General features: G+C 32.9%; 4 protein-coding genes across 7 annotated transcripts; 1 reads left to right on the top strand and 3 right to left on the bottom strand.

The window, feature by feature from the left end:
* Positions 1-26,580: 26,580 nt before the first annotated feature.
* Positions 26,581-29,352, top strand: LOC122593155 (F-box/LRR-repeat protein At1g67190-like). 2 transcript variants are annotated; one of them, XM_043765520.1, is made up of 2 exons: positions 26,581-26,766; positions 27,840-29,352. In XM_043765520.1, the coding sequence occupies exon 2, from the start codon at positions 27,873-27,875 to the stop codon at positions 29,130-29,132; it is 1,260 nt and encodes a 419-aa protein (XP_043621455.1). In that variant the 5' UTR covers positions 26,581-26,766; positions 27,840-27,872; the 3' UTR covers positions 29,133-29,352. The 2 variants fall into 2 exon arrangements, with proteins under 2 accessions (XP_043621455.1, XP_043621454.1); XM_043765519.1 differs by having other exon boundaries at positions 27,819-29,352.
* A 785-nt stretch (positions 29,353-30,137) lies between these two features.
* LOC122593891 (mitogen-activated protein kinase 3-like) lies at positions 30,138-33,232 on the bottom strand. The gene is made up of 6 exons (XM_043766344.1): positions 32,923-33,232; positions 32,630-32,759; positions 31,811-31,948; positions 31,399-31,731; positions 31,100-31,283; positions 30,138-30,733 (listed from the first exon to the last, which is right to left on the bottom strand). Exons 1-6 carry the CDS (start codon positions 33,093-33,095, stop codon positions 30,564-30,566), a joined length of 1,128 nt encoding a protein of 375 aa, XP_043622279.1. The 5' UTR covers positions 33,096-33,232; the 3' UTR covers positions 30,138-30,563.
* Positions 33,233-38,458: 5,226 nt separating this feature from the next.
* On the bottom strand, positions 38,459-41,514 carry LOC122590766 (L-ascorbate peroxidase, cytosolic). Its single transcript, XM_043762939.1, has 10 exons — positions 41,410-41,514; positions 40,457-40,587; positions 39,880-40,054; positions 39,703-39,768; positions 39,448-39,496; positions 39,240-39,325; positions 39,064-39,143; positions 38,879-38,981; positions 38,736-38,794; positions 38,459-38,636 (listed from the first exon to the last, which is right to left on the bottom strand). Exons 2-10 carry the CDS (start codon positions 40,573-40,575, stop codon positions 38,621-38,623), a joined length of 753 nt encoding a protein of 250 aa, XP_043618874.1. The 5' UTR covers positions 40,576-40,587; positions 41,410-41,514; the 3' UTR covers positions 38,459-38,620.
* A 14,835-nt stretch (positions 41,515-56,349) lies between these two features.
* On the bottom strand, positions 56,350-59,351 carry LOC122593143 (AP2-like ethylene-responsive transcription factor SNZ). Of its 3 annotated transcripts, none has more exons than XM_043765504.1 (9): positions 58,774-59,351; positions 58,545-58,570; positions 58,431-58,461; positions 58,249-58,336; positions 58,013-58,164; positions 57,617-57,690; positions 57,382-57,512; positions 57,186-57,287; positions 56,350-56,947 (listed from the first exon to the last, which is right to left on the bottom strand). In XM_043765504.1, the coding sequence occupies exons 1-9, from the start codon at positions 59,205-59,207 to the stop codon at positions 56,726-56,728; spliced, it is 1,260 nt and encodes a 419-aa protein (XP_043621439.1). In that variant the 5' UTR covers positions 59,208-59,351; the 3' UTR covers positions 56,350-56,725. The 3 variants fall into 3 exon arrangements, with proteins under 3 accessions (XP_043621439.1, XP_043621441.1, XP_043621440.1); XM_043765506.1 differs by having other exon boundaries at positions 57,617-57,687; positions 58,774-59,350; XM_043765505.1 differs by having other exon boundaries at positions 58,013-58,161; positions 58,774-59,349.
* Positions 59,352-68,881: the final 9,530 nt, after the last annotated feature.

Here is a 68,881-nt window from a genome sequence, read left to right as displayed (position 1 = left end):
CAACTATAAGGGCATTAAACTCCTAAGTCATACCATGAAGCTCTGGGAGAGAGTGATTGAGACGAGGCTTAGAAGAGTTACGAAGGTGGCAAAGAACCAATTTGGTTTTATGCCAGGGAGGTCAACGATGGAGGCTATCCACATCACCAGAAGCCTTATGGAAAAGTATAGGGAAAGACAAAAAAGCGCTGCACTGTGCCTTCCTAGATTTGGATAAGGCATACGATAGTGTACCACGAGAGCTGATCTGGAAGACGCTCTAAGCGAAAGGAGTTACTGGGAGATACATTAGTGTTATCAGGGACATGTATGATAGGGCGAGGACCGGTGTTCGAACACCGGTGGGGAGCACAGAGCTTTTCTCGGTAGAAATGGGCCTACACCAAAGTTCGGCGCTTACCCATACCTTTTTACATTGATCTTAGACGAGTTGTCCAATGGCCTTCAGGAGGAACTACCGTGGTGCATGATTTTTGCCGATGACATTGCACTGATTACGAGATCGACAGAGGAGCTAAACCGTAGGTTAGAGAAATGGAGAGAAGCCCTTGAAGACAATGGTTTGTGTGTGAGCCGAGAGAAGACTGAATACCTACGATGTGACTTCGATAAACAGGAGATAAGACAATGGGGATGAGGTTATTCGCATTGGGGAGCGGATATTGGGTCCGAAGGCGTCTTTTAGGTACCTGGGATCAGTGATACACAAATCGGGGGGGATAGACGAAGATGTGACACATCGAATCCAAGCTGGATGGATGCGGTGGAGAGCAGCTTCTGGAGTCATGTGCGACAAGCGGATACCGCTAAAACTAAAAGGCAAGTTCTACAAAGTCGTTATTAGACCGACTATGTTATACGGGTCAGAATGTTGACCGATGACGAAAGTCCAAGCATCTCGAGTAGAGGTAGCAGACATGAGGATGCTAAGGTGGTCTTGCGGGAAGACCCTATCAGACAGGATCCCCACGGGAGTTTTTAAAGCCGAACTTGAAGTATGGACCATCATTAACAAGCTAAGAGAAGGGTGCTTGAGATGGTTTGGCCATGTTAGGAGAAAGGATCGATCAGCATCATTAAGGAAAGCGGAGTTTATTCACGTCGAAGGCACACGAAGAAGGGGAAGGCCTAAGATAAGGTGGGAGGACCGATTAGCGAATGACCTAATTGAACTTGGTTTGTCGGAGGACATGACGTCGGATAGGACGACCTGGAGAACTAGGATTAAAGTAGAGGATTAGGTAACGTTTGAATTTTGCGGGACTTTGATCGTCATCTTTTTCCCATATTGCCTTGCCTAAGGTGGTTTGTGTTGGTTTGACCGGGTGAAGTAGGCCCAACATTGGTGACTCGACGCCAAAGAAGGCTTTGACCTGACAGGAGGAGAGGTAGGTCGACAGATGTGGACTGAAAGAATACCGCAGGTTACGATGGAGTTTCCTGATGGAGGAGGTGGTCAGTGAGTGTAAGGTATATGGGAATAGGTTTTTGTAGACTTTTTTTTTTTCGTAGACTTTGGTTCTCAGTAACCTCCGTAGTGGTTTTGGCCTGAGTAGAGGGAGGCCAAAATCGAGGGGGGAGGTTACTCTTGGCTGCCCCAAAATGATCTGCCTGTTGGAGGACATGACCGATGAGTGTTTATTAGAGGACTAGGACTAGTGTAGGGGTTTTGGGAGCTTGGGAGAGGATTAGGTTTAATCTAGCTAGGCGGCTAAATTAGTGTGTTTCATAGGTTGCGCACCACCCATTATTTTTCCTTGGATCCATCGGGCACTAGGATTTCTTAGTTAATTCCTTATATGTAGGTAGGTTTGGGCTTTATTCAGAAACACTTTTAAATTTGTCTACGTTCTATTTGGTTGTTATTATATGTGTTTTGTTAAACATGTACTTTTAGTTATCTAGGTTGCTTGTTACTACTTTTCCGTATTCTTTTGTTGTCGGGTGTACTCATCAGACAGTTCTAGAGGACTAAGTGTGTAGATTACCTTTGTCGTTTTGTGAGCGTTTTGTGAGTAGACTAAGATTCAGTTTACCTTATCGGCCTAAGGTACTTTGCTCCGTAGGTTGTTTAGAAATAGTTTAATCCCTTAGTTTTCAGTCAATTCATATGTATAGGTTTGGTTGTCCTTGCTGAAGGCTTTGTTTATTACGCTCCTACATTTTTATGTATAGGTTGGGTATTGTAAAACAAGTATTAAAGTAAAACAAATAAGATAAGATCTTGACCCTTAGATCATGGTTAAATTGATGTACCAAGATTCACGAAACAATTGATGTATGATGATTTTTATGATGCACGGTGATTATCACTGAAGAAAAACAAATTGTTTTATTTGTTTTACTTTAATAGTTGTTTTATTTTATCTAAAATCTATATATATATAGTGAAAAGTTATTTTGAGAACCCCTTTTTTTGCGAGAACCTTTAAAAACTTTTCAAATCTAGCCCAATCGATGATTATTCTTTACATGAAAATTGTTTTTTGATTGTTTTCTGAATAACTTATGTGTAATTTTGAAGTTTATAATTGTGTGGAGGCATGGATTATCATCCGTTATACAATTATGTGGAGATTTGGATTCTTGATCACACGTGCACGAATATTGCTATGATTACATGTGGTCAACTTGCATACATGTGATCATAGCAATATTCATGCACATGTGATCAAGAATCCAAATCTCCACATAATTGTATAACGGATGATAATCCATGCTCCACACAATTATAAACTTCAAAATTACACATAAGTTATTCAGGAAACAATCAAAAAACAATTTTCATGTAAAGAACAATCATCGATTGGGTTGATTTGAAAAGTTCTCAAAGATTCTCGTAAAAAAAGTTTCTCAAAATAACTTTACCATATATATATATATATAAACGTGTTGAAAGTTCCCGGAACAATTATTATAGTTCGCAAAACCTTTTGAAATTGTTATGTTCATACAATAATTATATTTGACACAATATGAATCTTGTACTCAAATTTATATGATTACTTTAGTGTTTTTTAGTTTATTTAAAGGGTGTAATATTAAAGTAAGGCTGGGTCCAGTTTGAAGGTAATGGGTTGGAGGTAAAAGAGGGGTCGGTGGTGATGAGAAGGTGATAATGACGTGGTAATACTGTTTGTAGGTGGTGCCGTGGTGGGGTGATGGGTTGGGGATGGTCTAAATGTTTCTGAACAGAAGATGTTACGAGTCAACCCAACAAGATATGTTTCAACTCACTGTCTTGACCTGTTATGCAACTCAACTATTTTGCTATTGCCACCTTTAACACAACCCTGTCAATCACATGTCAACCTATGTGTAGGGTTCAAACTTATAGCTGGGTTACATTATAAAGTTTTTGTGTATAAGTGGCCATATTAATTGGAAGTTGTTAAAGTAAAGCATGATGACTTGCTCTGAAAAAATGACTTGCTTAACCTTTGTTTTGTAGAGTAACGGGCTTCTTGCTTCTGCAAGTGATGACAGGACCATAAAGATATGGAAGTTAGAATAATTGCAGAGACCGCCATATAGTTCTTTGCCTGACACTTATCTAACCAGGTATCCGTGACACTATGGAATTTTTATTTTATGCAGTGAGTCGATAGTTAGTGAGTCGATAGTTATACACTATGGAATTTTTAGTTTATTACATAGTAAACTTTGACCCTTACAGCATCACTGATTGCACTCGTCTTGAGGTCTATTGTTTTATATGTGGATCATCACAATCAATTTCTCCCTCTTCTCACAAAACTAAAAAAAAAGTTGTTATGTGGATTGTGGAAGTTTGAGTTTCTTTAATTTTTTTGGTATTACTGTTGTTCAGGACGTCTAGCAACTTGTTACTCTTATGAAAGTTTTTAACTTCTCTTTAGTATTTTGACTATTACTCCCTGTCTTTGTTATTTCTGTCAAGTGTCAAAGACATCAAATCTTTTCACCAAGGGAAAACATAGCTTACTATGGGCCTTCTGTGGGCTTATTAGAATGTAGGAGACGAGAATATAAAGGGCCTTCTGTGGGCGTATTAGAAGGTAGGAAACGAGAATAGAAATGATTGAAAACATGCCTAGAAATAAGCCTACACCATTCACTTTTAACACATGTTGTAGGCTTTTTTCCCCTTATCTGCGTTTCTGATCTTGCTTTGTCTTTCAGTATCATATGTAGTCATATCTCTAGGCTTACCAATCTTTTGTTTTAAAATGATTAAAGGTGGTTGATGAATAAGGGAATAGCTATGAGTAAACGGTGTGCTTGTTTCTTTTGTTACATTGTAGTGAGTAATGGATAGTCCTTGTAAAAGAGGGGTGGAGAACTCTTCAAGTGGGGTGTAAATTTATTAGTGCGACGCAAATGTTTGTTTGTATAAGAGGTGACAAAACAAGCTGGTTGGGTATCAGGTCGACATTTGTTGGTTGGCTAAAAGTCGCACTACAGACTACACTTGACATCTCAACAGACTTAAATAAGATTGACTGTGCAATAGATCAATTTGGAACGAATATACACAAAGAGACTTTGGAGTGGTGATAGACTGTTTGCGACATTAATTATAATTTGATTGAAGTTATATGGGAACAGAGATGTGGTATAATAATGGGGTGTTACAGATACTCGTAGTCTAGGAATTTAAGCTTCAATAGCTACAAAAAGTTTTCTGCCGTAGAATTCAAAGTTTGTTAAGGTCGTCACATTCTTATAACGTCAACATGTCATTTAACTAGATTAGAGCTTCTACTAAAGTTGGAATTTCCGAAAGACTTCATATGTGACCATAGATCTGAAGTTAATCACCAGATGTCAAAATTAACCAATTAACCAATATAGTTAATGACACACTAATTGTCCATAACATATTTGGAGATAAAGCACCAGGCATATTTCAACTCGTGCATAATATGCCCGACTTGACCCATTACCCAACCCATCTATTTTGTCACCTATTCCACCGCTATAATTCACATGTAAAATTAAGTGTAGGATTCAAACTCATGTCTAGGTTATGATGAGCTTAAGATTTTTGTCAATGTGTTATGACTTGCTCTGGGTTGATCCTTATTGCAGGGCAGCAGGCTTCTTGTTTTTGCAAGTGATAACAAGACCATCAAGATTTTGAAGTTGGAATCGCTGTAGTGAACACCAGATGATTCTTTGCTAAGTATAACCCTTCTACAACACAGTAATTGCACTTGCGTTATAAGCTATTGGTCTGTGTGATATCTGTTGATCATACTAATTAATCTCTCTACCGTCACATGGAAATTGCAACACGTTTTATCTTTTCTATTATCTGGAAGTTTGTAGTTATATTTAGTTTTATGGTAGAAGTACCTAACTGTCCAACATATTTAGCAACTCCTCTTCAATTTTTCTTTTACTATTTTGACTGATATTCACTTTCTTCTTATTATTATTAGATTTTTTTTAAGTACATAACTGTTCAAAAATTCTAGCAACTCCTCTTGAACTTTTCGTTTACACTTTTGGCAGTCCGATATTTTTTGTTGACTGATACACTACTACATATTGATTTACATGGTATAACTGTCGAATGATATACTGACATATCTTTTCGATATAGGGAAAATTTATCTTCTTCGTGGTCTTGTTCAGTGTTATTAGAAGGTAGGAAATGAGAATAGAAATGATCAAAGGTGATTGTTTGCTGTAGTGAGATTCGATAGGAATAAATAGTGTGCTTGTTTGTTTGTACCTTGTAGCGAGTCATGAGTATTTCCTTAATGAGTGTCTGGAAACTACACAGTGCGATATAAGCACCATTTGTAAAAGATTAGTCAGGTGGCCGGGTGTAGTGGGGGTAGCTGGTGGACACGTTGTGGGTTGGTTGTAACATTTTCGTGTTGAAAACAAGTTTTGTTGTTGCTCTCTGAGGAGTTTGCTCTCTGAGGAGTTTTGGGGTTGGTGTGGTAGTCAGGTTTATGTGATCAATTCGGAATATTGAACCAAGAAATCGTAGGTTAGAATCAGAAGATTTGTGTATAGACTAGCAGTACCCTTGTGTTGACTTATGTACCAAAAGGTAATACCGTGGTTGGTGATGTGTCATATTTTATACCATTTCTCACGTGATTTTAGAACCAATTATTCGTTATTTTTATAGTTTTATATCCAACTTTCGATGCTTTGAAGGTGTGTTAAGTGTTTTCAGGTTGGAAATTGATTAGACGAATGAATTGGTTGAGTTTGATGATATATGGAAGAAACGGGAGGAAGATTCGGTTGAAACCAAGTAAAAGACAAAGAAAACGAATCCTGGAGTTTGTAACTCCCGTTACTGGAGTAATGGCCATTACAAAGGAAAATCATGAAACTCCTGTAACTTGCAGTTACTAAACTATCGGCAGTTAGTTTTTCAAAGGAGTGTAACGGCAGTTACTGGAGTAACGGCAGTTACAGGGGAAGTTCAAAGGTAACGGCCATTACTCCACTAACGGTCATTACACGCGAATTTTGTATATATAGACGATTAGGGTTCTGCTTTGACGGACGAATTCTTAACATAATTTATATAGTTTTCTCATAGTTTTAAAAGCTTTGGAGCAAACAAGTGGTTAGGGTTTTACATATTTTCAGCATTGGATTATAATCATCATTGCTACCGGATTTTCGTCAATCATTTGGTATAATGTGATTTCTTCTCTATTTGTTTGTTCTTGTGTTTTTAATATGAGTAGCTAAATCCTTAGCACCCGCTTGGGTAGTAAGCATGTCATAGGGTCGAATTAATGTTGCTTGCGAGCGTTGAACAAGGTTTATATGTTTAATCGAAGATCCACATTTATTTGGATTAGAATATTGTTTTCAACTTTTATATTAATTGACTGATAATTGTAATTAGAAGTTCAGGAGAAATCTATGTCATTGTCAAATGATTTATGAAATGGTTAATCGGTCTATAATTAACCTAAAATCGTTGGAGTTCGGGAGAAATCAACGATAAAGATTTTTAAACAATTAAATTCATTTCGAGTGTGTTAACGCTTATGATAGAGGGATCTGATTAGGCGAATAAGCAGTTCGGGAGAAAGCTTTCAAAAGATTAAATCATAAAATCAACTCAGGAATTTAATGCTTAACTGTTTAGAGTAGAAATTAAGTGCGGGAGCAATAATTATGTTTTGAGCAGTTAAAGTTTCAAGTATAACGGGAGTTCATCTTGTCTACATTTTGAGTCGTTCAACAAATGCAAGTAATATTAAGACCCGATGATTGGCATGTGAGCTGATCCAAGTAGGTGTTCCTTTTAAATCAGTGTTAAGATTCAACCAATCAAATACTCTTTGCGATTAATTCTACGGGATTACTGACTTTCTTCACTAACTTTTGCAACGTGACAATTCGGTCACAAAAACCCCCTTTTTTTAATCTGAATCATTTTATTGTAACAATTGCTTCTTAAGTCCTTGTGAACGATCTCGGCTTACCAGTTTTAACTATACTGCATGCGATCAGGTACACTGTCTGTGAGTGTGTAGTAGTCAGTATTTTCGGTAAATCATGTTTATAAATTTAAAGCTAGATTTCGCACATCAGTTGGTTTGTTTCTGAAAACAACTCAATCAAAAGACCTCCTTGACATCGGCAAAGGCCTAAAGATTACATGATTTCGCAAATATACGACTATCGGCATACGCGAAGTTGAATTAAATATTTGAATGGGATACCATATAAAATGGATCATTATAGTTGGAGTTGAAATTTCGTCGTGGGTTTCTCGATATGCATTTAGAAAGTGAAAGTTAAAATATTGAACAAATACAATATTGTTCAAACTCTCAAAACACATCTATATTTATATTATCTATATAAACAAACTATCTTCAAAAAATTTAACACTTTACTTTTAAAATATCTAATTTACCCTTTTAATCTATATTACCACACCCTTTATCCCTGAAATTCTAAAAATATCCTTAAAAAAACCTTACGCGTGTTTTTTCCCTTCCTTGAAGTTGCTCACATAATATACCAAAAAAAACACACACATGCGTTACTCAATTTAATAATCAATCAACATAAAAAACGTTCACTCTAAAACAACAACGGCGGTTTGCACTTTCAACCAAACTAAGAAACACTCGAGTTGAATCATACATTCATGTAATAACACGGTACCGCTGTTTAACCAACTTTTTTTCTTATGTCTCGCTGCATCGCGCGGGTACAAGGCTGGTATTAAAAACGGAAATGGCTTTGTTTTTGTTATTTGGGATTTAACAATAGACTCGGTTGTTTATAAAACGAGAACAAGTACCCGCGCGTTGCGGCGGTGAGATGGTGGGGTGATATCTAGGTCATAGAGTATGATAGTCAAATGTCTTAGCCGTACGAGCTCCGCCCTCAGATTTTAAAAATTTGTCGAAAGTATATCGAATGACATCTCTAATAAAAGAGCATGAAATTTTAAGAACACCTAACAATTTTTATAATTTATCGACGTACGGTTTTTAAGATAAAGATTTTGAATGAATTGGAAGAATAAATGATTTATGGAGGAGAGAAAAAAGATGATTGGTTGAGATTTGAGGAGAGAGAAAGGGTATTATAATTATTTTAGATAAATATAGAATAGATAGGAGGGACATTTTGGAGAAGTACTTAAAATTAATATTGAAAATTTCAAGTTTAATGTTGAAAATCTGGAGAAAATCTGCTTTATAATATAGATAAGTTTGTAAAAAATTGAAAGAGTAAACGGTAAATTTTGATTCCATAAAAAAAAAAAATTAAGAAAATGATGAATTTTAATTCCATAAAATAAAAACTAGGAAAATGTTAGATTTAATTCCATCTCAAATATTCAAATACGTCTTTGATACCTCTTGTTTGTAAGCCTCAAAAACTACATTTCAAAATATCTATTAAAGAACAAATAATATAAAAATACAACAAAAAATCAAAATTAATCATAGCTCAAAATCTCTTCAAGAAAAATATTGACAGATGCCAATTGTTGAGCTATATTTATTTAAAATTACCAGTAATATATATCTTAATAATTTCAATATTTGTATCGAGGAATCTACAAAGCAACATGTAAACAAAATCCCATTAAATTAAAAATCTCAAAACAACTTGTACAAATTAATCTCAACATGATCGAAATCAACAACTATTTTCTGTCCTTAGTGTTGATCTTCCTTCTAGAATCAAACTTTGTCTAGCTGACATTATACTATTCTTCTCTAAAGATGAATCAAAAACAGTGCAATCTATCCATTTCTTGAGCAAATCTTCTTGTCCCCATATATCCGGTATCCAAACCCGACCCGACATCTCAACCCGGTGTCTCTTTAACTTGTCTCTTCCACTAATCTCTTCAACAACCACTACAACTTCACTTTTTTTTTCAACCTCCAACAAATTACATGAAGTAGTTTTAATGATCATTTCATGTTCATCATCATGGTTGCTCTTGCCAATAAAATCTTCATGGGGTCTCTTTAAAACATTATGGTTTTTGTGGGCATCCATATTATATATTAAAATGCATGTAATGAACAAAAGAATGTGTGTGTTTTTCTAAGTGTTGATATATGATGATGCATATATTGTGGAGAAAAACATGAAGATTTTATTTATGTGGGAATAAAAGGATTGTATTTGAAGTGGGACTAAGGCTGGCATTAATGCACGTCGATATATAGAGTGTGTGAGTTTATGTGGTGTATGAAAAGTGTGCGTGTCTTTGTTTTCCATGAGAGAATCAAATCAATGGCGCACACAAGTTGGCCTTTTTTAACCAAACCAGATTCAATACTACTAGTTTGTTTGTTTACTTTAAAAGTTAGGATTTTTTTATAACAAATACTTCGTTGTGACTTGTGACTTACATTATCTCATGCATACAAGATACACTATTTGGATTAAACTCTATGGTTAAAAAAAAGTTATTATCATATATACTAGAAAGTAGAAACAACCATTTTAGTTTATTCTCTTACTTTCAGTTTTATTTATTCTTACTAAAAAGATGTGGTGCAAGATAACTGAACAATGCTGTTAAGGGAAAAACAAAAAAAGATAACTAAACTATTCTTTAAAAAACATTCTTGGATTACGATTACTATTTTAGTGTATCTTAGTATTCATTAGTGTACTTTCATTTCCTTGAGTTCCCTCTCACCTAATTTACTTGATGATTAGTTGTTGTAAAGCCGTTCAAAAATAATAAAAAAAAAAAAAAACCTTGATAACTAGCCTCCTTTTTGCTTTGATAATCTATTTTATGATTATATAGTGTATCGTATATATTTGGCATTTCGCTAGTGATTTGTTATTATCTTATTTTAATGATGATCACAATGAGGTTGTTGCTCTAGCTAATGCTTTTACATAATCACTAATGCGTAATGCCACAATATTGTAGTACGTCGTAGTTGGTAATATTTTTCACATGTCTTCAAGTCGCAACAACCCAAACTGGGATGAAGCCAAAGATAAGAATCGGCGTTAGGAATCGGGAAACATTAAATGACATCTTCAAACATTTAATGTAAAAGCAACTAAACCAAAGTAATAATGTTCAATAAATTTCTATTTTGAGCTAAAAATTCTTGAAACAAACATTTAAGTTGTTAATGCTAGAAAATCAAAGAAAAACCATTCCAATTATTTTTTTGGGTATAGATATATATATCTTCAAAAACAATAGGTGCGGACATCATAGACGGTATCAGAAATTTTTTTTAAGAAAGACAAAATTACAAAAATCATTAAAGTATAATTAAAAAAGACAAAATTTAAAAATACATAAAATTAATTTTAAAATCCATGATAAAATTTAGATATTGAGAGAGCATTGGCCCCTTCTTCCCCACCACAGTCTGTAGCCTATGGTGCATTATATAATAGATCGATTTGGGTGCATATATAAAATTGAAAGAGTGGATATAAAGTTACACTTTTTATGTACGTTAGTTGCATCTTGCATTTAGTATCTTCCATAGATATTTACTCGGTTTTTTCTTGTTAGTTAGTTAATTCTTCACCGCTAATCTATTTGAGATGTTCATTCATATGATACCAAAAGAGAAATTGTGCAATGCAATGATAATGATGACGGAGGTAGAGGTAACAATGAAAATATTCTTGAGAATATATTATACGTATTTTAAGGAAACTAGCACCGTATTCGCACAATACGACGGTGTTCATGGTGATGACGGTGTGGTGGTTGGAGACAACTGTTGGTGGTGGAAATGACGTTGAGTGGTGTAGATAATTGATGTAAAAGTAACTGATGTAATGAGTTAATTGAGATATTTTTAACGATTAAAGAACTGATAGTGTAATTTTATTATTAAGGGTATTTTAAATATTTTTCTCATGTAACTCCCAACACGTGGATTATTTTTTTTAAAAGATAGTATAGATTAAGTTATAAAATAATAAAAGATGTAAGAGATAAAATATATACATCAAGTTTTTTTTTTAATTTAGTCATCTTTTTAATATGTTATTATATATATTACACATTACGAGCATGGTACCCACGCAATGCGGCGACGGTAGTGGGCACGGCGATCTAGTATTGTCGGTGACGGTATTATTTCTGTTGGTGGCAGTGTCAAGTCTCAAATGGTGTAGGTTGATGTATAGGTGATAGTGGAATATTTAAAAAGATAAGGGCTTAAAGTGTTAATTATTAAAATAAATGTCAAGGTCAATTCTGGTAATTTAAAGATAGAAATTACTATTAAAAAAAAGAGTCATTTTGCTTTATAAGTAACACACAGTACGAAAATACACTTGACTTATTATTACTTTTTTTAAAGGTGAATTTCGCTTGAAACTTCGTGTCGTGATTTGACAACGAGAGATCTAGCATACGTTGTCTTAACTGGGTCCGTGCTAGAGAGCTCTCTCGAAGTAGAAATGCATATTTCAAACACCTAATGGGGAGAAAATCTTCTACACATCCGCCCGAAAACGCGATGAATAATAGGGGTAAACCCTGCCCATCAAACGTAAACCTATACTCAAGTCAAACCCTTATAGATACTATATCACAATATTGATTTAATGAGGATCTGAACCTTGGACCATAAGTCACTAGAAAAACTCCAAACCACTACACCAACTCATCATTGGTTAAAGTACCTTTTTAAGTAACATCCCATAAATATCATTAATGAAATACTTTACAAATCTATCTCTCAATTTCTAATATAATCTGCACAACTCGCAGCCGCCACCGTCGTCACGCCACTCCTGCCACCGTCGCTAAGATCACCATATTGTCGTTGCCACTGTCGCCATCATTAGGGGTGTAAGAAATGAGCCCAAAAAATGGTCCGAACCGCGTTATTCGAAACTTAAAAAACCGAAACCCAAAAAAACCAAAAAACAAAAAAAACAATGTGTAACCGTTCGGTTACGATTTTCAATATTCATTACCAGCGGTTAACCGAACCGAACCGAATTTTGATATATACCTACATATAATCATATATATGTATATTTACACATATATGTATTACATGAATACATCATTTACATATCTATTTAGCTAATTTTTATATTTGTTGTCTAAAATATGAACATTTTTACTAACTTTCTTTCACAATGTATGATTAATTTTGGATATTCTAAGTAATATTCTTATATATATATATATATATATTAAGAAAAACTGTTAATTTTGTTTAAAATATTTATCAAAAATATTAGTTATATCATATAAAATACATTTCAAGTAGTAAATCATGATACTCTTAAATAAAAACTTGCATTGCATAAATATAACATTAGAAAAAAGTAATTCAAAATTAGATGTAATGTATATTTATTTATAAAACAAAATATTAACGTAGTTAAATAACTATTATACATAGAAAAATGAATTAATGCAATGTCAATTGGCTATTATAATTGAAAACTTAAACTTTATATTAGCATAACTTTAATAAATGGTTAACTAAAAATAAAACCAAAATTAACCGACTTTTTCGGGTAACCGAAACTAACGGTTCAAAACTTCTAACTAATCAAACCGAACCGAAACCCGAAAAACGGTTCAAAATTTCTAGATAACCGAACCGAACTGAAACGTTTACAACCCCAGCCATCATCACCATATTGTCGTCACCACCGTCGTCATTTTGAGCGGATTTCCCTTGTGTTTTTATACATATATGTATGTATACATAAATAGCAGTTGGATTCAATTTATCAAGGATACCAATGAAAAACCGTAACCAAAGTATACTATAGTTATTTTTCGGTTTTAAGATCTTTGAGTAAGTCGGACCGATTTTCAATTTTATCGTTTTGTTTTTACAAACCCACCAAAAAGAACAAACTGTCTCCACAAAATGATTGGTTATCCCACACTTCTCAACAGCAGCTTGTCTCATGTGCAACCCATATACACACGCACCACACCAACGAGGCAACGAGTATACAGATTTTATTTTTAAAAGTCCAAGAATAATATAATACAGAAATAGATAGATACATAGTTACATACAAAAGATCAACAACAATAATACATTGTATCTTGTATTTCTTTATTGATGGTGTACCCATCGTCACCCAGAATAAAGTCTCACCCTAGGTAGGCTTAAAGGTCACCCAGGATATCACATAGTCTGGGGAAAAGAAGATAAACACGAAAATATACGATCATATCACTTCCTTAAATAAAGGAGATCGTTACCAAAGATAAAAGACGCGTGAGAAACTTATTCTCCACGAAAAAGCAGCTATAAAAGGGGGAAAACCCTAATCATTATCATTATGCCTTCTACGGGAAAAACCCTAAAACACATACACGATCCACGGGCAAAACCCTAAGAGATCTAAACATAACTAAACCGGCATACAAGGGAGGAAGACTCCTACCAATAGAAAATCGCCGTCCAACCCATCAAACACTTCTAAATCCTTTAACCTAATCCATTGTACAAATAATTGGCGTCATCCTCGGGACAATCGCTACTCATCACCACAACCTGCATCAAAAAAGGTTAAAATCCAGAAAATTTTGCACCAAAAAAGGTCAAAATCCGGAAAATTTTTCTCACAAAAACGGTCAGATTCCCTGTTTCGATACTCAGATCTCGATAATGTATGCCGGCAAAGATCCTAATAAAGCAAGCATGAAACGAAAAGATCCAGAAGACTCGCAAATCCAGTCAAGAGATCTATGTTTTTCAGCTTTGGGAGACAAAAAAGCCAGCAAAGATCCGTTAATAATACAAGCACAAATATTCGATATCTCAGTACGAAGAGTATATATCGATAATGGAAGCGAATGCGACATTATTTATGAACATTGCTTCCTGCAATTACCAGAAGCAATAAAGGCAAGAATGACAAACCCTACAGGCCCACTCGCAGGATTCGCCGGAAACCGCGTATGGCCCCTGGGGGAAATAGATCTCGATGTTACCCTGGGGAACCCTCCGTTTGCACGGACGGAAACCCTAGATTTCACTATAGTACGAGCACCCTCACCATACAACCTTCTCCTAGGAAGACCAGCAATACAACGAATGGAGATGGTACCTTCCACAGTCCACGCCATGGTACTATTCCAAACGAAATCAGGCGTCGGAATGATAAAATCAAGTTATGACCAGACAAAACAAATTAGTGAGGTAAAAAATCAAAGGAGGAACCAGAAGAAGTGAAGACACCCAGCCAGAGCGATCAGGCTCAGGATAATGACAAGGTACTCGTGAACCCAGCCTTTCCTGATCAATTAATTACCATAGGGAAGGGGCTGCCAGAAGATTTCTAAAAGAAGTTACTCAAATTATTACAACAAAACATCGATATATTCGCATGGGAATACGCGGATATGACAGGGGTCCCCAGGGTGCTCACCCTAGGGGAACAGACCTTTGTTACGGAACACAGGTTGAATGAACGAAAAAGCATGGAACCTATAAAGCAAAAGAAAAGAAGTTTATCAAATGACAGAGATGAGGCAGCATGCAAGGAAGTAGACGAGCTTGTAAAAGCCGGGATCATAAGAGAAGCCACGTACCCTACGTGGATCGCAAACCCAGTAATGGTAAAGAAAGGAAACGGAGGCTGGAGAATGTGTGTAGACTTCACAGATATAAATAAGGCATGTCCAAAAGACTGTTATCACTACCAGAAATAGACTGGAAAGTTGAATCTTTAGCAAAACATAAATGGAAGTGCTTCCTAGATGCCTATAAAGGATACCATCAAATACAAATGGCTAAAGAAGATGAAGAAAAGACATCTTTTCATACAAACAAAGGAACATTCTGCTATACAAAGATGCCATTTGGGCTAAAAAACGCAGGAGCAACCTATCAACGACTCGTAGACAAAGCTTTCCACAAGCAAATCGGGAGAAACCTATAAGTCTATGTAGATGACATGGTCATCAAAAGCATAACGGAGGAAGAACTACTTGCAGACATTCAAGAAACCTTCGAAACGCTGCGAAAGATAAAAATGAAGCTCAACCCCAAAAAATGCTCTTTTGGAATGGAGGCTGGGAAGTTCCTAGGGTACTATATCTCGGATAGGGGAATCCAAGCAAACCCATCTAAGGTAAACAAGATACTCGAACTACCACCTCCAAAGACAGTAAAAGAGGTACAAAGCCTAAACGGCAAACTCGCAGCACTAAGTCGCTTTCTCTCAAAAGGAGCGGATAGGCAATTGCCATTTTTCAAAACACTAAAGAACTGTGGGGCCAAAAAAGGATTCGAATGGACAAAGGAGGCTGACGAAGCATTTGAACAAATGAAAAAGCACATAGCAGAACTCCTCACCTTGACATCCCCAAGGAAAGGAGAGACCCTGTACATATATCTCGCAACCTCCGCCGAATGCGTAAGCGCAGTCCTATTAACAGAAAGGGACAGGAAACAAATGCCAATCTACTTCGTAAGCAGGATACTCCAAGAAGCAAACAACCCAGAGATGGAGAAGCTTGTGTTAGCACTTGTTCACGCAGCAAGAAGACTACGCAGGTACTTTCAAGGGCATCCAATTGTGGTACTCTCAGACAAACCGCTGAGACAAATTTTAACAAAACCAGAAAAATCCGGAAGAATGGCAAAATGGGCAATCGAGCTAGGAGCATATGATATCGAGTATAGGGCAAGGCACGCAGTCAAAGGACAGATCCTAGCAGACTTCATTACCAAAATAAGGGAAACAGGAAATTCAGTAACTCACTCCACGACACTCACAGTGACTGGGGAAGCAGACTCTGAAACCTGGGAATTATACACTGACGGAGCATCAAGTTCAGAAGGCTGCGGGGCCGGAATACGCCTAGTAAGCCCAGACAAGCAAGAATACACATATGCCCTAAGATTCGAGTTCGAAACAACGAACAATGAAGCAAAATACGAGGCATTGATAGCAGGATTGGACCTGGCCAAAGACATGAAAGTCAGAAGTATCAAAGCTTTCGTGGACTCCCAGCTGGTAGCCAACCAAGTAAAAGGTGAATACGAAGCCAAGGGAGAGATCATAAGGCTATATTTGGGAAAAACAAAGGAATTAATCGAGCAATTTGAAAGCTTCGACATCGAGCACATACGAAGAAATCAAAACAAAAAAGTCGATGCTCTAAGCAAGCTAGCCTCGTTAACATTTGAACACCTGGGGAAGAAAGTACTAATAGAGGTCCTGAAAGAAAGATCCATATACGAAAAGCGGGTGCATGATTTAGTTAAAGAAGAAGGAAAAAACTGGATGACACCGATAATTGAATATTTGGTGAGCGGAATATTGCCAGAAGATGAAAGCGAAGCAAGAAAAATAAGAATCAAAGCTCCACAATACAAGTTGATGGAAGGGAACCTTTACAAGAAGGCATTTTTGACCCCATGGTTACGCTGTGTGGGACCCAAACAGGCAGAAACAATAATTTTTGAAATTCATGAAGGAATCTGCGGACTACACGCAGGACCCAGGTCAGTGGCGACAAAAGCGCTACGCCTAGGGTATTTTTGGCCATCAATGCACAGAGATGCAGCCAAGCTTTTGCAAAATTGTGAAGCATGTCAACTGCACGCAAACGTCCCCGGGCTACCAAAGCAAGATATGACATCGGTAACATCTGCATGGCCATTTACAAAGTGGGGAATTGACATAGTGGGGCCACTACCAAAAGCATCAGGAAAGGTAAAGTTTCTAATTGTGGCTATTGATTATTTCACAAAATGGGTAGAAGCAAAACCTGTGGCAACAATAAATGGAAAAACAATTGAGAATTTCGTCTGAGAATATATAATATACCGATTTGGGTTACCACAAATGATAGTCTCAGATAATGGAAAACAATTTGCGGAGGGTACATTCACATAAATGTGTCAAAGGCTAAACATAAAGCATTCCTTCACATCAGTATATCACCCACAAGGGAATGGACAAGTAGAAGCAATCAACAAACAGATTGTGAAAGGCATGGAAAAAAGGCTGGGACGAAGCCATAGTGGTTGGGTGGATGAATTACCATTGGTACTCTAGGCACATCGTACAACACCCAAGCAAAGCAATGGGGAAACCCCATTCTCCCTAGCCTTTGGATCAGAAGCAGTCTTACCTGCGGAAATACAAGTCTCCACATGTCGAACGACAAACGTCAATGAAGAAGACAATAACACAGAAATGTGTATAAACCTCGACCTCTTAGAGGAAAGAAGGGAAATTGCTTCAATAAGAGAGGCTGCGTATAAGCAAAGAATTGAGAAATATTACAACAAAAAAGTTCACCCAGATAGCTTCAAAGTCGGTGATTACGTCCTCAGGCTCAATAGCGCAAGCAAGGTAGAATACCTGGGGAAAATGGGGCCAACGTGGGAAGGACCATACAAAGTCGATAAAGTCATCGGAAATGGTGCGTACAAGTTTTCAACGACAGATGGCAACCCCGTCGACAAGACATGGAACGCAACAAATCTGCGTAAGTTTATTGTTAAACAAATATATATATATATATATAATATATATGTATATGCATAAATAAAAAGAGAAAAGGAGAGAAGATCTCCAACTCTTACAAAATATCCTATTAAAGTACACTATTAAAGAATGGTGGGGACACCTACCGGACTAATACAAGGACGGGTTACAAACCCTCCAGTGTACAAAAATTATGATTCATGGTGAAAAAGGATCACAACCTCACACACATAATTTCGAAAAGCCAAAAAAGGCAAAGCATATTATAATAAAGTCATGACTATAACAGAATGCATGCCCAAAAACACCAAACAAGGCAATGGCATTTCAAAATCATACTCCTATGATTTTATCAAAGCATATGCCTAACTGCTGAAAAAGCAAGTACATACAACAAAATCCTGAAAAAGGTAAATATGCGTGAAAGAGGAAAAAAGGCAAATATTGTAACTCCCACAATGATATAGGGTACGATACAAGCTCATGTATACAACTAAGACATTGATGAAGCCGTCAAGACAGTACATTGGCATATATGGTGATAGGAATCCAACAACAGCCAAGGCAAAAGATGACAGCTCCAACAGCTAATATTACGAAACGGGTAATAAAACACCCGATAAAAACCGGATGAAGAATCCGAGTATACCACTAAACACCGGATGAAGAATCCGGGTACAAAAAAAAAATAAACCAAAAACCGGATGAAGAATCCGAGTACAAAACCTAAAAATCGGATGAAGAATCCGAGAACATGACTATGACCCAACCGACGAATCCGGGCATATTTTATAAATATCAAAATCTTCACAAGCAGCTTGGTCGACAAGAGACTTCCCGAAAAGCGGATTCACCTTGGTCAAGTGGTGTACAAAAGGAATTACTTCCGTCATTACCTTCTTATACTTCACTTCAGAGCTGATAGATCGGAACGAAGAAGCTGCAGCTGATTTTCTCTATTCACCATCCCATCTCGAGCGGTCTGCAGCTGGATATCTTTAATATCTAGAGCTCGCTCCAAATTTTGAACATCGGAGGAGCAATCGTCGGAAGAAACAGAGGCAAAACCAGCGGACGTGCCACAACCTTCAGAACGCCGCTTCAAGATTTCCAGATCCGACTCCAATCGGCGAATTTTTATCATATCCACATACGACCTAGCACCGAGCTTAAACTTCTGTCCAATAGTCTTTATCCGGCCATGCTTGTAGAAAACACTCATCTTTTTCCGATAACCCCACTTCATTTATTTATTTATGGAATCTATCAACAAAAGTGAAAAACAAAACCCCGAATCCAATTGCTTACCTTACATGGGGATACGGGACGCACTATCGACAATTTGCAAGAAGGGCCATTCAAGATTCGTTTTCGTATGAAATCGTCCCTCTCAACAGCCTTCTGAAAGACAACGGACTCCCAGATGCAAACACGCAGGGTACGCTTGAAGGGTACGTTTCACTCTCAATAAACAAGGAAAAGATTTGCATTTATCAAGAATCCTATATCTTAGGAAAGAATATCAAATCAAATCCCTTATTCTTAGAAGTAGGCATGAGCACGGTCCAAAGACCGAACCGGACCGGACCGGACCGACTAGACCCGAAGACCGACGTGGCAGGAAAATCTAGACCGAAGACCGGCCCGATATATGCTCGGTCGGTCCGGTTCGGTTCCGGGTTAGCCCGGGCCGGTTCAGGTATTAAGTGGTTGGACCAAAATGTGACATAAACTCAAAAAGTGGGCTAAATTTTGATTTCTTGTTGGGCTAAAAGATTAAAAACCTGTTGGGCTTATTAAATCACCTGCTGGGCTATATTATCTCACCTGCTGGGCTAAAAAATGAAAGACAAATTACAATTCACAAATCAACATGTACAGAATATGATTTCACACGTTTTTGATCAGAACATCAGAATCAGATTACCAAATACTAACATGCATGCCAAAAGCCAAATTACCAATCACAAGTCTTTCACAGTAGCCAAAATACATGCCAAATTGCCAAAATACTAGTGAATCACATATTCACAGTAGCCATGGTGGTGATATTTCATGGTACTAGACTACAATCCTACATTATTAACAATTCCATGCACCACATCAAGTCATGAATGGCCAAAAATACATTGCAAATTACATGCACTACATCACTAAACTACGTCAAATTGCCAAAAACATAGTGCGACAATGTAGTGCAACAAAAGAGATATATTGTTATACACATATCTTCATCAAGTTGTTATAATCATCCTAACTTCCGCTTCCTATCTACAAACATAAACACAAACAAATTCATAAAAAGACACATATATGTAAGTTCACAAATAGACATTGATTGAAATTACCTCTAATAACGTCTTCATCTTTTTCTAAATCCACACCTTCATCATCAATCTTAACCACCATCTTGTTTTTCACCCAATCTTGAGTGCATATCAATGCCTCCACTAAAGATGTAGCCAATCTAGTCCTATAGGGATCCAATATACGACCACCCGTACTAAATGCGGATTCACTAGCAACGGTAGACACTTGTATTGGTAATATATCTACAAAATACATAGACATTATAAACTAAAAAAGTATACAATCATCAAAATAAAAATTAAATAGAAATATAGAAGTACCTTTAGCCATCCTTGCTAAAATTGGGAACCTTGGACCATTGAGTTTCCACCAAAGAAGGACATCAAACCCGGTATGAAGTTCGTCACGTGGCTCATTTAGATACTTATCTAACTCGGTTGAAATTTTATATGAGCCACCACCCCATCCAACCAAAAAAGCATTCACAACCGAGTTTTTAGTTTGACGTGGAGCAACTTCATTCGAAGATTTCTTTGATACATTTCTTCCATCTAAAGTATCAAACTTCTCTTTGTATTTAGCAAACAAATCCCCAAAGGCCTTCTCAACTACATCCACCTTAGCCTTAACCATTTGTTCAAATTCATCATTCATGATCTCCGGTCCACGGTCATAAGAGATCACCATATCAAACCCATGTGTAATACCATCCAACTTCATGGTAGGATCTAGAATTAGAGCAAAATACATATACACATTGAGATTCATATACTCTCCCCAATACTTTCTAAACTTGTCTCTCATTGCTTTAACCATTTCACTATAACCCGGGTACTTTTCCCACACACGAAGGTGACTATCTGTATCAAGGACTTCCATGAAAAAACGATGGGCAACTGGATAAGATGTGCCCGAAGCCAATTCCGTTTGATCTTTAAACTTCTCAAACAACTTTACAAAAGTTTCAATGTCTTCCTAATCCGAACGGGTAAACTTATATTCCGAGTCATATTTAAAAAATGCATCACGCAATTCCCACGCCGTTTTCAACATATCTAAAGTGGAGTTCCATCTAGTTGGGCAATCCGCACACAAGAACCTTTTAGACGTACATTTTGCCTCAAGTATGCATTCCTTAAACCTATCTATTCTTTGTGTGGAGTTCTTGATATACCTAACGGCGTTACGGACACGTTCAATAGTTTTATCATAAATAGCCAATCCATCTTTCACAATCAAATTTAGTATATGTGCCATACACCTAATTTGAAAGTGTTTGCCATTATCATACAAAGAAGGCAACATATCTATCAAATACTTAATGGCCTTATCATTAGAGCTTACATTATCAAGACTCATGGTCATCACATTCTTTAGTCTCCATTCATTGATGCAATCAAATAATTCACGTCCTATATCATCACCTTTATGACTATGGATGCATTTAAAGTTAATGATTTTTTTATGTAGCACCCAATCATCATCAATAAAGTGTGCGGTCAAGACCATGTAGTTTTTTTATTTATTAGAAGATGTCCAAGTGTCTGTTGTCAAGTGCACTCCTTGGGTAGTGTTACTTAAAAAGTTATGTAATTTCTTTTTTTCATCAACAAAGTATTTTGACACCCCCTTTGAAGCGGTCCATTGTGAAGGCAACTTGTAAATGGGGGACAATGATTCAACAAACTCTATCATAGTCGGATGCCTAATTAAAGAAAATGGTAACTCGGCTAATACAAACAATTTCAAAACCGCCTTCCAAATTCGATCTTGATTATACTCCCACTTACAGACACTACCACTAGCATTTTCCCCATCCCCACTGGTTTTGGTTAAACAAATGTTACTTTGTTTTTCTTGTTTATTTTCTGGGTTTTTATCACATTTCTTCCAATGACGGTTTAAAGCGGACGTACCATTTTTAGTACTATCAGCTTGGTAAGACTTGAGACAATAAATGCATTTACCTTTAAACAGTCCGTCTTCAGCATCGGTATGTGGTTCGAAGTGATCCCAACAAGGTGCCTTCAATTGCCGCTTCTTGTTCGGGTTACTTTTTGAAATATAAACCCTCACACCTTGACTCACTTTCTTTCCCCGTTTCCGTTTTACCTTCTGTTTTCCTTTAGTCTTAGTCGCTATTACTTCTTCAGCCGATGATAAGTTCACTTCATTAATATGTTCATCACCATCCTAAAACAAGTTAAGCAACAAAAACATGATTAAGGGACTGTTTTTTGAAAAAGAAAATATGTATATGCATGTATATTATGGGCTTATGGCTAGTGTCCTACTCCTACTGTATTCCTATATCCCAACAATTATCGAATTTATGGCTACTGAATTAATAAACCATTCATAATAATTTAATAAACATAAAACAAATTCATCTCATATGATAAAAATCATCTAAATATCTAGGGTTTTTTCGGAAATAATATTACAATTTAATCATGAATTTCGTAATAAAACTTATCCTACCTTGGATGATGATGATTGAGACATATTTGTAGCCTTGAATTCGAAAAAACGAGCAGATTTCTTGAAGATTTGAAGAAGATCTAGTGAAGAAGAAGAGATACAAAAAGCATAATTTTTATCTTTTTAACAATCCCCATAAACCTACTTTGTATTCTTGCAAAGTCTAAAGTGATATAATGTAATTTAAAAACATAGTTATTGAAACATATAACAAGCACGCTCCTTTTTTTTTTAAGTGGACGGTTTGCCTTGTTGGTATTGGACTAATTAACATATCCCACCAAAGCCCATTATCCATAAATTACATAAGCCCCTTTTACAAAACAGCCTTAAACCAAAATTCACTCGGGTTTCGGTCCTGGACCGGCTTTTTCCGGGTTTTGGACCGAACCGGACCGAAGACCGATTTGGCATGAAATCCTAGACCGAAGACCGGACCGTTTGTGGATCGGTCGGGTCGGTTCTGTTCGGTTTCGGGTCAGTCAACGTCGGGTCTCGAGTTTCCGGTCCAAAAGCTCATGCCTACTTAGAAGTGATATACACGGCCCGAAAAACCATACTTGGGGAATAAGTCACGAACCCCCCATAAATAGGGGGAAGGATGGCTAGCATTACATCTTCGGCTAAGACTAACAACATGATCTTGGCATATCATATTATTAGTCTGGGGGGCTTGATGGTGTACCCACCGTCACCCAGAATAAAGCCTCACCCTAGGTAGGCTTAAAGGTCACCCAGGATATCACATAGCCTGGACGAAAAGATACGATCATATCACTTCCTTAAATAAAGGAGATCGTTACCAAATATAAAAGACGCGTGAGAGACTTATTCTCCACGAAAAAGTAGTTATAAAAGGGGGAAAACCCTAATCATTATCATTATGCCTTCTACGGGAAAAACCCTAAAACACATACACGATCCACGGGCAAAACCCTAAGAGATCTAAACATAACTAAACCAGCGTACAAGGGAGGAAGACTCCTACCAACAGGGAATCGCCGTCCAACCCATCAAACACTTCCAAATCCTTTAACCTAATCCATTGTACAAACATTTATGACGTGACAAATTGTTGAATGTTGATTTGTAAACAAAAACTAGATTTCCATATCATTAATTCATTACATTAATCTTCAAAAATAAGATCTTAGAGTATCTTTAGATTATTTGATGCTAGATGAGAAGTTGGAAACTATTCGTGGAATTCAAATGACATTTAAAACTTTTAAGTTTATTAGGAAACACAATTTTTATTTTTATCTACCATAAATTTATTAGATGTTGCCTTATGTTATTTTAATTTAACATAAATTATAGATGTAAACCACTGAACACCTCTTCATTCGTTGCCCCTTTACAAAGTCGTTATGGCTCTTCCTTCAATCTTGGTCCCAGCTCCCCATTCAAACACCCGAAAATCTTCACAAACTCATGGAATCTCACAAGACAATTTACATAAACCCCCACAAACAAAAACTTATCCATCTTGTCATTCTTAGTTTCTGCTGGATAGTCTGGAAGAGTAGGAACGACTATATTTTTTTTTCCTACAAGCCGTCCTCCCTTAGTTTAGCAATCAAGGAACTCAAAGGATTAAGTTTTCTTTGGTTGAATAATAGAGCAACCTCAAGATCAATTAGTTGGATCCATTGGAATTGTTTTAATTTTTAATCTCTGTAATATTTTATGTTCCCCGCACTTGTATGTTCTTCTAGCTTCTTGCTAGATTTCATATAAATAAAATATTATTTTAATGTTAAAAAAAAAAAAAAAACCATACTACGAGTAATATTCTATCAAAATTTACGTGTTTTCCATCATTTTTCTATGTTATCGTACTATAGGTAATCGTGTTGTGATTTTTGTTCGAACTTTTATTTTCCTAAATATATACTAAGCTATTAACTATACTGTTTTGTATGTGATTTTTGTTCGACCTTTCATTGTTCTATTCTGTTCATTTAGCACATCTTATGTAACAATACTAATACCCTGATCTGTCCAATGGATGAGTAGTTTCAAAATATATTAATTTAAGTTAAAAAATTGGAATTTTGAGTATATTAAATAGATACCGAATAAAATTAAAATACCTAAAAATTAAACATAAAACGATTAATCTAGTTAACTCATTTTTTTCAACTTTAGTTAAAAAAAAAATTTTTGTTTGTTATATTTAAACTTAAACACACACAAACAACAATTTTAGACTATAACTAGATTTTAGACCCATGTCAAATACACGGATTTACATTGTTATAAAGATTAGATTATTATGAAGTGTAACTATATGCAAGCTAAAAAGTGTTATTAACTCAAAAGAAAAATAGCCAAAAAAATAATCATGAAATATGCTGAAAACGTAATTAAAAATAAAGATAATCGGAACGCTCATTTTTCAAGTAGATTTTCATAGTTCGGAATTAATAAATAATAATTGAGCGGTATATTTTTTTTTGCCCTGTTAATAAAAGATTTACAGTCAACTTTTAAGATAAATACATGTTATTATGAATAATATATTAATGAAAGTGGATTACATATTCATCCACTAATACTTAAAAAAAATAATAATACAATTACTTATAAAAGCTAATAATGGAAGTGGATTAATTAGTTTTATATTTATATGATAGAACGTATAATTAAAATATATAATAGTTATTATCTTATTGAGTGTATATTTGCTATTATTCAATTCTATTGAATATATATCAATTATTATTTATTATTATATTGAAATTAATGGTTAAAAAGTGTAAATTTAAAATTGAAAACAAAAAAGTGTATATTAAAATAATTATAATTAAGTATTTAGTGAGAGTAAAAAGTATAAATTATTGATGGAAAATAAAAAAGTGTAAATTAATGAGATGATTTTACAAACATTAATGTAAATATAATATATTTGGATAATGATTATTGTGATTTTTTTAATTTATAATTAGATTAATAATGTCATCATCAATTTTCAATTTGATAAAATCGAAAGCTATGATTGGTTAATAAACTATTAGGTCAGTTGTCTTTTAGTATATATAAAGATTACGAAAACTAAAGATGGAAACATATGAAAATTAACTCCATATAAATATTGAATCTACTTACCCCCTTTTTTATTCAACTTTGGTTAAATAAAAAATTTATAGTTTGTTATATCTAAACTTAAGACAAACACAAACAACAATTTTAAACTATAATTTCGAAAACTAAAGAAAAATATATAATTTAAAAAGTACATGTCAATTCATCAACAAAGACTATTTTGAGCGTTTTGATTTTTTTTAGATTGTTCCATTTGGAAACAGTTCATACATGCACAACACGAAGTCGTAGATGATGGTTAACATGTGTTGGCTTAAGATTTTCAAGATGAACTAATGCGGTCTAATTTTTGTTGTCGAAGAAGAAGCCATGATTAACTTATAATGGACAATAAACTAAATTATTAATAATAATAATAATAATAATAATAATAATAATAATTTAATGTTAAATAAATAATACTGTAATGATGATGATTAAATGTGAAAAAAGTGTTTTATTAATAATAGGGTCGACCTATAGATTTAACAATTAAAAAATTATTAAAAAAATTAAAGATTAATAAGGAGTGAGTTTTAGACTAAATAAAGGGATTATGGGTATAAGTGTACCCAAACATCCTATTTTGGTTATATTATAGATATTGATTAAAAAAACTTTATTAAGTGCTTGCTTAGTGCTTACATCTTATTTCATGTTAATAAAATCCGCCATTTTGTAAACTACTGTATATATTTTTTTTCATGTTAATATTTTTTTATTTAAGTAGTCTTTTCTCTCTCACACACACAAATTAGATTCCATCTCTATACATCTTTCTTGCACTCAAAACCCCCCCTTTTTCAACAAGATTTGATCTGTATCAATATCTATATCCATATCTCCAACACACAATCTGCCATCTTTTCTATCAACCATATGATGTATTTCAAACTCTTTTGTTGATCAATCCTTTTGTTGGCTTGCTTCAAGATTCTTGCTTTATCTCACTTGGTATGTTTTAACTTTATTTCTTGTGTTTTTACTTCGAATTACTTGGTGGGTGTGTTATCTTTTGTTCAATTAAAGTTTAAACCTTTCAGTTTATGCATAAAGTTCATCGCTTGTAGTCAATATGCTTGAAAGTTTATAGATTTTGCATGCAAAGTGATATGATGTTATCATTCGGTTAAATTAGTACCTTTTTTTTTAGATTTTAGTTTGTTATTTCTTTGATTCTTGCTTGTAATCCCTTATTTGACATAATTATACTTATCCTGAATTTTGATCTAATTATGTGCTTGTTTTACAATTTGTAAGATTGTTAATGTTACTAGTAGTTACTCAATTTACCTATGTTCATTTAGGGATGTTTGGATGCGATTTACAAAATGATAATTGCAATTTGATACATCAGAATGTGAAGTTATCATTAGATAGAAGTTTCTTGAAAGCCAATACTTAATTACTTATTAGTCTCTCAATTTATTTGTTTACCGCAAATACCAGTTACTCCTCCAGTTATCCAGACTTTAAAGTTTCTGTAATTCAGTTTAAGTGCACGTCAAAGCACCCTTTAAACTAGGTTAGTTCATATGCAAACTGTATTACACAAATTTGCAAATCCGTCTATTTGGTTGAAACTTTGTTTATAGGCGCGTTGTTACCAGCGTATTCTTGTCAAGTGGCTGCTTTTGGTTTGTTTGTAGAATAAGTAGAATGTATGGTCTTGTTCCCAGTTCGTTTGACTTTGCATTTATTATTTTTTTGGTTCAATTATATAGTATCTTTTCCATAATCAATTATTGGTTCAAATATATAGTGATGTTGGAATTTATTTGATCCATTTTGCAAAAGGAATTAACTTAATTAAATGTTAGGATTGATGAGAAAAATGGACAATAGTAGTTAGAGGACCGAAAAACTCAAAGATAGGATTCACGTAGTCTAACAGTTTGCTAACATCGATTATCGTCGGTAGCATTCCTACGATGTCAATGAATTTGGTAGTACATGAAAAACAAACGATCATGTTCTTTAATGAGTAGCATGTTGTTTGTTTACAGGATTGGATCTGTCATTTGCAGGATTTGGACGCCAATTCTACATTTGGTTTAAAGATGGACCATCTTCCTGTTGAAGTCATCGGTAACATACTCTCTCATCTTGGGGCTGCTCGTGATGTTGTGATTGCATCTGCCACTTGCCGGAAATGGCGAGAAGCTTGGCGGATTCACCTCCATACACTTACTTTCAATTCAAATGATTGGCCCGTTTATCATGAGCTCACAACAAGCAGGCTTGAAATCCTCATAACTCAGACAATATTCCAAACCACGTGCCTCCAATCCCTTTCCATCATCATGGATGATGTTGATGAGTTCTCAGCAGCACCCGTGATTGCTTGGCTGATGTACACACGAGACAGCTTGAAACAATTACATTATAATGTAAGAACGTCACCCACCATCAATATTCTTGAAAAATGTGGTCGCCAAAAGCTTGAAGTGTTAAATTTATCACATAATACCATTAGTGGTGTCGAGCCAAGTTATCAACGTTTCCCGTGTTTAAAATCTCTTTCTTTAAGTCATATCAGCATTTCCGCTCTGGATTTAAGTTACCTACTGACTGTTTGCCCGAAAATCGAGGTTTTGACACTTTTAAGCCTTGATATAGCCATGTCAGATGCACAGGCATCAATGGAATTGAATAGTCATTCTCTAAAAGATCTATCTGTTGAGGCCGTTAGTTTGGAAAAATTTATCCTTGAGGCAGATAGCCTAGAAAAGTTGCAACTTAAAGATTGTACACTCGAGGTTTTCGAGCTTGTTGGTAAAGGGACGTTGAAGCTTTTAAAAATTGATGATGTCAGCGTTATTCATCTTGATATAGGTGAAAATACAGAAAATCTTGAAGTTGTGGATGTTAGTAATTTTACAATCATGTGGACAAAATTTCATCATATGATTTCAAAAGCATCAAGGCTAAGAGGGCTACGGCTTTGGGGTGTTGTGTTTGATGATGAAGACGAGGTTGTTGATATGGAAACTATATCTGTCTGTTTTCCTCAATTGACACATTTGTCCTTGTGCTACGATCTAAAAGAGGGATCACTCCAATACAGTTTGCAGCGGGCGTTTGAGTTGAAGAATGTGATTATGTTAGAACTTGGGTGGACGGTTATAACAGACTTGTATTCACAGTGGGTGGCTGGGCTCTTGGAGAGGTGCCCTCGTCTTAGGAAGTTGATTATTAATGGGGTTGTATCAGAGGCTAAAAGCCATGAAGAATGCCAAGTTTTAGCTAATTTCACGACGTCCATCGTAAATCTAATGCGAAAGTATATGCACGTGGATGTTCAGTTTGAATATGAATAACAAATTTTATCATGGAAGATCTGTTCGTATATGGACTTGATCACAGGTAATGATTTTGAACCACCATTGTATGCCATTTTGTTTTTGAGTGTTCAGGTTCTCAGTGGTAAATGTATGCAATTTTCCGTGTGATTAGCTCAGGATTTTGCATTGATGTAATTTTGTGGTAGCAAATATAATGCATAAGTCTGATTATATACTTATATATTGTGTTGGCATACGATCTCCTTGTTCTGCTCCTTAGTTGTTTTAATTAATTTGCGTTATATTTTCTTCCCTTTTTCTCTTGGTCTCCATGGTGCAACAAGCTTTAAACGACTGTGTATATAATTCATTAATCAATTTTCCGAAACTGCTTTCTTTGTGAATCACTATTCCGTGTGCACTAACTGCTTATGATTTGTCAAAATATCAAATTTAAGTGGATTAGGTAACAAATTGGAACATAGGATGTCTTTTTCCCTTGGCACATAGTCCGTTCTAAAAAAAGAACTTGCAGAACCATAACCAAATAGAAGATCGAGATAAAATAAGATCTTTCATACATTTTGAGACTACGTATACGCAAGCTTACATAATTCACATTAATCGCATCAAAATAAAGCTGTATATGGGCAGAACTCGAGTGGACGCCTTAAGCTAAGTTTGAGCTTGATTTACGGTCAAGTTTGAACTCGATTCTGTAGCACAATGGGCCTTGACAACACAAATTTGACCTCTATTTGAAGACTCCAATGGCATAATATTCCTTAGATTTCATGTTGGATCAAGCAAAGCTCGATAAAACTCAAAATATTTGAGCTTGATTTACGTGCTAGGAGTCAACTTGTAAACAGGCTTATATACTAGCACTTATTTATTAGAAACTCGGACAAAAGTACGAGCCTAATCCTTGTATGCTCAAGCTTGGCTCGAGCTTGCCTTTTGTATTCGAAATTGAACTCGATAAAGTTTTAAGCGGTAGGTCAAATGACTTAGTAAAAAGCTCAATTTTTTTGTGCACGATTAAACCCCCCAAAATATGCATCATAGGGAAGATACCCTTATACAAATGTTTTTACAAAGAAATACTCAAATAGATCTCGGGTACGTAAACAATAGACAGTAGGCTACATATTACAGTACAACATTCTAAAAACTAGTTTAGAATCTCAACAACACAAAGCAATAGGAACCGGAAGGAAACCAAAACTTGAACCCCTTCCATGAACCAAAAAGCAATAAGACAATTTCACACTGGAGAAGGGACATTGATCAGCCACCGGATTCATCTGCAAATTGGTTTAGATCAAGAATACAACATACTTGCAGTTCCAGTTGGAAGATTCTGATATACTCCTTTTTAAGAGCATTCACATAGCAGCTTTATTAATACCATATATCGTTAGCAATTTCGTATATCAATACTATGGAATGCCAAAGCGTTTACTCTTAAGCAAACCCTGGATTGTGTGCTAATGCTTCCTCATAAATCAAGTCCTTAATTTGTTCTTCTCCTAGAACTTGTTGTTCAAATTCAAATGAGAACGGATCCATGCAGATTGGCTCATCAGCCACATCGTGTAGTCTTGCAAGGTAAGGATGATCTAATGCATCTTCAACTGCAATCAAATTATGGTTCAGTTAGGTGTGCTTTTTAAACAATGCAAATATACAGTGCCGGCTTAAGGTTTTTGGGGGCCTGCTTCATTAGTATACTAATTGAAGTTAAGAAAGAGAAAAAAAAGGGGTAGCTCAATTTATGTTATTGAACTACTAGTAAAAAAAGTATGTAGGTTGATGCAAAACCCAATAAGGGTATGATTGTAATGCAAATTGTATAATGATAGTAAGCCCAAATTCCAAATAATAAGCTTACTATACAAAAGATTGAGGCCTTAAAGTTATGGGGCCTAAAGCGATTGCTTACCCGCTTATAAATATAAAGCCGGCTGTGCAAATACAAGCTATTATTATAATGGTGTTACCTGTGATTCGTTTAGCTGGATCCATTGTTAACATTTTGTCAACTAAATCAATAGCCAATGGGTGAACGTGTGGGAAAATCTTCGACAATGACTGGCGAGGATGTTGAGGGAGTTGAGCAAGATACCTTTTTGCATCTTCATTTCTAATGAACCGAAGATCAGATTCTGTTGGTGTACCTAGAAGCTGAAAAAACATATATTAGTTAAGATCCTAAACATATTTTCTTAAAATTTCATACGGATATAAAATTAGTAGTCAAACAGCCATCTTGATATTTTCTGTAAGGTTACAAGTTTACCTCTGTTAACAAGCGCATTTGATGGACGTGATCTTTACCGGCAAACAAAGGCTTCTTGTTCATAAGCTCCATGAAGATGCAACCAACAGACCACACGTCAATGGCAGCCGTGTAATCTGACGAGTTGAGTAGCAGCTCAGGAGCCCTATACCATCTGGTGACGACATATTCAGTCATAAAGTCATTCTCAGCACTTGTTCGTGCAAGTCCAAAATCACAAATCTTCAAATCACAATTTGCATTCAATAGCAGATTACTAGGTTTAAGGTCTCTATGAATGACATTAGCAGAGTGAATGTACTTCAAGCCTCTTAGCAGTTGATACAAGAAGTACTACAAACATTGCAAAAACACGATGGTCAGCCAGACCAAATAGCTAGGTAAAAAGGTCCGAGTTACAACAGAAAGATACCTGGCAATGCTCTTCCGATAAGTTTTGATTAGACCGGATGATTTGGTGAAGGTCAGTATCCATAAGTTCAGTTGTAATGTAGACATCAGTGAACTCTCTCCTAACAGGTGGTGGAATTATATCTTTTATAACTATTACCTGGAAAAGTTTGAAATTGCAATCAATACAAGTTCCATAAACAGACATCACATACTATATTATATACACAACAACTATGACCAATAAAATTACACTCCCCCTACTAGATAGTAGATTCATATATCTATCAAAAAATTCTCTAACACTGTTGCACTAGCTACTGTACGTATATAAGCTCTAATCTTATGGAGCTTGTTTACAATTCCAAAAGGTTGACATTCCTGAAACCCCAAAATAACCATATCAGACAGCCCCTAGCGTAAATCAAGATCACTAGATCCCGCTCGGATATTGGCGTTGATATACCTCCAAATGTATTAATGTCCGCATAACCAACCAGGCTACACGCCAAAGGAAAGTTATCGACTGCTAGTAGGCATCTGCCGGTTGTAAATTACCATATCATCTCCTGATCGCCTAAAATAGTAATGCCGCGACATGCCTAATAACAGAATCTGTATTGGTATATTTGTCTGTTCTGTTTGACATACTATTATTAATAGAGTAACTAATATATATGTTTTGACATATGAATTCAATCATTCAGGTGATAGTTAAATAATGATGACATAACAACGAACATATATACAGACTGATTGAATCTATGAAACAAATAGTATATATGTAGTAAAAGTAAATTAAGAGTAATTAATTAAGAAAAAGGATGGATGGAGAACTGGCATTTTCATGATCCAAATGACGAAGGAGCTTAATCTCACGAAGCGTTCGTTTAGCGTCCATATAATTATCAAAAGCATTTGCAATCTTCTTCACAGCTACCATTTCGTTGGTCGAAGTGTCCAACATCGAACTGATTCAATCAATATATATATATATTACTAACTATAATTATAATAATCAATCAAACCAACCAACCAACCTCATCAAACATAATAAACGTACAGATATCAACAATAAGAAGGGGGAAAAAAGTCAACGGGACATAAAAGTTAACATGTTTTTGAGTTATATACCATACGATTCCGTAAGCGCCACGGCCAATAGGCATGATGGGTGGACGATATTTGTTAGTGATTTCGAATTCATTACCGAATATGTTGTACTTGATGAACTGGCCGCCGTGGGTTGCTACTGCAGGGAAGTCGGTGTATTGACCACCACCACCACCACCGCTAGCGTCTGCCATTAGTTACTTAAGACAGACAGACCGACAGAGAAAGTGATGTTCCGGCTATATTATTATATATATATAGATATAGAAAAGAAAAAAAAAAACAGAGAGAGAGAGAAGGAAAAGGGGGAGAGTGAGGTGAGGGAGTGTGTGAGGTGAATGGATTAATGTAGGAATAAGCTTTTATTATTTATTTTATAAAACTGGACCTTAATTAATTAATGTAAAGGCAAGTTGAGGGGGGAGATCAAGGAAGAAGATGCCAAAGACAAACGCTACGCGTTTCCAAGTATCTTATGTTATTATTTGGTTTAATCCATACTAGTAGTATTATATTTTTTCTTGTTAAATTGTTTCATGAAAAATGATTGATCATTTTAAAAGAATGATCTAAAAATCTTCTTTACCATTACATGTAACAAAATCAGGAAACAATATTAAGAAAAAAAACAATGGATATTAGATGGAGTCCTTTTAAAGTTTTAAGAAGATTTTTAGAATAATTTTAAAAAAAAAAATGATTAATCAATTTAAAAGATAAACATAATAATCAACCTAATAACATTATTATGACATTTGACATAATCAAATGAAGAAATTGAGAGATAATGAGTTGATTACACTTATTACATGATAAATTATTAGGTATTTAGGTTGATCAATTATTACATGATAATAAGTGGATTACGCTTATCACTACTCATTTTAAAAGCATTTATCATTTTTCTTGTTTCAGTAGTCATTGAAAGATGTTTAATTAGTAAAAATCAAAAAATTTATCTTCATATTTCTATGAGTTTTTTAGACAAACTTTATCAATAAACTATCTCAAAAATGGTAGAAAATGTTTATTCTAGAAAGAAAAAAAACATATGAATGGTTATACGTGACACAATTTATTTTAACACAAACAAAAATTTAATGTATATTTCTTTACTATATTAAAAGAATATTATTTGCTCCTTTTAGAACAATTTGCCTATTCATCAAACAAACATATACGTAAGATGATCCTTACACACACATTTTTGTTATACACAACAATATATGCATCAGTCAATTATATTGTACAACTATCTGATGCATGTAATGTTGTGTATGGTAAAAATTAGGGATGTGCACGGTTTGGTCCAAACTGATTAAACCATTTAAACCGAGGTAACTAGAGGGATTGGTTGGTTTGAAATCAAAATTTTAAACCGTCGGTTTGTTTTTTTCGTAAACCATTCGTATGGTTTGGTTTGAGATATTATACAATCCAGGAAAACCAAATCGGACCATTTAAATATAACAATTGTAAGTTTATTGTTATGTTAATAGTTGATATGTAAATTATATATACTTATTATATATGTTAAAGATGCAGGCATTATATCAAATCATAAATAGTTATGTTTGTTTTACTTAACAAGACTTATAAATATTTTGCTATGTCATTATATCGAATTTTAAATGTTACGTATTATTATATGCTTTTATGCATTTAATTTTTAAAAAAAAATAAAAAACCATTTAACCGTTCAAACCAAACCAGTTTAATTGGTTTTAGTTGGTTTGGTTTGAAATAACAATTTGGACGGATTGGTTTGAAAAATTTTTAAACCATATGTATTGATTTGGTTGAGTTTTTAGGCTAAAACGGTCCAAACCGGACCATCCATATCCTTAGTAAAAATGTGTCCCATATTAGAATTTGCATATGGTGTATATGATTATAATGGAATAAGGACGACAAAGATGGATTAGGTGACAATCGGGATGGAGAGCGGGGAAATGTATATTTTATGGTTAATCTACCAAAAGTGTGTTTTAAATATCCATATTAATTTATTTGATTAATCATAACCAAAGAATTGAGTACACATTAAAAAGATTTGTTACTAATTTATGATGTTAATTAACAATAACAATTAACATCACCAATAACATAACAATGACAATTAACAATCACAGTTTGAATAGCGACAAACTCAAGATTAAAATATTAAATTTCATTAGGTTTGGAATTTCATTTACATGTGAATATGTGATAAAGCAATTATATAATACTTGTGTCTTGTGAACAATTTCGTTGGGCGTGGTGCATCTAATTTCAAGTTCGAAACCGTTTTAACCTAACATTTGGAGATGCTAGAAAAATGGTCAGAAAATAGATTTATAGAGTCAAGAAAAACTTGTCATATATTCCTAATATAACCTAAAAAAATATCTTTCATTTACCCGATGACAATGAAGATAAGATGATTACGACAAATCATAGAATTCATTTATCGCATTTCATTACAAACCCCCCACCCCTGATGGCATATCGACCCCTACAGATTGCCTTGTGATGTGCCACACACAAACAGATACGATAGTCCTTAGAAAAAAACGATATTCTTTTATCTCATTGCTTAATACTAACCAACACTAGGTTACCCGGACAATGCAACGGTGACGGTGAAATAGCTATGTGGTTATTAATGTAAAAATAATTAATTTAATGGAGGCAATATAGTTATTTTAAAAGTCGAGAGATATACGTAAAATAATTTCATTAAGGATATTATAGGTATATTAAATAAAAATACTTAGATGAGTGAATAAATTAGAATAGTAAATCAGGTATTTTAAAGGCTAAAAGTTAAGATATGAAAGAAGAATAGTTTGCTTTATAAGAGAGTATAGATAAAACCTTAATGATGTTTGTATATTTTATGCTTCTAGTTTTAGTATTATATCTACTTTACAAAAAAAAATAAAAAATTTATAAGTTATCTAAATTTATAATATATCAACAGCCTTCACAAATATCAATTTCACACATAATAAAATAAATATTCATGCCCCCTGAATGCAATGGCGGAACTTGAACATTAGCTATGGAGAGGCGGATTTTAATGAGACATAAAACTTAGCTTTGTTAGAGGGCTAATATGTATTATGAAAATTATTTTTAAAAAGTGTATAAGAAATTAGTGTTAAAAACAAAAACTTTTGGAGGGGCTCGAACCCCCTTTGGCCCCTTAAAAGTTCCATCCTTGCCTGAATGTGAGGGGAGACAGCATATAAACATATGTTGTCAATAGCATATTAGACATGCCCAAAAATAAAATCTTCTTTTGAGTGTTAATGTTAAACTTAAACTTCAATATTAATAACAATTTATCAAAACTACATTACACCAATAACCTAAATTACTCGTTATCACCTATCACCACCGCCGTCACCGCTACCTCCGCACGCCGTCACAACCTGTCTCCACCGTCATGCCGCATCGCATGAGGATGACTCCAGTAAACTAAAATTGAAAACAATAATATTTTTCGAACTTTCTTTTAATTTTTTTATGGTGCCATAGCTGGTCATGACATCTGTATATTAACTTAATGATTGAAACAGACGTGGAATTAATTGTCGATTGATTACTTATATTATAGACTTCCTGCCACACAGCTAGCATAAATAATATTTTGAACGGTTAAATTCAATTAAGATACCAACAAAGCCGCCGGCGGCTAATCGATTATTGTTGTTGTTTGGCTTCTCTTTTCTAACACGAATGTTAGTCCTCTGCATACATACAATAAAATTAAGAAATAAATAAAAATATTAAAATACGTCGACTGGTCTATATATAATTATAATATATTTATAATTTTGATCAAGATATCTATCTATAATGTAATAACGTTCTCTACAAATAGATACAATAACTCGGTTTGAATAGATTTCCATTCATTAATCTTATACGCGCGGTTGAAAAGTGATCAATGTGTTTTTAATCTAATCATATATCCTTAATTAATACTCGTATTAAGATGACAACAATTATGAGGTTCTGTGTTCTAGATGAAGTATTGATATTGTTGTCTTCTAAGTCAATCGTGTCTTTTTTCAAGAGTTTTGATATTCAGGTGACGGATTCCGCATATTCTTTTCTAACACATGTTTGGATCATGCTATGATCGTGCAGTTATTGGATATTAACAAGTCCAACAATGTTAGTAATAAAATAAGTTCAAGCCTTTAATGATATGAAAGTTCGAATAATCTCAGAACATGACTTTGGAAACTTCTAGAAAATGTAGAACATACTTTTGTATCTCCGATATGTTGTTACTACTAATATACATGTATAATCATTTAAGTATTTAACGGTTTATATAACCCGGCCCAAATGATACAAGTCTTATATATAAGTTGGGAAAATCGATTAATTGAATCTGGTTATCCCACATTTAAGCTTAAATATAAAATCTTTCACATACAAATATTAAAAAAAAAAAAATTTGGTAAAATACATAAATTATTTGGTTACATGTTTTATATTTGATTAATGTGATAAAATGTTAGGGGTTTCATATCTGAACGTGTGATAATTCATATTCATTTTTCTTATATAAGTTTAACAAGGGTAACATAATATATACTCCGCACTTATTCCGCTAAAAACTTCTGAGAAAGGTTATAGTAAACCCGAATTCTTAGATATACATATGAGTTATAACGCGTTTATGAACTTATAATGGAACTCATACACTTTCAAAGCATTGACACTTTTTAGAGTTGATGGATAATTTAAACGAAGTAAACAACCATATGTCCATATCGTACTCAATGTTGATCATGCCATCACCAAATATGATATAAGATTGCAACTCTACTCAAGACAATGGTTCTAGCGCAGATTTTGCCACAACCCTATAAAATTTGCCAAGACTATATAATTAACTTTTAAATATTTCACATTAATCTTTTTGAGCAACAATTTTACTTCGTGTTGATGAATAAACCTGGCTAGTTAATTTCATGTTGATAAATACTCAATGTTTTTGGAAATATACAAGATAGTTTTGTTAAGATCTTCTAAATGATTTCAGAAATACTATAAAAAGAATAGTGAAGACCTCTTTCAACTTAATTTTAAAGCTAGTTGGCTAAAACATATATTGAATCGTGTAAATCAGTAAATGATGCTTAAATAAAACATTTCAACTTTGAAAACTAGATATCACAAATTTATTTGGTATCTAAAATTTGTAAGAAGGCAACCAAATTTGGGTGAACATATAACCAAATTTGGTTCACTGTTTATACTTGGGAACAAACATTTGTTCCACAAAACAGACAATTAGGTTAGCTATGATAAAATAACCATTTTATATATGTAACATGTAAGCCTAATGGGGGTAAAATATCCATAGACAGATCTTTGGCATGATGTGTGCAGTAAGCCAGTAACCATTTGCTTTATGGAAATGGGCTACTGTTATACGGAGTAATTTAATTCAAAACAAACAGAGATGCAAATGGAAGAGAATCGGATAAGAAAGGCACAATGAGATCATTCCCATATTCCCATTGATTAAAACTGGAGCAATTACCAATACCAATACCAATAATAGGGGGTTCCTTGTTCAATGTGTTTTTTAAGCATAATCCATCCATTGAAAACAAAACAAACGCCACTTAAAAATCAAAAATAAAGATGATGCAGCAGCCATCACTAGTTGATTCTCCCCTTTGGCATTCTTGCTCCTCTATCATCACTAACCTTAAGCCTCAGCAAATCTACAATTGTACGATACAAATAAAAAGTATCATCACACACTGTACAGCAAAACAAATGCCACTACATATACAGAAGTATGAAACAATTTTAAAGCTTACCCGAGCTCAGAGAGCTTCATGTGAGAAACAGCATAGTCGGCAAAGAAGGCATCCTCATCCTGATTCAAATTTAACCAAACTAAGTAAGCATTCCAAAATGTTGCAAGTTAAAGGTATGGAGAATAGACAGACTTTGTACTTACAGCAGCATATTTCTCAACTAGGGGTCGGAATACAGGGTCTTCAAGAAGCGCCTTGTCAGTAGGCAGTTTCAAGAGTCCTTCCTTCTCACCAGCAAGAAGTTCTCTGTTCGAAACATCACGAAAAGAAAATATTTAGAAACACTTTAGAAGTATATAAACAAGAACATAAGTAACTCAAATCTCACGTGAAGTAGCTGTTGTCGAAAATAAGGGGGTTGGGAGTCCATGGTCCTTCAAATCCAGATCGCTCCTTGTGGGCAGCTCCCTATAATATCATAAAAATTGCACTTCCACGTTAACATCTGAAGACGGTAAAAAAAATCCAAAATATAGCACAAAGTATAAAAGCAATAACACCAACCAGAGTATGGCCGCCAGAGAGAGTGACAATATCAATGTCTTCAAGACCCATGGTGTGAACAAACACATTCCTCAAATGGTCATTTCCTGGAGAACATAAAATGGAGATATTAATCTATCTCAAACAAATTGCCACAAACATCAAAGGAAGACATGCCAATCTCCTATAAATAACATGATGATTTTGAAATTATATAGGTATCACTAACCCTGGGTAGCATCAGGAAGACGACCTTCAACTGGGGGCTCATCTTTGTCCTGAGGCAATATAAAACTTAGAAAGTTAACCCTCACATTCAGTTTAGCATAAAAAAACAACTAGAAGCAACAATTTCTATTTCCTACCGAAGGAGATACAAAATATCAAATAGAACAACCGACAAGGACGCAGAATATAATGTAGAACAATTCAGTAATAGCTAGAAATACCTTAAAAAAACTGAGCAAGCAAAAACAAGACTAACCTCTCTTCCAGGGTGGAAGGGAACATCTGGTCCTCCAGTGATTTCAACAGCAACAACACCAGCCAACTACATCAACACGTTAAGCATATCAGCAACGAAAAGTAAATCCACGGACAAAAGGGAACTCAACAAAAGCATAAAATTAGAATTCAACAAAAGCATGAAATTGGAATTTACTTGATAAAAGTCACCATAAGAGAGGATGGGAAATTGTTCTTTAATAGGTTCCAATAGCCTGACAGCAATGTCAAGTCCATTGTTGGCAGCATGGCCTAGCTCAGCCTTGTGCCTCATGGTGCCAAAAGGACCTCCAGTTTTAGTTTTCACGTCATAGGTACCAGCAGAGTGCCATCTGTTACCCAAATAGCCCAAAACAATATGATTAAAACATATTTCAGAAAGCTAAACAAAATAACATCTCCGTTCAAGTTAGAAACAACCTTGATTTTGTTTCAAGAACTAAAAAGGATATCGGTTTTAAATAGCATAAGCATGGCAAAGTATGAATGAGAATCAATTTCCAAACCCCTTCAAACCAAACAAGTTCCACAATTTTATTTAAATTTGCTCATCCAAAATCACCTAATTGAAACATCCCCTAAAATCGCATACTATAAACATTAATCTATGACTATCATGGAAATGGAAGCAAATAATCAAATCAAACAGCTAAATGGTGAACATAAACTGGCAAAATTTCTCATTAAGCTGACCACATTATCTTACAGACAAAAAAAAGGGACTCGAATCTTACGCGAGACGGAGCATCAAAGGAGCGCATTTCTTATCAGCGATGAATCCCCTAAGCTTCCTCTTGGCTTTGTCAACAGCCTTAAGGTACTCCTCACTAACAGTTGGATAGCACTTTCCCATGTTATCAAAAACCTGTTATTCGTAAATCAAAATAAATTAATTAATATTTTATTTATTTTTTTTGAACGGCAAAATAAATTAATTATTTCTACTTAAAATTTTTCACAAAAAACACAGCACTAACATAACATCATTCAAAATATCAGATCATCTAACAAATGAAATCCTTCACAACGTAACATACACATAATTTGAGAAATATATATATGTATGTATGTATGTATGTATGTATGTAAGTATTTACACAGACATATAGACAAAATTATTTGAATAGTATCATAAATTCAATCCAATTCATTTTCATATATAAACCTAAATAAAGAGTTTCACTAAAAAATCCAAATTCATATATCACCTATATCAGCAATAATTGAAATCATTCAAATTGTAACATACACAAAATTTAAGAAATATACATGCATGTACAGACATATCCACAATATTATATGCATATAATCATTATTTCAATCCAATTCATTTTCATATGTACAGGGTTTCACTAAGATCCAAACTCATATATTACCTATATCAGCAAAATTTGACTACTTCAACTATTTATTCAGTTAAATCAAAAAAAAAATAAAAAAAAATCACCTACTAAAAGCACACTGAATATATCAGTCTTAAATCAGAATCAATTATTAAAGCCTAAAAATCACTGAAACATACGCAAATATAACCAGATTCATACTCAGACTAAACAATGTAAGTGCGATCTAACAAAAAAAAAAGGCATATAAACAGATGATCGGCGGTAAGATGTTATCTTCTATATCTATATCTGTATCTATAACAATATTGATGAATAGAATATAAATAAGTATATGGACTGACCTGTATAATAGTAGATGGATTGCAAATTTGAGATGAAATTTAAACCCTAAAAAAAGTAGAATAAGAACAAGAGTGAGGTGAGTGAGGGCGTGAGGGAGCCACAAGCAGTGTTAATTTATAAGGGGGGTTGATTGATTTGATGGAATTGAAGAAGGTTCGAGTATCTTTATTTTCAACCGTTGGATGGGTTTGATGGTAGGTCAAGGACGGCCGTGATTTGTTTAGATTATTTTTGGGGTTTGTTGAAAATAAAATCAAAGTTTTGGGGCGATAAAAATCAAAAAGTTTGTATTTCTTCGGGTGAAAAAATCGAATCGTATCCTAAAGTTTTCATTTAATATGATTGGTTGGTTTATTATGTATGAATAGACTAATGTACCCTTGTGTATTGTTTTTCTTGTAACTTGTTGTATATTTTATCAGGAACGTATGGCAAATGGCATATTGGCAGGGGAATGGGGGTAATTCATGGAGCGTCGTGCAATGCACCAGCAAGCCGTGCGGAATTTAAATCTTGTTTGACTATATACAATAATACAAATACAAAATTAATACATTTTAAAGAATTTGAGATAATTTTGTCACAAAATTTGTTAACACGAAACATAACATGAACTAAACAAGTTTTATGTTATGTTCACTTTTAGATACTCATGCAATAAAATTATAAAAATTTAACAGGTTACACGATATAAAACAATGAATAATGATGAATATGCTTCATAAATATGCATAATCTATTGAATTTTGACACATATATTCCACTTATTATCTTTCTTAATCTTTATCATTAATTTTACCATGTGTCAATCATACCTTATTATGCATACTTTTAGGCTTAAATTTTAGGTACATTAATCATTTTCCTAAAACAATATATGACATATTAACAGTCATTAAAAAAACTTAATGAAACATGATTTGACCCGCTAATACCTGTTAAGGTTGTGTTATAACATACAGGGGCGGAACGTAGTGGGGGCTTGGGAGGATTCTGGCCCTCTTAAAACTTCTATTGGATATATATGTATGTCTTGGCAAAATTTTAACAACGTTTGTGATAGCGCAGCTGGTTATTTATTGCGTTAAAGATCTTCTATGAAAGTTTGGAGAGGTAAATCTTCCCAACAGCTTTTACTTTTTTTTTCCACTTTCATTTCTTTGCATATTTATAGTTCATTTTTTAATACCACTCAATACATAATAATACAAGTAAAACTACGTATTTAAAGTTTATCAAATATCAACTCAATACATAATACAAATAAAACTTATATATATATATACATATATAATATCATTTACACATATTTAAAACTTATAAGATACATACAATTATTCGTTTTGTGAAGCTTGCTTATGTATATATAGGGGTTGGGTATCGTAAAACAACTATTAAAGTAAAAACAAATAAGACATGATTTTGATCCTTATATCATGATTAAATTGATGCACGAAGATTCACAAACCAATTAATGCATAATGATTTTCATGATGCACGGTGATCTTCAGTGCATAGAAACATATTGTTTTATTTGTTTCACTTTAATACTTGTTTTATTTTACCTAAAAACTATAAATATAAAGTTAAAAGTTTAAATGACTATATCAATAAAGTATAAAATTAACCGTAAAAGTGTGAAAAATAGGTAGCGCAAGACATATAAGTGTTGCATTTCGTTTTGTAATTCATTTTGGCCTTCCAAAAAAAAAATAAGTCAAGTTCCGCCACTGATAACATACATTAACCCATAAATACACGCTAATACTTGTTAAAAGTCGTTGAAATATATATATTAACCGGCTAACATTAGTGTTCAAAAAAAATAATACAATTAGTTTTTATATCGAGTATTTGGATTTATAAAATTCGTGTCTTAACAAAAAATGTTACATCTCCGTTAAATCTATGGATTTTTTAAAATTTAAATTATTAAGTACATAGCATCCCAATACTGGTTTTTTAAAATCTTTTTGTTAAACACTTGCTTTTAAAAAAATTCTTCCAATAATAAAAACTTAAAAAAGGTCTTTGAAACATTTTTTAGTATATAGTTTCGCTTCCTAAATTGCTCACTCGGGTTTTCCTCAGCAAGGCTAAATTTGTCATCTCATATATCAACGTTGGGGCAATAATTATTAAAAAGTCATCATGGTGGCCGTGTGAAGTGTGAACGCATATAAAAGGCAAAAGATCCCATCACAAAATGACAGAGCAACTCCAAATTTATATCTCACGGACCAATAATAATCGAGCAACATCTGTCTGTGAGGAAAGAATAGAAAAACATGCTTGATGAGATGAAAACTTGACCATACTATTTGTAAACCACGACACTTTAACCAATAACTGGAAGACATGTAGACAAAAAGGATTACAGCCTCGCATGTGTACATTTGAAATGGAAGAGCGAAGTAGACCGATATTTGGTCAAATCCAAGCCACAAATTGTTTAGTCTCGCATACATATGTAAAATAAATTGGTCCAATTGATAAACATAGACGTTTCATGCATGGATCAGCTTGCTTCCACTTCTATTTTAATACAATGAAATTATCATGTTTGTATTTTTTAGTTAGGTTAGTTTATAATTTTTCTATTTATATATCAGTTATTTAGTTGATATTTTTATATTTATATATTGGATTTTGTTAGGTTGTATAAACTATTTATAACTTTATCATAAAATTTAAATGATATACTTTTAATATAAAAAAAATTTATATATAAATTAATGACAACATTTAGAGCTATCATTAGAAAAATCTTTATACTTTTAGTCATGTTATGTTTCTTATGTTTAAAACATGATAAATGCAAATTTGAGGTGTACAAAATTGACGTTTAAGATTGTCTAAGTCAATTATATTTCTTTTCTAGTAAAGGCAAAGACATATAGCATTGTTGTAGATAAAAATATAATTACATAGTCATATGCATGATGATGGTTTATTTTACCTTTTAACCTTATTGATGCAAGATTTTAAGATACTTTGATTGGCATATCCAAATTTCCCAGAAACACACCACAATATGAGAATTTCTTCATGTGAATATATCTTAATAACACCCACTAGCCACGTTTTTGTCACCATACGAATTATTTTATCGAACTAAACGTCTCTTCCCATGACTACTTTATAACTTTATCTAAGGAATTATAATCGATCTTTAATCTTTAGTATAGTGACATTTGTTTAAGAAAAACAAAAACTAATAAAGTCAAGAGACGGACATCAGCATCCGCGTAGTTTATTATTATTACGAGATTTTCGACCCGTGTTCAACACTGTACACGTGGTTTATGATATTATCAATATTAGATTTACAATATTTAAGTCATGAAAGGTTATAAATTTGAAAATATATGGTTACAAGTGTTATACTTTGCAAGTTGCATTACCATAATCACAGATTCGTTACTTTCATTATTAGCTGATACATATTGATGAAATTGTTTGCCGTAGTCATTCCACAAGGCACATGCTATAATAATTTATTTATCATGGAATTTTTATGAAACCAGTTTTACTCATAATATGATATTATATGAAAAACAATTAAAAATTAAAATATAAACATACATGTGATCATGTAGTTGACATTCAAGTATATGTATTTGATCATGATGCGGGTCTATAATACGAATAGATTTATTTCCAATCATCTGTTCTATGATAATTACATACCAATTATGATTGTTTTCATATTCTTTGATAACAATTACGACTCTTGATTTGCGTGACAATTGTAACTTTAAACATTAATACACAAAACTAATATATAAAAAGGGATAAAATTATGTACCTTTTATATTGAGAGATTATGTTGAAAATTTTTTACTAATTAAATGATTGTAAATTTTAAAACATTCTCTCAAGTTGTTGGCTAAAAATAAATATAAATTAAGTATTCAGGGCTAAAAAGGGTAAATTATTGATGGAAAACAAAAAGATGTAAATTAATGAGACTTTTTTCTACAAACTAATATAAATACTAATATTATAATATATTTGGATAATGATTATTAGGAGTTTTAATTTATAGTTTATCTACATGATGACATAAGCGAGAAAATTTGATAAAATTGAACAATTTGATTGGTTAATAAGTCATTAGTTCAACTGTCTTATAGTATATATACATATATTAAGATTAAGATTATTATTAGAGTTAATTACTTAAAGAGTTAATTGAAGGATTTGTCCATGTGGTTTACCCATTTTTGTGGTTTACATCCCTGTTAAGTTTTTTTAAACAAATCCATCCAAACTTGTCACATTCTTTGCAAGTTACGTCCCTGTGGCTAATGACGTTAAAATCTGGTCGTTAAGTCGACGCACATGAGTTTCACGCGAGGGCAGTTTTGTAATCTATCGCCCACAAACAACTTTGTAATTGCACAATTCGTCCCTGTGGTTTGTCCATTTTAGTGGTTTACATCCCTACTCAAGAATTTTCGCGGAATATATCCAAACTACGAAAAATTGTTGCATGTTCCATCCCTGTGGTTGATGTCGTCAATTTTTTTCTGTTAAATAGGATCACGTGGCACACATGTGAAGGTATTTTTGTACATTCTTCTAATCCTACACCTATCCTTTTTTTCTTTTTTACTTCTTACTACTCCACCAAAATCAATTCAGCTTTTCTTTCCTTGTTATTTTCACCTACCTATCACAAATCATCAAATTCCCCTTTATGCAATTTCCTTCTCATCCAATTATTTTTGAAATTAATTCTTGTGATATTTAGGTTGTTAAGGTTCGAACAAAAAGAAACTGCATATTAATACACATCCACATATAAAGCCAGAAGGCCCAGAATCCCATAAGTATATATAAACTGGGTATATATGTTAATATGTATATGTATATTCATATACATATATATATAGATATAGCCAAATAATAACGCCATTACCCACATGGACGTAACTTGGGTGCCTAACAACCTCATATTCCATTCCCCCGCATATATATATACACATATGTATATGTATATGTAAATTTGTAGAATCCCATAAGTATATATATATATATATATATAAGAATCAATGACAGTTTGTAAATTTTCGAAAAACCAATCAAACTTATTATGGCACATGATCCCATTTAACGAAAAAAATTGACGACATTAACCACAGGGATAGAACATGCAACAAATTTGCGTACTTTGGATCTATTCCACGAAAATTATTGAGTAGTCCGTAAACCACTAAAATTGACAAACCACAGGGGCGAACCGTGCAATTTGAAAATAGTTTGTGGGTGGCAGATTACAAAACTGCCCTCACGTGCAACTCACGCGCGTCGACTTAACGGCCAAATAATAACGCCATTAGCCACATGGACGTAACTTGCAAAGAATGTGACAAGTTTGGACGCATTTGTTCAAAAAAACTTAACAGGGATGTAAACCACGAATATGGGTAAACCACATGAACGAATCCTGCAATTAACTCTTACTTAAATAGTACCTAACGTTTGCGCGATATTGCTGGTTTGATACATTTCCTTTTGAAATCACGCGGATCATACCTAACGTTTCTAAAACTCCACTCGGGCCATACCGGAACCAAATGCCATTTGATGGCCATTAACCCCCCCCCCCCCCCACGTGACTTGCACGTGAGGGGTAAAGATGCATGTAATATCGCGTTTCTTAATTACATGGTACCTAACGTTTGCACGATATTGCTAGTTTCATACCTAATGTTTAGTTATTATTATTTTATCTTTTTTGATTTTTTTTTTTTTAAAGGTGAATTTCACTTTAATCCAATGTTTTAAAAATCGGTATTTTAGTCATACCGGTGTGAAAAAATTTTCAGTATTATCGGTATTACCGAAAATACCGGCTCGTACGACTATTTTTAATTTGTTTTATTTTTTTTATAAAAATTCTTAAACTTGTTACAATTTAACGAAAATAGTCAAAATACACTTATAATCCACTCAAAAATAATACCAAATAGATATCTCATAACAAAATATAAGTTTTAAAGTTCCTAAATAACCAAAAAATAGTAATAAAGTATTATAAAAATAATTTTACAAAATTTCAAATTTTCTTTTTTTTTAAATATCAGAAATACCGCCAGGAATACCAGAAATACCGGTATTTAAAACATTGTTATAAGCTTCGTGTCACGATTCAACAAGAGGGGATTTAGCACACGTTATCATTAGAGAAAAAAAACAACAACATATGTTAGACCTATCGCAAGACGAAGTTTCAAGCGAAATTCACCTTTCAAAAAAAATACAAAAAAATTAATAACTAAACATTAGGTATGAAACAAGCAATATTATGCAAACGGTGTGTATCATTTAAGTAATTAAAAAACGCGATATTACATTTTTACCCCTCACGTGCAAGTCACGTGTGGGGGGGGGGTGTTTAACGGTCATCAAAAGGCGTTTGGTTCCAGTATGGCCTGGGTGGAGTTTTGAAAACGTTAGGTAGCATTTAAGTAATTAACTCTTATTATTATTTTATATTATCTGCTATAAACCAAACTAAAAGTGGTTAAATCAAATGTCATAAACATATTAAATAGAATAAAGTATTAAAACTCTTTAGGCCGGTTATCATTAGTAAGTGTCACCAACTAAATTTCCAAATCAAATCAGTTAGCAAATGTTAACAACGAAGTTGTTCCCATGAGTAAATAACTATGTAGTCTTGTTTTTTATGAGTTAGATACTTCGATAGAGAGAAAAAAGGGAAAAAAGGAAAAAAAATAAAAAGGAAAAAATAAAAGAAAAAGAAGAGGAGACGTTCTCTAATATGTTCTTTGATTATATCTTCACTTATACCATATAAGAAAGAGGTTATAAGATTTTGATAGAGATTCTTTAAATTTTGTTTCACAATTTTATAAGTAAAGTTGAGACAACTTTAACCATTTGATTAAAATAAACGGTCAAAATTAAATAGTTATGTTTCAATCTTTTGATCATTAATTTTAATCGAATGACATAATGTGATCCAATTTCATTATAAAATTGGATTAACTTTAGAGGGTTGTTATCCACAAAATTCAGGTCATTAAGAACTTACTCTTCTTGAGGCAAACTCCATAATGTCTTAACTTTCTTTACCTAAGCAAAGTACTTTAAAAACTTGATAAAATTCACTTTCCGTTACTTACCAGTTTTACAGCATGGATCTAAAGTTGACAACGAGATACTTACTGTTCATGGTCGATTCTTTGACTTATGTGACAACTTTAAAACATTAACATTGCCTAGATTAACAAAAAAAATAATTATAAATTAATTTAAATATGTGTTAATTTTATTAATTTTAAGGATTGGTGAATAACTATTAGGTCGGTTGTCTTTTAGTATATATACTAGCTAATCAACCCAGGTTAACTGATAAACGCTTTGCAAATAAACCGAATGATACCCGAATAACTTTAAAATATATTGTCATATTAAAATGTATAAAAAACAACTTTAAATAAGTTGAAAGTTGTGATAAATTATTATGTAAAAAACGAAACTAAACATAAATAGTAGTATTGTAGTTGTGGACACACGTTAAAACACATTCGGTTGACAAAAACAAAAACGTTATCTAGAAAGAAAAAAAATAGGGTGATTAAAACTTACATAATAATGTGGACATTTAATAAAAATTTATATTGATGATACATATTTAAAAAAATAATATTTTGAATTTTAAATAAAAAGTATGATGATGCTAATTAAATTAAAAGGATGTGTGGTGATACAATTTTTAAAAAATCTTAATCAACCAGGATGCAATCCAAGAAGTTACAAATATATTTCGTTATAACAAATACAAAAATAAAATTTGTTATAAGAGGCAGACATTGATCTTAACATTATCAAATATTGAATTCAATAATGAACAAAATATCATAACTATAAATTTGTAATTAATAAAAATTGTTATAGGTGGACATTAATTAGACTATACAAGCTTCAAAGTATAATAATATTAGCATCATCACTATGTAATAATAATAACCTACAACCTATAAAAACAAAAGATAATTTACGTATTTATAACCATAAACTCAATACACCAACGAGGTAGACTAATAGACATGTAGTTATGCATTTTAATTTCAAAATAAATTGTTACTTAGAGATTGATATATAAAAGATATACTTAATTTTAATTTATAAATATTTTATCAAAACTTAAGTGGAAATTCTAAACTATGATAACTAAATAAAGAAAATACTAGATTAGAATAATTATATTTTTTTTAATGTGACATCATCTTTAATTATATAGAATGTAGGGAAGAATTACAATATGACACATAAGATTTTTTGTTCTAGAAACAATCTTCTTTTATTAATAATAGAGATATTAAGATAAGAAAAAATTAAAATTAAGATTAAGATAACGTAAGATAATTTTAAGATTTACGAGCGTATTACCCGCGCAATGCGGCGGTGGTGGAGAAGACAATCTGGTGATGGCGTTGATAGTGTTTTACTTTGCTAGAGACGAAATGGTTGAAGGGCATAGTTGGTATATCACGTGAGAGGGTGCTTAGCATGGAAGATTATTTAAGGTCATTTTTGTCTTATCAGGTTCTTAATTAAGTTAAGGGAAAAATTCAGTTTGCTTTATAAGGTATTATAGATAATGAAAAAAATTTGCTATTGTTTGTCTATATGCACTCTAGATTCATCCATGAGAACACTAGGCGTAAAATATTTATATTTTTTTCTTCGTGTTTTACTTTTTATCTCTATGTTGTCGAAATCAATCAAATCAATTGGAGAATATGTAATACTCGTAACTTATTAGCAATTGGATTGGATGTTCATCATGTCCATAGCGATTAAAGTGATTGGAGAATTGAGATATGTGGAACACTTATAGTCTTCTACTAATACATTGAGCCAAGGCAATAAGATAGCCCAATATGAATTATTTCAACACTTTGGGCCTAAGATTGCCAGCTTTATCTTTGAACAACTGAACTCAGAAGTCAGAATTCAAGTAGGCAATTTATTCTTGTAAACAAACTACAACAAATGGCCAACAGATCATAACCACCCAGATAGTAATGTTAAATCCTTCGCGCCCGTAATAGGCTCGACCGAGATACAAAGATAGTTTAGTTTTTAATAGTACTTGTTAATCTTAGTATCTTAGATAAAAATCTTTTTAGTAAATCATATTTTCGTAAACATCAAGCGTATATATAAGACCAATGCGAAAGGTGTTGTACAATGTGCTAGTTTATTCGTGTATCCTTGTGTATACAAATGTACGTATATCATCTTTTACACATTTATACTTTTGTCAGTATTTTCGTGCTTAAAAAATAATAATCTTGAAGTTACATAAAGTATATCCTATATACTATCTAATAAAACAAACCACCCTTTTTTTCCCCTTAATCTTTCTGTCTTTGAAATACTACAAATATCATTCTCCTTTATTCACTAATTTAAACATTTCTATTTAATACCTATAATACCTTTAATGAAATAATTTACAATATAAATCCCTCAACACTTAAAATAACTACAATACCACTTTTAACATCATTTACTTTTACATTCACCATCATCGTTGTCTCCATCATCGTCCCCAATGTCGCCCCCATCACCGTCACCACCACCACCTGCGCCATCACTACCCCACCGCCGCCACATTGCACAGGGATAAGTCTAGTTATAGATAATTTATCTCTACAGTTATGATTTCTTCTCATTTTAAAATAGAAATGTTATTCGAACAAAAATAAAATGGATTTACATACCAACAAAATGATGTACACAACATACTCGTTTGGTCAAAGCATTATGTGTAAAGTTATTGAATCATATCATGTAACACTCAAACATATGTGAACTGGTCACATTTAAAATAGTTGTGCTTCGTTGGATATGTCACGGCACAAGCATCAAATCAATAGGCTCAAGGAAAGCAGAAAGGACTTAACAAGGTGGAACCGAGGAAGCACACTATTTTGATGAACTGGAAGTGAAGCATAGAGATGTTAAAACAATAAGTTGAGATAATACGATATACGATAAATAGGTTTTTAGTCAAATTTAAAGCTAACAAGGGTTTAAATTTATACAATACCATACACAAATTGTAATTGTCATGCTAACACTAAGTTAGTATGCCGGCCAGGACCTTATATGATTTTGGTAAATTTAAAGTTAACAAGGGTTTAAATCCCTTTTTACCAAAAAAATAGTATATAATACGACTTGTTGATATTAATAAAAAAAATAAAATTACATTTTTTTTTTCTAGTGAGCTTCTCAATTTTAGAGACCAGAGTAAAAAAAAGGCAAAAAGAGAACAATCACATGACAATTTCTGCAAATTTCATCTTTGAGACTAACATCGTTAATTTTTTGCCATGAAGTAACCTCACGTGCGCTTTATGTGAAGGCAAGGAAGTAATCTACATTTTTCGCAAGAGGAACGTGCAGTTTTCGTCCCTGTGGTTGGCACACTTCAAAAATATCTGATCTCAAATGAAAAAGTAAATATTTATTTATTTTTTTTAGCATTTTTTGAAATCTTTTTTCCTTCTTTTAAAAGAATTAAAAAGAAAAGATATGGAATTATGGATTATGACATGTGTAAAGGAGGTGAGTGTTTGAAATCATGCATCTTTCGACTTATTTTTATTAAAACTAATTTTCTGTTCATACCATTTTAACCCATTATCTATTACTCACTTGATTTGCGACACTATAATGTTACTAGCGTCAATCCGATTTGACTTTACCCCATGAATTGACGGAGTTCGGGGGTTTTTTCTAAATCTTTGCCACGAATCTAAATTTGTTGTCGTTTATAACTTTGTATAAAAGGATTTTTGCGTTAAGTTGTGAAATCCTCATCTTACCAACCAAGAAAACCCAAAATCTACCATATCTATCATTCTGGGTCCATAAGATCTTTTTCAATTCAAAGTATGAAATTTGTCCGATATAAGAGCAGTTATATTTAGGCTCTTAAAAATTATTTGCACATTTGAATTGTAGATTAACTAAACTTATGTTTGCGCAATGCGGCGGTGGGGGTAGTGATGGCGGAGGTGATAGAGGTGACAGTGGTGGGACGGCATTGGGGGCAACGATAGTGGTGAATATAAAAATAATTGATGTTAAAATTTGGTGCAATTATAGTTATTTTAACTTTTAAGTGTTGAGATCTATACTATATACTATGAATTATTTCATTAAGTGTATAATAAGTATATTAGATGGAGATGTTTAAATTAGTGAATAAAGGAGAAGAGTATTTTTGTTTTTTCAAAGATGGAAAGTTTATAAAAAAATGGGTGGTTTGTTTTATTAGATAGTATAGATAGCTATTCAATGGATATAGTTTTTTTTTTCCTTTTAATTTCAGGTTTAAAAATGATTATTGCATGTAAGAATTTATTGACAAGCTGAGTCTAGAGGTGCACAAAACAACGGGTTAACCTAACTGGCCCGATAAGTAACCGATTAACCTAACCGGTTAGTAACCGGTATCGTACAAACCGGTTATAGGTTACCATTAACCGTCGGTTAGGAACCGATCCTTAGTTTCAAAATAAAAAACGGTTATTAACCGGTAAACTATAACTGTTTTTTAATAAATATTAACCTATAACCGGTTAACCTAGATATTTATTATCTATCTATATACTATTTTATTTATTATATACCCTAATTACACCCAACCAAACCCACCGCTTCCATCACCTTTTTCCTTTTCTATTTTTATTCCCCAATTAAATCCCAAATCGATGGAAAAAAAAACCCTAAAAAACCATCAGTTCAACCTTTTCCTACTGCTTATGTTCTATTGTTTGTTATGTTCTGTTTTTATTTTACTTAGAAGTTACAAGCTCATTGAGACTATTATGACATTTAGTTTATGCTTTTGTTTCTGTCTTGACCTTCTTTGTTTGAACTGTCTTGATGACTTTCTGTAATGCTTCTGCTGCTGCTATGTTTGTTCCTGTTGTTGCAATTATTCCCTAGCTAGTCTGTTCAGCTCTTCAAAATTTGTATGTTTTCTTCTATTTCATTTAATAAAAATTGAAAATAGGTTAACCGGTTATTATTAATCTAAACCGGTTACATCAGTTAAGGTTTTCAAGTGTACATATCGGTTATTAACCGGTTAGTTTTATTTACAAAAATAACCGAAACCAGTTAACCAGTATTTGCCAAGGTTGTAAAACTCTTCCGAGTCGGCCGGGTACCAAAAATAAACTCCTAACTCCTCACCTCGTCGAGTCGAGTCACGAGTTCTCTTACTTCGATACGGACAAAATGATGATGAAACATGAATCTATCAACTAATCTTACGTTTAATTTCCAAGTTTTGAATTATTATGTTACTGTTTTTAAAAAATTATGTTAAATTTGAAGCTTGAAAGATATTTTTAAAGTTCTATTACATATAATTTCGAAAATACTTATGTTTGTATATAAAATTCCAATCCGAGTTCTCCCTGAGTTGAGTCCAAGTCTTCAAAAACTCCTGACTCCCCCCCTCGCCGAATCGAGTCCGAGTCACGAGTTCTCCAACCTTATATCTGTATCTCTAGCAGTGATTAAAAAATTATTTGAAAATCCTCTATGATATCTATTTTTTTAAACGCTCAATTAGGAAAAAATTAGATTGTCGAAGACTATTTTTTATGACAATTATTAACCAAGAGGCCAAGACTCTATTTGAAGTTAATTTCTGCATGGTTTATAGCCGCATTCTTTCTCTTTAACAAGACCGACCGTTTCACTCGTCTATTCCCGGTTCAAGCAAGCATATTAAAAATGTATCTCCTCTTTCCTATCAAACCAGTTGCTGATTGAGTCCAATTTTTAGAAAACTAATATATATATTAAGATTTGATAAACTTTGAAGAAAGATGTGTTTTGGAAAGAAAGAAAAACAATGACGGAAGATTTAAAGGACCAAAGGGGGTTATGGTCCCTCCAAAATTTTGGGTCATATAAAGCAATTATATACCCCCTCCGTCTCATTTTAGTTGTCATGTTGACTAACTTTGACCGTAAATAGCTTTGTTTGTGTCATGTAACACTTGATATAAAATATATGAATGGATTGGGTTTTTAGTGTACTTTTCCTCCATATAAGTTTCATCAACTAACATATAGTACAAACAAAGTTATTTACGGTCAAAGTTAGTCAACATGACAACTAAAATAGGACGGATGGAGTATTATTTAAGGATAAATAAAATTTTTTGTGTGTTTTTAACCCCTCGGAAACAAAACATAGATACATACGAGAAAATCTACAAACCCCAAAAAATTTTAATCCCTCCAGTACTGTCGTTTAAGTTCCGCTGCTGACGATATATATTACAAAATGTTATAATGGTCTTTCTAATCATAAGATTATAACATGTAATAAAATTTAAGGATAAAAATATAAATAAGATATAAGGAAATTCACATATCATTATCTTTTGATTGAATATAGTAAAGTTGTTTCCAAGAATATAAATAAGTTATTTCCAACTTTATTAGTAAAGTTGACCATTGAAATAAAATTAAAGCTCAAGATTTAAAGATAATTTTAAATTTTGACCACTGATTTTAATTCAATGGTCAAGATGTCTCGAATTTTATTAGTAAAGTTGAAACTAACTTTAAAGAATCGACGTACCCATTATCTTGTAGTTTTAAGAAAATATTTATGTTAACTTTTAAAACTGTTTATAATTTTCTTGATATAATTATTTGATTCGGAAGTAATCATCGTGGTAACTGGTAAGTACCAAATGGGGTCCATATTTGGACATTTCATACGTATGGTCCACCCATGTGGCATCTAAAAGCCCTTCTTGTTTGTCCAAATATGAATCATTTGAGAGAGATTGACAGATTGTGTCCACATAAAAAGGTCTGTTTAAGGTGAGGGTGATAGATAGGAAGGGGTGCAAATATGGTAACAAATCTAAGTTGAACAAACACAGGAGGAGGGGGAAAAAATAGAAGAAAAACAAAATATCAGTCCTATGTTGTATGCTTATTAGACTTTCGTCTTAAAATAAGTTTTAAATTAATTTAGATTTAAATTTAAATTTAAATATAAAAAATGATATATGCTCATAATAGATAACCTAATAATCCTTCTAAAACTTTAAAATTTTAAATATATAATCGGGATTGTTTTAGTTTTCAAACTCAATTATTGTTTTCAAATAAACATTAACTTTGATTTATAACAGATTTTTTATAAAAAAATTTCATTACAGGTTTTTAATTCTAAAGTTACCCTTTTCTTCAACATTTCAACATCAAGATTTTTCGAAAAAATTTGTTAAAAACACTTTAATGAATATAGAAACCACTTGGTCTTAGCCACCTGGGCCGTCTTTGAATTAACTAGGGGGGAGATGTTGGCTTGGAGACTATGTGTCGAATCTCAATTCCTCATGTTTCCGGACATTTTCCTCTTCAGACACGTGTGGGCCGTGATATGGTACTCTTGGTCTCCAGGGGTGTTTTCGGGTTCCAACCTATTGTCCGCTTGAATGTCACTGCTAGGGTTTGAGCCACTAACCAACTAACACGTCGTTTTAAATATATATATACATATATATATAATGGGGGAAGTGAAGGTGGTGCTGTTAGACACCTAATTTGGGTCTCTCACATACTAATTTTTTTAATCCATAAAAATCATGGGGCGCATTATTTATGCATTATATATATATAGATTAAAAAATTAGCATGTGAGTGAGATTTCACCCAAGTTGAATGGTGTTGTCTAGCTCACACCTTCACTTTTCCCTTTTAATGAATATAGAACTCTAATTAAACCAAAATATATATCAAATAATTTGTTTGGATTATATTCTTTAACTTAAAGGCTGAATATACCTCACTTGCACATGTTCTATAAGATATCTTGAAGTGATGATAAAGCACATCGAATATTAGAGCACCATAGAACCTCAAAATCTCATTATATCAAAAACTTTACATTATTCCACGTTATAGAAATCATGATGAAAGTAGTTAACATGGCGAACCCCTGTCCGTAGAACTTCAACTTGACCTTTCAAGTAAGCCAATGGCCAAAACATACACAAAAATTGGGGTAGCTGGTGACATATTCTTTGTTTTCTATCATCAGTACCAAACAAAAGTTATGTACAAGTTTTAATAATACATACACATAAGTAATTTCAATAACTACTAGTACCTACCCACCTGGCCAGTGGCCACACAGACAGGTCAAAAAATTTGATAGCCAGATATTTTGTCATTGGCACTATATGGAAAAACCATAAGTTCCAAGACTAATGGTATTTAAGGTGTAGTTGGTGGCGCAGGTGGCGGCGACGGTGGTGGCCTTATTTGATAGTAGTAGTCGGGAAAGTTTATCGGGGTTGCTAAGACGGGATAATTAGTGGCTGCCGGAGCTAGGAATCCTGATGATGCTGCATCGAATGGTGTAGTTGAGGAGTGACAATGATCATTTGTAGGTCCTTGAGAAGACCCTCCTGTCATTCGAGTATTTGTTGCTCCAACCTGAAATCGTTGTACTAAAATATAAATAGAAGTATAGAACCAATCTTTCTTTGATATAACTACTGTACCATTGAGACATTTCAAAATATGAATCCTAATAGCAACTGAAAAATCTAGATTTCAACAAGAATGTAATTTAGATTTAGCTAGATATATACCCACATTCTAGAGAATACAAACATAGAAGTTAGCCAATATTGTGAAAGCATAATGTAAACGATGAACGAATTGAATTTACCTTGTAGCTGGGAAAGAAGGTAGGAAGCATGCCATTCCATGATTGATTGTGCTCAGAAATTATTGGTACCCCTTTAAGTGCCATTGCAGGAGGGTTATCCGCCTGATATATTAGAACATGGACAGGGGAATTAGCTAGTCTTTCTATTTTCAAATTGGTACACACTTGACACTACATATTCTACAGTATCTATCACCTGCAGTCTTCTAATGTCATGCAAAGCATGATTGAACTGCATTTGCGGTAAGTTCTCATTCCTGATTGAGCCCTTTCCAAGACACGAAGGGGTTGACATTCCCAAGTTCAGATCCAGGTTGTGGCCGTTTCCTGGACCAAATTGTACACAAACTCAATCCCGCACCCATTGAAATCTATAAACAACACATCTATTGCCACTAACCAAATCAACAATCAGGGCACATGAAATTTACCACAATGAGATCCAACACTCTGCCCATCAAATGCAACCGCTTCCCTGCTGCTATTGAGGTTATTATTTCCGCTGCTTTAAGCCAAACAAATCAATAATGAACAAGAATGTTGGATATTACACAAGTAGTGCATTTTCTTGATCAAGGAATCAATTAAATTCGTAACTTATTTTGTGATTCATAAGATGACTAGAGTGTCAAATAGCCCAAGATACATATATGTATCCCTTAATATTAGGATTAAAATGGCTCCCCAAACAATGAAACCAAAATTTGAAGCCATGCCATCACTAAGTGGAGTACTAGAGTTATTAGTTATGTTGTTAATCTAAAGACAATGCATGATCTAGGACATAAATTAAATGGCGTTTAGTAAATACAGTAGTAGTTTCTCACTTTTTGCCAGGAGACTGTCTCATTTGAGTTTCCCATTTCCCAAATTTGTTCATTGTTCCTCCTCCTCTGTACTTCGAACCACCCCTTGATAGCCCATTGCTATGACGGCGTAATATTTGCACGAATTCTTCTTTTGAAAGATTCTTTATCTGCTATAACATTTACAAAAACAATGTAAACACCAAGGGACTGCACCAAAATCCCCAAAATAATCAACTCAAAGACATTATGCAAACCTGACTCATATCCTCTTCATAATCACTGATATTGAAATTAATATCAGCATCAACGCCCCGAAACTTAATCGCAGCCCGATCATATGCTCTAAGATATCACAATAACGCTTTTATTTGTAAAATGGAACAACAAAAAAATCTACAACATCAGATAATTATTATTATAATAACATTATATGTACCTAGCTGCTGAATGAGCAGTATCAAATCCACCTAAAATTAAAGCATATTAGTCAAACTTATTTGTTACTAAAAGAGGAAATACTTATAAAAGTTAAATCAACATTGTTCCTTACCTAAATAGACTTGTTTCCCAGAATCCCTACACATCAAAACACAAAGTACATAAAATAAAAGGATAAATTAATATTTGGAAACTTTAGTTCATATTTATTCACGTGTGAATTTATCGTATGTGCAGTAGTAAACACAAAAGTATCATTGCATAAATGTTTTTTTTTTTCTCTAAAACGGTAAAAGTTAGTAATTATACAAATAAATAAATAAAAAGGCAGGCTAGCAAACCAAATATGTGATTCCCATCTCCCAGTTCTTCTATAAAAAGTAACACCTCTATACTGTGAGCTTCTAGACCTAGGTCCTCTCCTACTTTTTCTGACAACAGGTTGTTGTTGTTGTACTATAGGCTTTACTTGTTGTACCATTTTCATTTCTTGCAACTCATGATTACTAGTGTTTGGAAACAACTTCCCTCCATCACTCATTGGAAAAAGCCTCCGAGTCATTAACTCAGGCCGAGTCACCAACTCAGTCCGAGTCTGACTCGTATCTCCAACTTTCAATATATCAAAGTTGAAGCATTGTAAGCTGTCTCCATCGCCGTCGTCTTCGCCGGAATTACAAGGTTCGGTATTGAAAACTGATGAGCTTGAAGTGATGGATTCTTCTTCTTCTTCCTCGGTCTCTGTTTGAAGCAAATTTAAGTTAAGATCTAACATTATATTATTGTTTTATGTTTATTTATTGACAGGAAGAAATAGTGAATATGATTGGTGAGTGGTTGAAGAAGAAAGAGATATACATACAGTAGATGTATTTATATATACACACACAGAACGTATAAAGATAAGAGAAACATGCAAGTTCCAAATTTAAGAGTGTGTGAAAGTGTTTAACAAAATTTTTTCAGCTACTACCGATAAAACAAGTTGCCGGTTTATAAAACATGGGTTACTAGTTCTGCCTATCATTTATTTATTTGTTTATGTGGATGGGAAGATTTGAAAAAAAATATCTTGTATTGGACTATTGGTCATATATTAGATTTTTATTTCGTTAAGGGGTAAGGGAGTAGTCAGCTTGTTTTATCGGCAAAAATCATCGGCAAGAATCGGTTAATCGGCTATACTATAGCACATGGCTCGACAAGTTTGGCAAGTTTCATCGGCTAGTTTTGGCCGATGCAAGTGAACGCTGTGGCTGAACTTTTGAACGTTGGGAATGTGTTTTTTTTTTTTTGTCAAAGTTTCATCGGCTAGTTTTGGTAACTTTTGGCACTATACCCACAAATTTGGCAAGTTTTCGGCTAGTATTGGCAAATTTTTGGCTATCACACTTGGCATCTCCTTATTGGTTTAAATTTAGCCAATTTGCCAAATTATTGGCACTACACCCTTGCCCCTAAAAGAGTTTATATGAGCCAATGTGAGGTGAATTACTTTTAGACTATCCGGAGTGAGACCTATATTGAGACTTTTTCAGTTTAGAACACCCTGAGAGTATCCCAGAGCGCTTGTTATATTGTCCCCGGGGTTCTGGAGAGAGAAATCACTCCGTCTCTTTTATAACCCGTCCCATTTTGTCTTGTTTGTGGGGTTTCCAATAACTTTTCCACCGCAAATAAACAAATAGTGGGTATAAAGTAAATAAATAATGGGTTCCAATGAAGGTTTTCATTAAAAGTCTCGCTCTAACAAAATTAGAGGGAACGCTCTTTGATAACTGAGTTGCCACGTGTCGAAAAAAACCTTTAGGAGGAGCTTCCAATTAATAATTATTCGATACTACATAATTGATAATATATATATAATGTTTAAATATTTCAAGAGAAAAGGCTAATATCAATTTCAAATACTCATATAGGTCTCCAAGAATAACAATACTTGGAATTATCATGTTCAAATTTTATCTTTAAAAATATTATATATCTTTTCAAGGCTACGAGATTTACTTGCAACGATTACAGACTACTTGCAAACCGAATAATTGTTTTACAGGGTACTTGTAAAACAGAGGCGGAGCCAAAATTTAGAATTGAATGGGCTGTATATAAATGCAATATAACATCGACCAATACTCCATACAAAAAACATAATCGATATCAACATAGACGGACACATATATGTTTCTTTAAAGACTTGATTGATATGTATATAGACAGCGATGAACATCTTAATATCTTATGCATCATGTATGTTTTTTTGAATGTTAATAAGACATTACTAATAAACTATATCATAAAAACAAACTCGTATAGAAAAAATGAAGAAAATTTAAGAGTAATTTGTATACAATACGATTAATATATAGACAAAATCACAAAAGCACTTAATTATGCTTGAGAGATATATAAAAGACAAAAGGATAGTACTAGAATTATGGTGAGTTATACTCTATATTAAATTCATGTATTCATAGAATCAAAGTAAGCATGGGCTCATTTACAATTATATCTAAATTCTTCATTATGTTAGGAGGATTTTACACATATTATTGAAGAGTTAGGGGAGTAAGCACCCTAGTCACCCCCTCCACTGTGTAAAATGAGTAGTTGTCCTAACATTAGTCATGCTGTAAAACGAGTTAGATATTTAAATTAAATATATATATATATATATATATATATAGTTTGTCTATTGTCGAAACTCAAAGACCATATATTTATATATAATGAAAGTTTCTACAAAACGTCTTTTGAAAGAAAAAAACATGATATTCTGGTAACTTTTAAATATCAAAGATAAAACATCAATTTTGAAAGAAAAACATGATATTCTGCTAAACTTTTAAATAATAACAATTATAATGTTTTGAAGAAATACGTATTTTAAAGAATATTATGTAACTTTCGGGCCCAAGGATATATGTGATTTTTATCTTTTTTTTTTTAACATCCAAGGATGTGAGTTGTTTTGAAATTCTAGAATACGTAGATCAGTAGATGCTATTAATAACACGTTTGTAGATCGTGTCAATATAGGACGGTGGTTTGTGGTTTGTGAACAGGACCACCCGCCTACAAAACTATCAATCAATTTCTATTGTGAGATTAATTATAACTTTATAAGGGTGTTTGGTACTTGTAGTGGGGATGTTTAGTAGTTGGTTTATTCGGGTACCCATTTAGTCCGAATTAAATTGGATTGATGTTTTAAGGCTTTCTTGCAGTTACCCTTATCAATAACTCAATTTCACACCAAACAAATACGAAATAACCACAATCTAATAAGCAACGCCAAAAAATCATCATGAAATTATTGTGGTTTTGACTTTTGTATATCAGTGACAGTGAGATTAAAGTGTATTATCTCAATAGCCTCTAGTTATGGTCATCTTTTATATAAAGGTACAATCCTCCTAAATTATTAGTCTGAAAATCTTTCTAATTAATAAGATAGTGATATGTGGATTCTATGTGTTAACAAGTGGATATATTAAGAAGATTTTTAAGAGAATTGGTTATGAGAATTTATCATTTTCCTTTATGTAAACTTTCTACATTATGTTTAAGTGTAATTCTTATTGTGATAGTAGATATTTTCAAGAAATATAGTTGTCACTGGGCTTAATTATGAGTCATGACTAATTATAATTATAATAACATATAAACTTTAAAAATCCTATATGGGTTATTACCCATAATTAATTTGAACCATCTAAATACCGTTTCAAATAGATATATGAAGCTTTGGGTTGCTTATTCGGGTCATCCAAAAACCGAATAAAAGTCCAATTTAATTTGTGCTTTGTTTGGGGTTAGAGTCGGGTTAGTTATTTCAATTTAGATTTGGAGTTTTGAATAAGAAAAAAAAAAGAGAAATAGAATTCTACTAAAAATTGTAGAATTAGTTCTGAATCTCTTATATAAATTTAAAGAGATCCTTAAAGAAAAACTGAAAAATTTGAACCCTACAATAAAGTTCATCATTTATTTTCAACTTTTGGATATGTTGTCATCTTTTAGTTAAAGACGTTTTTAGTACTTTAACTTCCAATATCTTTTTCAACCACTCGTATATTTTGACTTTTCGCTAATTTCAACTATTTCTTTCATAATAATAGATTGCAAGCAATATGAGACACACTCTTTTAAGTGCGACCAAATGAATTTTTACAAAAAATAATGTCCAATATTTTAATAACAAAGCAATCTGAGACGCACATGAGATGCACATGGGGGCATTAACGGCTAAATTCTAACGGCACGTTACTATTGGACCAAAATTGCAACAGGTGTGATATCACAAGGATACGTTTTGCCACTTTTCACATGTTTGTATCAAAGTTGCAAATGGTGTGATAACACAGGGACCAAAAACCAATTCGTTCTTGTTTTTTTAACTCCTACCCCTATTTTAATAAAGGTCCTATTTATAAGTTTACAAATTCTTGTTTTTTAATATGATGATTATGATCGATCCTTCATATTTTAATTAGCCTTTTTTTTTACAAGATGGTTAAAATATAAAATAAATCTAAAATAAAAGATAAATAAGGGAATCAAAGAAATTGTTTTTTTACATTATGGTACATTTTTCCTTCTCTTGGTCTTTAGGGTCATTTTATTTATTTTTTGGCATCTTTTAAAACGTACAAGTTTAATTAATTTTATATGGTTTCCTCACGTTTCCGGGTTATAAGCTAGTATGTATATATACTTCTCGATGCTCTCAAGACGAAAGATGAAAATTGTCATTCCCAATAATTTGGCAAATCAAATTTTCAGAACGAGTCGTCTTAGAGTGACATCTATAATATAACTAAAAGAGAAGGTTGGGGTACACTTGGCACCCTAATCCCCCTCCTTTAGCCTAATATTATATCCTTATTAATCCTCTATTTTTTTTAATATTTATTTAATAAAAAATGGCTGACCTTTAATAAAAAAATAATAATTTATAAGCCAACACATGTTAACCATCATATACGACTCCGTGTTGTGCATGTATGAACTGTTTCGGAGTGTAACAACCTGAAGAAATCAAAACGTTCGAGATGACTTTTGTTGATGAATTGGTATGTATTTTTTAAATTATATACTCTACACTTTTTGTTTCTCTTTTTATTTAACTAAAGTTAAAAAAAAGGTAAACTAAAATCAATATTTATATGGAGTTAATTTTAATATGTTTCTTCTTTAGTTTTCGTATTCATTAAGTTATGATATTGGTCATACATTTTTTGTTTTACAATTATTATAAGATTTATATATTTTGGGACTACCCGTCTAATGATTAGGTCTGAGCAATAGTATGAGTATATGACATTGTATGTACTTGGCAATTCAAATACTACACCAACCGTCACAAAATTTGATTTTTAGACGTTGGCACAAGAACATTGATAACAATAGTAGCTTAGTTACCCGCGTATTATGCAGGCAAATCAAAAAAAATTTTACTTTAATTTACCGAAAAATGTTTGTAAATGTCATTTAGTCCAATAATTAAAAAATATATAAAACTTAAAAAAAAACATATAACCTATTTACATATACCAAACTAAAATATTTAAAAGTGATGGTATTTAATGGAGGAATAAAAAAAATCAAAATTTAAATAAATATGATATGATAAATTAATTAAATAAAATATAAATAATTAATAAGAAAATGTTGAGCCAAGCAATATTTTTTAAAAATATATAGATGTAATCACAATCTTTATATAAAGGAAAGGATAATCACACACAAATCCACATGAAAAATCGCATATATATGCGTAATCTTTTGAAAAATCTAACTAGTAAATGATTCTTTTCAACTTTAACGATCTATCCTTAAAAAGGAACATTTAGTTTAACCAATAACCAATCGATCGACAAGTTATATTGTAAACCACAAATCAAACTTTTAAAGGAAGAGGTCAAAATTAGTGGGTAGATAATTAGTAAAGTTTCCCGTTACAGAAATAGTACGAACCTTAAAAATATCCTTTTTATATAAACTTACACATGCACCTTCCAAACACAAGTTTCACGCCATCCTTTTTCTTTCACAACCGGTTATCGCCGGTTTCATGATCACATCCTTCAACCTGTAGATAACACCTTCGATTACAGGCCCACATAAAGACGTGTACTTGCTCCCGAAGAAAAAAATAATACAAACATCATAAAGCCGTGTATATATATATATATATATATATATGTGGAAAATGATTCGTACCGCAGATTTTACCTAAGCTTAGGTACTGCCACTTTAAAAAAAGTTACAAATTAAATTTTGAATTTGATAAACATACATAGCCCCCTGAATTTTACATAACCTTCTCTTGAATTTTACATAATCCCCCTTGCTTTAACTAAAATAAGTACTACATGTTTTACCTAACATTTCGATAAAGTTATACGTTTATAAAGTCTTTTTTCTTTTAAGTAACAATAATGGTATTGAATAACCACCAGCAAAGTTTATAGTCATTAGACTTTTTTTCACAAAATATGCTAAGTTCGAGCTTGCAAAGAATTAAATTTGCCCCCCACTACACTCGCCAGAGAAATTGACATTTGTGTACTCCCGATGAGACTTGAACCTACGACGAAAAAACACACTAGGAGGAGAACCCCCTAACCATAAATAATTCGTAAATTGTAACATGGACTTTTGATCTGCATTTACATAGACAAACTATAAACCTGTATGAAAAGTGAGTATATATAAGTTTGGGTGTAGAACCTCATATATACTATTTTTTTTCATATTTATTGTATAGTAAAATATTCATTTGAAAACTAATTTTTTTATGAAAACTAGAAAATTGACCAAAACACACTGTGATCTAAATTTAACACAATGTGTTTTTATAGAACACAATGTGTTTTTATTGTTTAACCTAAAATACGTTATGTTAAGTTTTAAATCACGGTGTGTTTTTGATAGTGTTGTAAATCGGAAAATTGTTCAAACACACTCTGATATGAACTTAACACAATGTGTTTTTGAAAAACATATTAAAAACACATTGTGTTAAATTCAGATTACAGTGTGTTTTGACAGTTTTCTAGTTTTCACGAAAATTTTAGTTTTCAAATGATCAAAACCCGTATTGTATAGTATATAAATGATTGGGCAGCATGTTTTGTATGGATTAATAAATCCAGATGTGAGAGATTCCACAACCAAATTTAAATATGGGAAATGATTAATTTTCCTAACTAAATAGCCTAATAATCCTCTTAATCATGAGATGATGACATGTGAAAAAATCAGGAGACAAGATTAAGAAAAAGAATTGGTGGATACCACATGTCACTTTCTTAATATTTTAGGAGTATTTTTAGGTTAATTTTTATGAGAATTTATCATTTTTTTTTAAATATCTAACAATCATTTATTAATTATTTATGCACGAAATCTTACATTTAAGGCTGTACATGGTATCGTTCAAATATTAATTAGTTATTATGTATTTGCTTTAAGCCTTTAATACGTTTATTACAAGCTAGAAAATGAGAAACACGAATATAATTACAAGCAGTGGATGAGTTATGTGGTGGCCATGGATGACCATGACAACCCCACAATTTCTTTAAAATTCTATATTTATAGTATTATTTTTAAGTATTTAATCATTTTTAAGGAGTTGATAACTACATACTAGAGTAATTGAATTTTGTAGTTTAATTTTACACGTGTTAGTATCATGAAAACTGTTCAGCAACCCCAAGATAAAAATACTGGCTCCGCCACTGATTACAAGACTTTGAATTAGTTTGCTTTTTGATAATTAAGACATGGAAAGTAATTAAGTGGGGGGTGAGGTGATGCAATTTCGCCCCCTAAAAACAACCCAACCCAACGGCCCATCCTCCCTTAAGTGCCTAACCAGTTTATGTTTCTCAAACTTTTTATGGCATTCGATCGGTTCAGTCAGTGGACACTAATTCCATGTCTGCCATAATGCAGAAATCCAGTCTAACGATGATGATGTCACAAGGTAATCGTATGTTCCACTTCCCTCGATCTAATGATGAAATAGCGTAAGATTTTATTTTATTTTTTTAAATATTCAAAATTATATTACTATGAAAACATCTAGCGAGAAAATAGCTTAAGTAATAGGGGAAGTGAATGTGTGAGACACCACCACCCAACTTGGGTGAAAAACATCTCACATCTTGATTTGTTATTCTATAAAAATCTAGAAACCCATCATTTATTCATTAATATTAAATATTAATATGTGAGAAGTTTTTTACCTAACTTAAGTGTGTAACAACCTCACACTCTTTTTTTCATAAGTAATATTGTGATATGCGAGTAATTGTTATTAATTAGAGAAAAAAAATAAATGATGAGGCTAGTTATACTAAAGAAAAAGTTGCAATCATACAATGCATGTATGTAAAATGGATGACAGGACGAGTGCTTATGAATCGCCTAAAATAAAGGACACTTTGATCTCCACTCTAATTAAGTCTCTTACTAAAAGAAATAAATGATCAGCACATGCATGATTTATTAGCTTGATGCACAGTGGCGGAAGATATGAAGGACCAAAAGGGGTTTTGGTCCCTCCGACATTTTGGACCATATTTAGCAATTATATATTTTTTAAGGGTAAATAAATTTTTTTTATGTGTTTTTACCCCCTCAAAAACAAAACATAGATGTAGAAAAGAGAAAAGCTAAAACCCCAAAAAAAATTTGACCCCTCCAGTACCGTCGTTTAAGTTCCGTCGCTTAATCATGCACATATCAAAAACCAAGAAAAGGTGAAAGAAAAGTGGTACATAAATCAAAAGAATAAAATAAAATTGTAAGACACGAGGATGGCCAATAACATCAATAATGTATATACCTAGCAACCAAATCATCTAATGCAACAAATAAAATTTGTAACAAAGTGATAACTAGACACCAACAAATTGAAGAAATTTAAATAATTGGCTCCTATCTAAACTAGTTATGGAATTTATGGGATTTTTCGTGGTGGTGAACTCTTTAGATGTAAGAGATATTTATATTTATGAGAGAGGTACCCGTGTAATACAATGGGGTGACAACGACATGTGGTATTGGACTGTTAATGTAAAAGTAATTGATGTAAAACATAATATAGTGATTTTATGGGTCAATGGATGTATGTTGTAAATAATCTATTAAGAGTATTATAGGTATATTAAGTGAAATTATTTAAATTAGTTAATAAATGAGAGATATAGTTTGGATATATATATAGTTAAAAAAATAATTTAGGGATATTTTGGTAAATCGTAGTGTGTGAATTGAAAATGTGTTACAAATTAGTTGTTTTGTGTTTTTTATAAAGATAAAATGTTAAAAAGGGGATGAGTAGTTTGTTTTATAACAGAGTAAAGATATAGTATCTTACTAATACTAATAGGAGTGCGTGATCCACGGATATGTTCATAATATTTACAAGTATATTTATATTTCATTTATGTGCAAACAAATAGAATGATCAATTGCTTTCGGAGTCAGGTTGGTAATAGCGAGGGTGTGTTACCACTAGCCATCATGTGTGATCACTGGTAACAAAAGGTTATAACATACAAACATGGTATCCGTGCAATGCAGAGGCGGTGGTGGTGAAGGTGGTCTAGTGGTGTCGGTGATGGTACTATTGGTGGTAGTGGCGATGTTAAGTGGTGTAGGTTGGTGTAACTGTGTTTTGAAAAAGCATGTATGTACATGATTTTCTAAAATTACGTTTTCATTGCAAAACATTTTTTCATACACACACTTTTTTTAGATTATTTACTTCTTACAAACATAATAATCAAATGATTACTTTATATCGTAATTCCAAAGACTCTCTTAGTTGAATTGTATAACGCTGAAAAGAAAAACATAACTATTTTGTAATTTCTAATTTGAAAAATGAGATAATAACTTTTAATTTAGTAGAAAAAAAACAATTGAATATACTTAATTTTAACATATGAGACTATGAGAGTCAGATTTGACATATTTTAGAAAAACAAATAATCATTAGTGAAAAGTTGGGAAACAAAATAGTATACATTGGCTTAGGAATTTGTAGTGAGTTCCAGAATAAAATAAGCTCAAAAGTTGATTTCGTCGGTATAAAGTTATATGTAAGGTTCATTAGAAGTCACGTAGGTTACAAATTGAATTTATAGAGTTTAATTTAGAATTTGATTAGGAGGAAAATTCGTAGATAACAAAATTCATTACATATACTAAATTTAATATTAATTATATGTGTTTATTATCTTTTTTATTAATAAAATAATAAATTCATTAAGCTATTAATTAGATTAAAATAAGGAATTTATTAAATAGGTTTTTTTTAATGAATATGTCTAAAAGGACAATTGTTGCTTTGATACAACTTGTCGATTAAAAAAAGTCTATAATCATGTTTTAGTTTGTTGATAGATAAAATATTTGGTCCCTCTAAAAACA

Source organism: Erigeron canadensis, chromosome 3 (genome assembly GCF_010389155.1).
Source record: "Erigeron canadensis isolate Cc75 chromosome 3, C_canadensis_v1, whole genome shotgun sequence".
In the NCBI taxonomy this organism is placed as follows: Eukaryota; Viridiplantae; Streptophyta; class Magnoliopsida; order Asterales; family Asteraceae; genus Erigeron; species Erigeron canadensis.
Note: the sequence above shows the minus strand (reverse complement) of the source record. Positions and strands in the feature narration are given on the sequence as shown.

Coding starts and splice junctions, on each gene's coding strand:
- LOC122593143 (XM_043765504.1), bottom strand. CDS start 59,207: ATGTTAGATCTTAACTTAAATTTGCTTCAAACAGAGACCGAGGAAGAA. Junction 58,337..58,430: donor ACTGCTCATTCAGCAGCTAG/GTACATATAATG, acceptor GTGATATCTTAG/AGCATATGATCGGGCTGCGA. Junction 57,691..58,012: donor AGACAGTCTCCTGGCAAAAA/GTGAGAAACTAC, acceptor TTTGGCTTAAAG/CAGCGGAAATAATAACCTCA.
- LOC122593891 (XM_043766344.1), bottom strand. CDS start 33,095: ATGGCAGACGCTAGCGGTGGTGGTGGTGGTGGTCAATACACCGACTTC. Junction 32,760..32,922: donor GGCGCTTACGGAATCGTATG/GTATATAACTCA, acceptor TGATTGAATCAG/TTCGATGTTGGACACTTCGA. Junction 31,732..31,810: donor TATCGGAAGAGCATTGCCAG/GTATCTTTCTGT, acceptor CAATGTTTGTAG/TACTTCTTGTATCAACTGCT.
- LOC122590766 (XM_043762939.1), bottom strand. CDS start 40,575: ATGGGAAAGTGCTATCCAACTGTTAGTGAGGAGTACCTTAAGGCTGTT. Junction 39,769..39,879: donor CTTATGGTGACTTTTATCAA/GTAAATTCCAAT, acceptor GTGTTGATGTAG/TTGGCTGGTGTTGTTGCTGT. Junction 39,497..39,702: donor CCTTCCACCCTGGAAGAGAG/GTTAGTCTTGTT, acceptor ATATTGCCTCAG/GACAAAGATGAGCCCCCAGT.
- LOC122593155 (XM_043765520.1), top strand. CDS start 27,873: ATGGACCATCTTCCTGTTGAAGTCATCGGTAACATACTCTCTCATCTT.